This window comes from Dermacentor silvarum, chromosome 3, assembly GCF_013339745.2.
Source record: "Dermacentor silvarum isolate Dsil-2018 chromosome 3, BIME_Dsil_1.4, whole genome shotgun sequence".
Taxonomy (NCBI): domain Eukaryota; kingdom Metazoa; phylum Arthropoda; class Arachnida; order Ixodida; family Ixodidae; genus Dermacentor; species Dermacentor silvarum.
In genome coordinates, this window is record NC_051156.1 from 14,130,178 (window position 1) to 14,202,266 (window position 72,089).

The 72,089-nt window shown below is 43.8% G+C and overlaps 1 long non-coding RNA gene across 1 annotated transcript; it reads right to left on the minus strand.

Moving 5' to 3' along the window:
* Positions 1 to 12,876: 12,876 nt before the first annotated feature.
* Positions 12,877 to 30,944, minus strand: LOC125944464 (uncharacterized). Its single transcript, XR_007466215.1, has 3 exons — positions 30,824 to 30,944; positions 13,969 to 14,010; positions 12,877 to 13,145 (listed from the first exon to the last, which is right to left on the minus strand). It is a non-coding gene; the product is annotated as an uncharacterized LOC125944464 (long non-coding RNA).
* Between the last annotated feature and the right edge of the window lie 41,145 nt (positions 30,945 to 72,089).

Genomic DNA, 72,089 nt, shown 5'->3' on the forward strand with positions numbered 1-72,089 from the left:
AGTGCAGCTTGTGGCATTTATGGAATACAGATAAGACCAGTTAAATATGTAATAGACAATGTTTTACATTATTTTGCAATATTTATAGCTTAGCGCACAGTACAGGTGTCTTTCCAAAGAAAATGCAGGTATCAAAAGTAGTTGTGATATTTAAAGGAGGTGACAAAAATAACTTTTCTAATTACCGATCAATTTTCATATTCAACCTTTTTTCTAAACGCCTAGAAAAAATAATTTTGACATGATTAATGAAGTTCACTGTTAATTCAATATACTTAATAAAGTCCGGTTTGACTTTCGCAGTAGCCGTTTCACAGAACTTGCACTTTTAACTCAGAAAGACTTTATTCTCAGAGCATTCGAGGAAAACAATCAGTCATAGATATTTACATAGACTTCTCGAAGGCGTTCGATCGACTGAATCATCAAACACTGCTAATAAAGTTACAGTTGTATGGTGTTCGCGGTTTACCATTAGATATCATAGCATCATACATCCGGAATCGCATGCAACGTGTAGAAATCAATGGATACTCATCTTCATGTAAACCCGAAAATACAGGGGTTCCACAAGGGAGTATTTTAGGTCCCTTATTGTTTAATCTACATATAAATGACATCACAAGTATCATTAAAACACCTAAATATGTCTTATGTGCAGATGATGCGACACTAACATTCCGTTCACAGAATTTACATAAAACAACTAGTGATATAAACGATGTTTTTAAAAGTATTAGCACGTGGTGCAATTTGACTTCGTTACAAATAAATGTAAACAAAACAAAAGCTATCGTGTTTTCAGTAACACAAATAAATTCCTCACTAACAGACACCCTAGTTCTGGATAATTCTCCCATGGAGATTGTTCACAATGTCAAAACTCTTGGAGTTTACTTTCATAAACATTTGTTGTGGGTACACATATCAACCATCTCGTTGCCCGCATTTCCAAAACCGTAGGTGCCTTCGCAAAATCAACTTTTTTTCTTCCGAGTAGTGTGAAACTACAGCTGTATCATGCATTATTTTCCTCTCAAATGATTCAATCTTTTCTTGTTTGGGGCACCACGTCACTAACAAACATAAATGGATTATACGTATTGCAAAAGAAAGCTATCCATCATATAGCTAGAGAACACTACAGAGCCCACACAGGACCGCTATTTAAACGGTTTTGCGTAGTTCCTGCTCACAACTTCTACGCATACAATTTAGCCCTCAGATACAAACAATGCCTTAATTTTTTTCTGATGGGACATTACGTACATTAGCGGAACTTAAGAAAAAAACTCACCCTTACCCTTTCCGTAATACTGAGAAGTTCATTATTCCATACACTCGATTAAATATGAATGAGGAGATGCTTTGTTACAGACTGCCAAAACTCTTAAACTACTTGATTGACCATAAAATGTTCATTGAATCTGCCAGTAGGAAACACTAAGAAAATTTTTTGTATCTGTTGAGTAGTGCACATCTGTGAAAAATATACGTTTCTTCTCTTTAAATTTTATAAGTTTCCATAGTGTAATGAAACTAGTGTAATAAAGAATATTTAATGTTTCTCTTGTTTCAGAAATGTGACATATGGTGTTTCGTGTTTTTTTCTTTTGTGTGTATGAATACTAAGTGCTTTTACATACAGATTAAAACAAAAGGAGACAGGATGCTTTGTTACCGTAATAACGCATAATGAGTGTTTTTTTCTTTGGTGTTCCACATCAACTGCTTTGCTGTGTGCCTTGTAAAGGGGGCCCGAATCTCCGTCAAGTGAACAGAGTTTCACTTTTTGTTTGGGCCTCCTCCCTTCTTTTTTTTGTAGATCTCAAGAAAAATGGAATAAACTTGAATTCAATTGAAGACCTTTTTTTCGCATCGATCGTGTAGAAGGACAACGTTCTACAGTCTCGTCAAGCCTACATGCTTGACGAGACTGTAGCGTGGCATTTGAGATGACCTTAAAAATTGAAGTCTCCGTACTCCATTTCCTGTGTTCAGTTCTTGTGTAAATCAATATTTAGGCCTCAGGTGAGGAGGCAGTAGCTTTGTTAAAAGCTTCATGCTTTTAAGGCGCGAAGACTCGTTTTAAATGCTCGGCCTGGAATTCTCAAATAGACTCCGAAGCCAACACGTCTATAACTGATGTCACGAGCGAAATGACGCCGTGCCAACATTTGAGCATTTCCATTTTCTCTGCACCATACTCACGGGCATGATGAAACCAGCCCTAATTGGCATATGCACTTGGCGCCTCTCATTACCGTGAGCTACTGCGTAAACTACGTGGCGTCGACTTTGCGACGTGGCGGTTGGCCTTCAGGCTGTCGATGCTTCTATTTTTGTTTTCAGCCAACAACCTTATTCTCGGCGCATTCTCTATTGTGGGCATGTGCAATGTTTTCTGCTTACAGTCGTCATTGTCATGTACGCTTCTTTTTTGCCATTTAGGGCTCGTTTCACGAGCATGATAACGAACAATTGCTCGTAAATCCACCATTTTGTCCAGCACTTCTATGCGATGCGCATAATCTAATCCACGTTCACTGCAGTATTTATTTTATGGCCTACGAAATACGTGCACAAATGGCAATGCCCGCAAAGCCTGTGTGAAGCGCGAAACTTTGCCCTAATTGCCCAGTACTATTGTTCCGCGACAGCTCTGTGGTTAGCGCACTCGTCTCCCAAATGCCCATTTCTTCACTGCCATTGTAGTACAAAATTGTAGTACAAATTGTAGTACTTCATTGTAGCACAAAACAAAAACACAATCAGCAACGCGTTCTCTGTCCTAATGACTACTGGCAGGCAATGGTACCAATACTCGGACATCTCAAGTGAGGTTACAACTACTTGTGGCCGCTGCGTAGAAGAATCTAGCATAAGCTGCGATCGCCCCACTAAGCTTTCTAAAGCCACGGAGGTATCTGCCAGTAGTAGGTATTCCTTTTTCGCTTCCTCGACCATATTTATTTTATGAAGTTGTAGCAAGCATTCTAGTTGTAATGCATGCAAAGCGGGCGTAGACCGACACCGTAACCCTCCTAACGCCACTCGCCCAAATTTGCAGTAGCATAGAATTCACGTCTTACAACGTGCTCCAATCAATTTCATGCGATCAAAGTCCCTTTTGCGGTTGTTTGCAGTCTTTACTTCTATAGATTAAATTTCCCACTGGTTCTATGGCAGGCAAAGACCGGGCAGCATTCATGGCATTGATGGAATAGAGGCTTCTGTGCTGAGCACACAAGCAGTTCTGTGGCCTCGTTTAAGACTGTAATCATTTGTACAAATCGCCAATGGTGCAGGTAATTTTTTTTTCAATTTGCCTGGTGTAAACAAACACCCAGTACTGTCATGCTAGCCAGCGGTATAACCGTCGCGAGGGCCAGGCACTCCTGCCTCACGCGAGGCCGCTCATGAACGCAGGTGCAAAACAGACTGATAGCGCCATCCCGCCTCAGATGCACACAGTGCTCACTGCGACGCGTGTATCAAACTCGAACGAATTCTCCACCTAATCAATTTGCTCTCGAGTGCTTACGGCGCCGCTTTGACCAACGGTGGTTCTGAATCACCAAAAGTGGAGGACCATGCAAGTACATCTGATTGAAGTTTTCATTGCTGTATGATTGAAGTTTTCATTGCTGTATGATGTTTACAGTGCTCTCTGTACTACATGATACTGTATGGTGCAATCTATTGAAAACGGAAGAGCTTGCTTGGTTAGGCTTCCATGGTTAACTGTATAGATAAGTTAAAGCTTCTTCAAAAAGAGAAAACTGGTTGTTTCTATCGAACACTTTCGATGTGACTTCCATGTAATCAATTTTGTTCTTACCCAACGATACATTTTAGGTCGTTTATCATTTTATGTATCTGCTCATGATCTCGTTGCTGTTGTTGAACCTCACTTTTCGCTAGTACGTAATCCCTGACAAAAAAAATTGTTGAAAAGTTGTTAAAAAGTCATTGGTCAATGTCAACAAATAGCATTGAAAGCACATTGAGGCTTTGTTGAAACATTAGTGAGGAAATTGTTGACAGGTGTTGAAAAGTGGCCCGCGACATTTTGTTGAAACATCATTGGGTCGTTTCAATTTGAGAAGTCATTGATGGATTGTTGAAACCATGTTGAATTCCAATATTGAAAGCCCATTGAAGAACTGTTGAAGATGTGTTGAATGTCAATATTGAAAACCTGTTGAGACATTGTTGAAATATGTTGAATGCCAATATTAAAACCCCATTGACATAATGTAACTGTGTTGAATGTCAATATTGAAACCCCATTGAAATATTATTGGAGCAGTATTGAACATCAATATTGAAACCCCATTGAGATATTACTGAAGCATTGTTGAACATCAATATTGAAACCCCATTGAAGTATTATTGAATGAGCGTTCAACATCAATATTGCTTGATGGAGGCAAAAGGTGCTACGTATCAGAAACAGGACACAAGAGGAAGAACACAGACAACACACACGTTAAAGGCCAAACGTGTGTTGTCTATGTTCATCCTCTTGTGTCCTGTTTCTGATGCACTACGCCTTTTGCCTCCATTATGTTATACCAACAAGCCTAACGTGCAATGTTAGTCAATAGTGCAACACCATTTAAATATTATTGGAGCAGTGTTGAACATCACTATTGAAATCACTTGAGAGCCCACTTAAATATGCTGTTTGGTGAGTAGTGTTGAAAACTGCACTAGACTTTTCTTTAAATACCGCTGAGCTACTTTGAGTCTCATAGCATCACCATTGATGCCATATTGATGTGGTCCTTGCATACTAGAGGACAGGAGCAAACTCAAATGCAGGCACTTTTGTATTGCAGACCTGGGTCACCCAGGAATCAAAACCACTTTTAGATATAGCCTGTAATAAAACATATTATAGAGCTGCTAGCAGAACTATTATGCCAGTTTTTAAATTGGCTTAACACACAAAATCAATACTCCTTCACGAAATCAACAGCTCAAAATTGATGTGGACAAAAAGCATTTTTTTCTAGATTCAGATTTTCAGATTCAGATTTTATTAGTACCAAAAAAGTTGTTACAACATCAATAATATACAGACAAGGGTCCCAAAGTGAAAGAACTGTAGTGGGACCCTTGGTAAATAATACAACGTGGTGATATCTATAGACAGCAAATGAACGCTATTATCAAACAACGTCGACAGATTAAATACATTATTAGACAATTCAATTCAATCAAGCAAACACGAACATGGTAAAAAAGAAACGCGAGAACAAGGATGGATGAAAACAACATGGATGAAACCTAAGAAGTGACATGTCAGAGAAAAATTTTGACATACACCGCTAGAATCGTAGTATAGTTATCGCAGGAAATGACACTTAAGTAACTTTTTGAAGATTTCAAGGGAAGAGCATGATTTAATAGTTGATGGTAATTCATTCCAAAGAGAAATAGCTGTGAATGCAGATGTTTTTTTGCCGTAATTAGTATGAACCATGGGTAACAAGAAATTGTTAGCCGCAAATCTGGTTGCATTTTTATTCTGCAAAAGGTCAACTGCAATAAAAGGAAACGCAAGGTTATTATGAAGCAACTTGTGGAGTAAGACAACTATGTTAAACTGGAACAAATGATTAACAGGCAAGATACTGTACAAGCGAAGTAACGCTGCAGCATTGGATTGCATAGTACTAGAAGTGATAATGCGCATTGACTGATTTTGGATGTGTTGAATTGATGATAAGTGACAAGCGTACGTGTTGCCCCATGAAACAATACCGTAATTAATGTGACTATGAATGAAAGCAAAATACAACGCTAGTAGAGCCTCACGACAGAAAAAAGGACGAGCTTTGATTAATGCGCGGATACCAAACGCAGTCTTCTGCTTGAGATGTTGGAAGTGACAGCGAAATGTAAGGTTAGAGTCAAGATGAATACCAAGAAAAGTAACATCGGTGCAAGCGGGAATTGAATGAATTCCAAGCTTTAGTTCAGGAATAAAGGTTAAGGACCTCTGAGCACTTTTAAATAACATATATTTAGTTTTTAGAGGATTCAGAACCCAGTAATTGTTACTACACCATTTCATAATGTTACTCAATGCAATATTTAACTTTGAAGTAAGCGCAGTAATACATTTATCAGATGAAGATATGGTTGTGTCATCTGCGTATAAAACGCAATGATCGTAGTTGGAGGAGCTAAGAGAATCCGGAAGATCATTAATATATAGAACGAAAAGCAAAGGACCTAGAACTGAGCCCTGTGGTACACCCTGGTTAATACATTTTGTTACAGAAAAAGTATTTGCTACATGTACTGTATATTTCCGGTCAAGTAAGTAGCTTTGCAAGAATGTTAGCGCAGGACCTGTTATACCATAAGACTGAAGTTTATTAAACAAGACCCGATGGTTAACCGTGTCAAACGCTTTAGTAAAGTCTAAAAAAAACAGATCCGACCAAGTTTCCCGAATCGATACATTTTTTTATGTAGTGAGTTAGAGACAGCACAGCTAAATTAGTGGAACTTCCAGGGCGGAAACCAAATTGGTTGTTTTTTAGCAACTTAAACTTTGTTAAGTAGTCGTTAAGACGTTTAACAAATAATTTCTCAATTAGTTTACTAAGGCAGGAAAGAATTGCAATCGGTCGGTAATTAGTAACCGTTTGTTTGTCGCCTTTTTTCAAAACAGGAATTATCTTAGCGTTTTTTAAAAATGAAGGGAACGAGCCGTGTTTAAAGATTAGGTTGATAATATTACAGAGCGTGTCGGAAACTAAATGTGCCACCAGTTTCAAATGCCTTACACAAATTTTATCTAAGCCAGGCCCTGTATTTTTAAGATTAGCAATCGTGGAAAACACTTCATTTGGTGTAACTGGTAAGAGGAAGAATGATTGTGTCGTACGGCTTAAAGTATTATACAACGGCGCATGTATGTCGTTATTAGTATAAACGGAAGAAAAATAGTCCGAGAAAGCATCAGAAATTTCGTTGGGTTTAGAAAGAGTGAGACTATTGTAATTTATTTTGGTTATAGAAGAATCAACAGATGACTTGTTAAGAAAAGAGTTGAATAGCTGCCACTGTTTTTTGGGGTTATTCTTATTCTGTTCAAATTTATTTTCGTAGTACTTTTTTTTCGCCTGTTTAAGTAAAACGTTCAATAAATTACAGTACCTCTTATATCGTTTAGCCAGTCCAGTATTAAAGGGCTGACGTTTAGTTTTTTTGTACATGTTTTCCTTCTTCCTCAGACTTTCTAAAAGACCATCCGTCATCCATGGGTTCTGCGGATATTTATATTTTTTCCCACATTTCACAGTGCTTGTGTTAGTCGAGACGGCACTCAAGAATAAGGAGCAAAACTTATTCAGTGCTTCTTCGGGATCAAACGTGGTATTAATTGGAAACCAATCAGTTTTACTGATGGTTTCAACTAAGGTATCTGCACTAAATACAGAAGTATAGTAGCTAGTATTGTCCTTATCTATTTCCTTGTTAAATGTAAGAAAAATTGGAAAATGATCGGTTATATCAGTATCAACAACCCCGGGAAAAGGCGATGGTGATATGTTAGATAACACGTGATCAATGAGCGTACCGCTCCCACTAGAAGCTAATCTAGTTGGACAGTCAATGAGTGATTCGAAACCATATCCAGTAAAGCAGTCAGTGTAAATTGTGCACGAATTGGAATCAGTATCAAGTAAGTTAATATTAACATCACCTACAATCAGAACAGCCTTATTTTCAAAAGTTAGCTTTGACAATACGACGTCAAGACAGAGCAAGAAATCGTTAAGGGAAGATGACGGTGAGCGATAAATGCAACCAAGAATCAAGTTCTTGTTATTGTGATTAAGGAATGACCGGTCGACCTCTATCCACACTGACTCACAATGATTCACGTTAACTGCCAGATCAAATCTACGCGTGTAGGTGACATCTTGGGAAATAAAAATGGCGGCACCACCATGACTGTCAGTTGGACGGTGGCAATACTCTGCTTGATAAGATGGAAAACCACTCAGATTGTTGTCGGCTTCTGAAAGCCAAGTCTCCGATATGCAGATGAAAGTGAAGGCATGCTTAAGTGAGGCGATGAAGTTAGTGATTTCATCTATGTTCTTACGAAGACTACGAGCATTGAAGTGAATGAGCGATCGTTTATTTACGGTAAGACGAGATTTTACGTCAACGTGGGAGAGCAAGGCCATGAAAAAGAAAGGGAGAAAAGCAAGAAAAAGAATTTACAATGCATCACGTGAAGATTCGAAGGTCGGATTCAGTGATAATGCGATAGACCCTGCTGTCATCAGTCTTGCGGGCTTTTATCTGGCAGTTTTCTGTCCATAAGTACTTCCACTTATTTTCTTTTTTGAGTGCCAGCGCCTTCGAGAACACCTTCTTGTTGTCAATGGTTAAGTGGTCGTTCACATAGATTGGCATGTTAGTGCCACCAGTGAAACCAATGTGATCAGTGCGAAGCCTAGCCCTTCGCGCCTTCCTGATGAACTCATTTTTCTTATCGCGTGAGCAGAAGCGAGCAATGATGCTCTTTTCATTTGATCTAGAGGCAACACGGTGTGCCGTGTCGATATCAGTGGTTAATATAGGGAGTTCGATAGCATCGCCAATTCGCTTCAGAATGGCTCCGCAATCTTCACCCTGCGATGTAGGGATTCCCTTAATTTCCCACATTATTCATTCTCGAATATTGCTCGAGATCAGCCACTCTTTTTTCTAGTGCTTCATTACGTGACAGGAGCGCCTTGTTTGAGGTTACTAGTTCTTCCTGTTTTAGTTTCATCGTGTCCAATTCTTTGCTCATGAACCGAACACTTTCGCAGAGCGAAACATGCTCACCTAGTCCTAAGTTTTCCAACTTGATGTTAATCCGTGCCACCAAATCATCGATCAGCGTGTCCAACTTATCATTCAGCACTGCCTCAAGAGATGCAATTTTTTTCGCCAATTCCGCTGTAGTAGGCATAGCGGAATATACACACTACAAACAGTAAAACGAGACGTTTGGGCAGCAGTTGCGGCAGAATAAACCTTAAATAGTGTACAGAAGAAATCAACAAACCTGGTGACAAGAAATTTTCTTAGAAGGGGGACATGCCGCCGCAACTGCTGCTGCCAAATTGAGTCAGTGCTGTTGTTGCGTCCTTATATGGTCCTCGTTGAAGTCACGTGCAGTCCGCGCAGACGCAGCAGGCAGTACAGGGTCCAGACGCTTGAATGCCCTCGCAATGAGTGCAAGCGCACGTGGAAGTTATATCCCACGGTGGCCACTGACGACGCAGGAACCAAGGACGAGACAGGAACCCAGGCAACTGATCAACCTGGTGACAAGAAGAAATTTTCTTAGAAGCGGGACATGCCGCCGCAACTGCTGCTGCCAAATTGATGAATTGTTGATGAATTGTTTATTGAAGCCAAACATTTGTTAACTGTACAGCCATGTGTGCCTTGAGATCAAAAAAATCCTAACGCAATCTACAAACTGCCAGCAGCTTGATACAATAACGAAGTTGAGTACTGAGAGATGTAAAGTTTGCGTGGCCCTAAAGTAAAACATTTTTAAAAATTGAAATAAATAGAACATAAATAATATACAAGCATTACAGTAAAAAACATTTAAAAAGTACTTGCTTTCTCTATTTGGTAGCCAGTAACTTAATAATCATGGCACTATTTGCATGAGCCCACTGAGATTCTTACTTATTGGTTAAATTATGTGTGGCCATTTTACTAAACGTTATCTACCTCTGAAACGAAATGGTAATTACAATAAGTTGTGCCATGGCAGCAGTTTATTGTGCTGTATTGCTTGTTGCACGATCCAGTTGCATTCTCTGGCATCATTACTAGGTTCCTGGGCAGGTCATTACATACCAAGCGATTTATTCACTATTACTAAAGATTTTTATCTGATAGATTTATTCACTATTACTAAAGATTTTTATCTGATAGACAGTGGCCGTTAGTTACCTGCTGGAAGACTTAAATGGAACTGACATGGGGAAAATTTTTTACAATTTTTGAGTGCTGCAAAACAAGTTAGAATGAAAGAATTTGCAAGAAATCAGATTTCATGCGTACATGAAAGAAAGCACATCGCTGCCTTGCCCGAGAACTGTTGTTGCACTCTGAATTTAAGCAAACTTTTACATATTAATTCTTACTGGTTTGAAATAGCAAAATAAACCATTACTACAAACATATGTTAATATGTAGTTTTTCTTAAACAGAACCACTCCGACAATAACACAGATTCCACTTTCCGGTGTATGTATGAAACCTGATTTTCTGTAAAATTTCTCACTGTGCCTACTTTTACTTTATCAAACAAACTTGAAATGGTATGCCGTCATGGAACAGTCTTGGCATGAAATGACCCGAGATACCAATGAAATAAAATAGTTAAGAAACACTATCTTTTGTAGAAATATATTAAAAATTTACCTAAAATGTACTAAAATACAAAGTGCAACACTTGTGCAATTAATTATTAATCACAACACAGTACTTGTGTCTGAACCATCCAACCTGGGCTTTTCAGGTGACTAGAAACATAATAATAAAAAAAATGTTGAGGGCTGCAAGTGCACAGCACTTGAACTGTCCACAGACTTGAGCTCTTCTGGACACTTCAGGTCCCTTGCGAGAAGCGAGGCCAGAGTGTTTTCTTAATGTGGGCTATGTTCGTCCCAGGAAACTTCTGACAGGTAAAGCCTGTAAAAAAAGAAAAAACAGCATGAGGTTTAAGATCAATGTTCCACATGCAAAAGTGCGACATGCAGTGTGCCCTGATATAATGAAACTTTCATTTGTTTTGTTTATTCAAAGTTTTCACGAGTTCAATTCTAGAGAATGACCAGCTTTCAAAGTGGAGTGGCGCCGGAGGACTCCACTTAGTACAATATGCAGAAGGCAAACACGAAAAGCCCACTGTGGCAGAATAACTTCATGAATATCCTTGGTGTGAAAAATGTGAATGTTGCTTGCTTAGGAACAAAATGGTGGAAAAAAAGACTTCATACTGTTGGTGAAAAAACTTAAAGGTAGACTACTGGCAACTAAAATTAGTTCTCTCAACAATCATAATCAAAATGTGCAGCACTTTATTGCACTTTTCCTTGCAGGAGTTGCTCCAAATACGGTTATGCGGCCAGAATTGAGTATGGTATATCTGAATTTGTTTTACGAGCTCATATGATACTGGAGTGCACTTCTCGCATTATGATGGCCATTCTTATGCCTCTCTACTTAAAAGAAAATACTGCTTATAACGAGGATTTACTGCAGTTGCACGCCAACCTGGTTACACTAACACAAATAAATGCGAAGAAGAAATACGAAGAAATGCTCAGTCTTACAAGAGAAATATGCAAGTAGACTGGCTCTGCTAATCTTTTGAGGGTCACTGCCATGCATGTAGAGTGGCGGAAACAAATCATGTGGTCATGACCATAAATATGAGGCGGCGAAAGAACATATAAATAAGCATACCTTTTAAGAATGAAGTGTCCCCAAGCATCACATTACAGATTCTGTAACCTTCTGCGACTTCTACAAAAATCCTGATTGTGCTGTTGCCCCTTGGCTTCTTCTAAAACTGATATTTCTCTTTACCCTATGGTGCCCATCACTGAAGTAGTTTGGGAGTATTCACCTAGTTTAATGTTTTGTGAGTGTCATTACATTTAAAAAACGTGATTATGCTGGTTTGCCCTGCATGCTACAATAAACATGGTGTAAAACAACGGACACTAAGAAACCTTTGTCACTTTGTGACCTAAAAAATTATTTATCCATTGTTTTTCTTGAAAGGTCACTCTGAAGAACAATCCATAATAAAAATATAACGCTTAAATTGGGGGACATATTTCCAGAAAATATATGATCCTCAAAGGGTTAAACATGAACACCTACAAAGCTCATTCAATCTTTGATAAATCTAAACCCATAGTGCTTGAGCACTGGTTTATAATAACGCTGAAAACAGGCAAGTGCGTCCTTGAAGTAAGAAAGCAGGAGACATTTCCAACAATTTCAGAGTGGGAGCTGTGGACATGCCTCATGTTCTGTAACAAGCTTTATATAGTAGCTGCGAAGGGCCTATTGAGTACTGATCATTTTATGGGAACATGAGGAAAAGTCAAATAAATACGTTTGTTTTTTCCACATCCTAGAATACAATGTGATAAATTGGATCTTAATAGGTTGAGTGCCTAGAATGAATGGACATTGCTAAACATAGCAATGTTGACAACGAAGTTGGCAACTGTTCTTATTGTTGCCTTGATCGAAACAACAAAACAATTATGCCCCGTAACTTAAGCTCCCTCTGCTGAAAGGCTACTGTCTGCCACCACATGGACCTCCTTCAAGACTGGAGCAACTTTAATTCAATGTGGTCTGTCGAAATAGGTGAAACCATTATGTTTTGTGTTACAGAATCTGGAGGGCCATTTTGATTGCTGAAATTTTGTGGAAGTGCTGTGCCTCGAGTTGAGCAGTAACTGCACTTGAGCATAGCTTCTCCACAATTCCTATATTATATCAACACTTTCAGGCTACTTAAGCACACCCGCTATACCACCAGATTGGTAGCATGCTTCACAGATTGGTAGTTGCTTCATTGCAACAGTTCATTGCATGGACAGTCAAGTAGAGCAACTAATGTGCAAATACACCTAACTTTGTCAGTTGTGGCCACCAATCACTTCTGACAGTTAAGGCTGCTTTTAAAATTTAGCACTTTAGTATGGAGGCGTTAGAGACTTGAGATCAAACGAACATTCATTCCAAATAGTAGGCTATTCTAGCACGTAGTTGCAGACACAGGCTACTTGAAAGTCATTTGTTGTGCTAATAGCAAGCTGGTAATTCCAAGTACAAAATGTGAATGCAAAAATGCAATGGGAAAAAGGATGTACGGTACTTGCCTATAACAGCGTTGACCCTGATAAGGCCAAGAGCCTCTTTTTGCCTATTGCTGGTGGTGTTTTCGAGAAGTGAGTGGCCCATGAGGTTCTTCTCTGTGAACACATGGTGAATCAAGGCCCTTGCAAACTTGCCTGGTCCACCATGGCAATCTGTGCCAGGATCATCTGAATGAGCACTTCTCCAACCTATGTGAAACGGCACATTTAGGTAAATATTAGTGAGGTAGTTTAACGATTTTAAGCACATTTACACAACAGCCACACTCCAAATAAGTCACAGAAATACTGCATGCTCCAGACCTAAAATGTCAACTAATGTAACTAATAAAAACAAATAAAACTAATGCCATAGCTTGTTATCCTGTTAGGATGCCATGTGCTTCAGAAAAACAAGGATTTACCCAGTACAAAATAAAATCGTAAGTAAACCAAAGCATCGAAAACTTTAATGCAAGTAGCATTTTTAGGATACTTCACATACTTTCGGGTGTCTGTCTCTAAGTATTTTCCAGCCAGTTTGTGTCACTAGGTGGTCAATGGCCTAATGGGTAGGGCTGCTATGTTGAGGGAAGTGGGTTAATAACCATCTGATGGACCTGCTTGGATCACTGGGTATGTTACTCAGAGTATGTGCCATTCTTCAATGAACCTCTTTCACGCCATCTTGGGCAACTGCTGCTTGTGTTGGCAAGCAGCAGTAGCAGCTCAAACAGTAAGATAACTGTCGACGTTAATGCGATTACCACTACACATCAGATTCACTTGCTGTGTCCCAGACCTACTCAGCTGAATGTGTACATAAGACACAAAGGCAGGGTGTGCCAACTGCTCACCTCATTAAATAAATTAATCGACTCGCAAATCAAAGGCTATGCAAAATCGCAAAGGAGACACTTAAGGCTACCAGTTTTACTAAATCTTAAGAAGAATACCTCCCGGCAATACATTCTCTTGGAAACAGTGCATTTGATCATGGTGACGCTAGACGATGAATGGCCAAAGAATTCACCTTTCGCATTCCGGCTGTGGCGTCTCCAGGCTCATTTTGATTCTGAAAACAGATGTCAGTATTAAAATGTGATGCCACAATAACTCAAAAGCAACAATCAAAACATCTACATGGACGATTAGGCCGACATAAATGGATGGATATAAATGACTGATTGAAAACATTAAAGCATGGCTGCTCTTGCCACTGGCAGTGTGAGGTGGGCAAATAAATTTTTAATTTCTCTCCAAAATTTTAAAATTATTTTTGCTCATCTACTGAACTGTTGTGACCACATCTTAAAGGTAGCTCGTTCATATAAAACAAGTGTTGCATTTTTTTACTCCCCGTCTAACTGCTGCTACTGCAGTTTGCTTACTCTCTAAGTATTCCACAGAACTGCACCACGAACAAACCATTGTTCCAAGCTTATGTCGAGGCGTCATTTAGTTCACAAGGATACGCTCCCCTTTCACTCTCTCTCCTCTTTAGAGTGTGAATTCAAAGCAAAAATAACTTATTGACATAGCTGTCTACTTCTATCTCATAAAAAGCCTTGCTAATTTTTGACATTTGTCGATAAGGCCTACATGCCACTGGAAGCACAGTGGGACGACACGGCAAATATGTCCAAGCATCTCGTTCCTTTGCTGATTTTCGAACTTAGTTAAATCAATCAGTTACTGAAGGGCCAAAGGCTGAAACTTCACACGATGACGTTATTTTGAATGTTTCATCCCTCTAAAGCAGAACATAGAATCCCACAGAATCTGCCTTTTCCGGGAATATAGAGCGCCTACGCGAAGGCGTTAGCGCGAAGTACTCGATGGCGTCGAAGGGAGATAATGGCTAAAAAAAAAAAAAGTTCACCGCGCGCCTACCGGCGGAAAACAAACCACACATAAACCGATGATTTCACAGCATTCGCTGCCATCAGCCCTTTTTTATCTCACCTATCACATAGAATCACATATACGCCCTTGCAATTCTTTATTATTATCGCGCCACAGCGTGTGTCTACCGCACGGCGTGTCAGCGGACTCTGGGCACTCGATCCTGAAGCGAACAGCGCAGCAGAATACATTCGAACGGCAAAACGCCCCGCGCATATTTTCGCCGATCCCGACACGCCATGTAGTAGATGCACGTCAATGGACGGTGTTGCGCGAACGAAATATACTTGATTACAGTACAGTTCGGATTATTTCACGTCGCATTGTTTCCACCAAAACGGCAAAGCACGAGCGCTCATTATTAAGGCTAATTTCAATCGGTGCTGGAACACCGTACCAAAAATCGTGGCGCGCACAACATGCCCTGTTTTAGCTGGCTCCACACAGCTGCTCACCAAAACGGCAGAGCACCCCCGAGCGCTCATTAATAAGGCTAATTTCAATCGGTGCTGGAACACCGTACCAAAAATCGTGGCGCGCACAACATGCCCTGCTTTAGCTGGCTCCACACAGCTGCTCACCAAAACGGCAGAGCACCCGAGCGCTCATTAATAAGGCTAATTTCAATCGGTGCTGGAACAGCGTACCAAAAATCGTGGCGCGCACAACATACCCTGTTTTAGCTGGCTCCACACAGCTGCTCACCAAAACGGCAGAGCACCGAGCGCTCATTAATAAGGCTAATTTCAATCGGTGCTGGAACACCGTACCAAAAATCGTGGCGTGCACAACATGCCCTGTTTTAGCTGGCTCCACATAGCTGCTTTACGTCGCCGCAAGCGCGCTGTGAAGTTAAATCGGGACAAAACTTCATGCTCAATATCACAAATCTAGTGCTGCACAACCAATTCTCGCAACGGAAGGATAGTACGAGTAATGAAAACGAGCACAGAGGCGCGTGGAAGACACGGACGGGCTCTGTACGCACTTTTGCTGAAAGCGTCGCAATGAACGAGCAAGTGGAATTCGAAACACTCACTCACCTTCGATTTGGCTGAGTCGGAGGCGATCATGGTGATCTTCTTCGAGGCAACGTGTAGCCCATAAAGAGCGAGCAACAGGTTGGAATATACCAAAGATGTCACAGCGAGGCAAAGGGCACAGAAAACGCAGCCAACTAATCACGCAACCCGCACACATACGCCGCACGCACAAAGTTCCGGAATGCGCCAAAGAGTCAACAGCGCAAGCGCGCATTCACACAAAAACGCGCATACAAATCCACGCTTTCATAGACATGAATTGCAATATTTATTAACAAATCTTATAATATAAAGGTATTTCTTAACAATTTATGTGATTTGCAGGAGTATGAAAGTTTTCTGCTTAGCTTCCTTGAGGAACTATTTTCTTTATCGCGGTAACGCAGTGCGCCGGCCGGTCATGTACGGAGCGCGCGGGAAATAGTGCAAAATTCAAACGTCGCAAATGTCGCGCCCTGTGTGCGCGCACAGTTTTCATCGTTTGTATTAAAAAGAAATATTTATTTTAATACGTGAAGCAACCGGCGCGAAATGAACTACGGACCAACAACGTACACAATTGTCGCTGTTCGTGCTTGTTAGTTTGACATCATGACAAACGGTAGACAGCATGCCGTCCCATTGATTAAACATTTGTACCTGTGCTTCTGCGCTATGATTTGCCACCGGCAAAGTATAACAGCGTAGATTGCGCGTGGTGGCCAAGCAGTTTCCCAGCACACTGGCCAGCACCCCGTCTCTACGTGTTACAGAAAAGACCTAGGCTTTCATGTAAAATATGGACACCACGTCGCAGAGATCACCCAAACTTGTTTCATTCTATTGTGCGCTAAGGGCTACCAACTAAACTAAACGCACTCTTTAAAAACATATTTGTTCATTATGCTTACATACTACTTTTCCCACCATCTTGCCCATATTGAACATGGAGGCAATTCCGTTTTCTGACACAGACAGGGCACTGGCCACTTACAATAGAAGCCGATGGGAATGCAGGAGGTGCCCAATCATCGGTCATTGGTCACTGCTTGTTGAGACGTTTGTCTTGTGCTCCAATTTTGTGTCTATATATATATATATATATATATATATATATATATATACAGGGTGGTCATCTTTAAGTTTTACGGAATTTTTAGAAATCGCCTGTGGCAGGTAGCATAATTCTTATCATTGAGCTGGGTTAAGCGATGAGGCGGACATTAGTAGCACGCGCAATCCAAACATAGCTTCAACTAATTAACAAGAAATCACTAATTAACTTCTTATTTTATTACTTTACGACACATATTGCGATTTACGAATTTGAGCCGGTGAGCTTGTCAGGCGTATCCACTTGGAATGAATTTCCAGAATGACACCAATTTGGAGATATGCGCCATCAAACTCGCCGTAAAAATGCACTGTTGTTACTCTTACTTTGTTACCAAAATGCTGTTTTATACATCAAAGCACAAAAGTAACTAAAACGCCCATGTATTTCGTCCCACACTTTGGGCAATAATATCTCAAAACTGGTATTATCCTGGAAATTCATTTTAGGTGGATGCGTCTTGCAAACTCACCGGCTACAATTCATGTATTGCAATATGTGTCGTAAAATAATTAACTAAGAAGTTCATTAGTCATTTTTTGTTAATTATTAGAATATTAGTTTCAATTTCTTGTGTTACTAATGTCCGTTTCTTCGAATAACCAAGCTAAGCGATAAGATTTATAGTACCTGCTACAAGCGATTTTTAAAAATTTTGGTAACTTTCTTGCACCGACACTTAAATATATGCAAATTAAACGTAGCTGGACAGAACCAAAGTAATGTTTTTTGCCGTCGCTTACAGATACTCAATTTTTTGCATTAGATAAATATTTAGATAATCATTTTAAATAATAATTATTATTCAATTAATAATAAATAATTAGCTTCTCGGATATTATATTTAGATGAAAAGTGTCAATCAGAAAATTATAGAGCAACAGGAAAAACTCCCGATACAGCTTTCTGTTGCCCAATACGTGGTACATAAAAGTGTTTTCCGAGCGTGAAAGAAGCCCGCGGATACACGCATAGTGCCTAGAGCGGCTAGTTTTGCGGCAATTTTGCGTGTATTCGCGGGCTTCTTTCACGCTCGGAAAAAAAAGAAAAAGAAAAAAATCACTTTTATGTTGCACGTATTGAACAATAGAAAGCTGTATCGGAAGTTTTTAGTGGCAGGAGCGTCGAGTGCCATTTGTTCTTCGGACAGTACTTCCGGTTCACCTCCTGAGATGATCAGGAGGTGAAAATAAATCGAAAAAAAATACGGTACAAAATTCACGAATTTCATTATATATATGATATCAGAGCACAAGTTTAGCTATAAGTTGAGTTACTGAAGTGTCTGGAATAATTAGAATGAATTAGCTGAGATGACCGGGGACGCAATCCAAGTAAATCAGAAAAAAAGAAAAAAAATGGTTCAGTTCAGAATTCATGACTTTCATTATAGATATGATATCAAAGCATAAGTTTTGTGGCAAGCTGACTTGCTGAAGTGTCTGGGATAATTATAACTAATTAGCTGAGACGAGATTAAAAATAAATTGGGAAAAAATAAAAAAGTACTACAGTGCAAAATCCATCGGTTTCTTTAGAGACATGATATCAAAGCACAAGCTTAGTTCAAGTTGAGTTGCTGAAGTGTGTGGAATAATTATAATTCATCAGGAATCAATTATTACTGCTAACCAAAGCAGAGAACACCAACGCCGGGATGCGAGTGCCAAAAAGAAACACCTAAGTCAAAGTTTAAAGTTGCCTACTCTTTTAAGCATGAAATGCTTTTAACTCCCGTTGTCGGCGATCTTCAAGTGACCTTGAGCCAAAAGTCAAAGCTCTTATCCGGGCACTCAAAACGAGAACATGCCGGCAAGTTGAAAATGAAATTTAGTCACCCGTAGGCATGAGTACAACTGTGGTATGGACGTAGAGTGCAATATAACGTACCGTACATGCAATACATTGTACTCGATATAAACAAAACATATGAGCAAACAAAATAGTAAATGGTGTCTGCTTGGCACTGGCTTTGCCACTCATCAAAAACCACTATGACAAGTTGCGAGAACAAAACGAGATCATCCGAGCAACCAAACTTGAAAAAATGCAGTCTCTGGCACAAACCCTTTACTAAACATGCTAGTTACTCTCCAAACAAATTACAAAAAAATATTGCTTGCGAGTTCTTCCAAATGTTTCTTGACAAGCTGTAACTTCTATTTCGCTGAAGTTTTATTTGTCATTTCCAATAGCGACGTTCAAAAGGCAGATAGATACAGGGGCAGCTAAAGTGGGCCCATCCTGGAGGCAGTGCAGAAAAGGTCCAAGCTCAATGTCACATATCCCCTGTGGGCACGGAGACCTGTAACGCTTCTTTGAACTGCCCCTGTCATACGTGGGACCCAAAGAGACAAAATCAACAGCTCTTCCTCTGTCGATAAAGTGGAGTTTCTTATAAAAATGAGTATTGATATGGTGTTGGCATATTGTTGAGGAATTGTTGACACAATATCCTTTCAATAATGCCTCAATAGTTATTGAACGTACACAACAATACCTCAACAATAAAGTTGTTGAGCGCTTCACAACGGTAAAGTCATTGACTAATTGTTGTTGACATATTGTTGAATAATGTTGAGTATTATTGAGAATTGTTGAGCAATATTGACATTGAATATATATCTGAAAGCAAAGCTTGTCGTCGTAAGCATCTTACGTAAGCAAAGGCATATCTTACGTAAGCAAAGCTTGTCGTCCGATTCTAGTAAGCGAAGCTTGTCGTCCGATTCTAGCATGCTGATTCTAGCGTGACGGCTTCCGAAGCCCAGGCGAAACGTCAGCGAAGAGCCGCCGACCCTGAATTTAGGGCAAACGAAGCGGAACGCCAGCGGCAGCGTCGTCTTGCCACAAGCTCTCCCAGTTAGGACTCGGGAGATAGGCCTTTGGTTCGAGTAATGTGACACTCTATATATTTAGTGGTGGTTAAGTGAACAATAAAACAATATATGTGTGTAAAACACATACACGCCTATGCATGTGTGTTTCCGACATATATTCAATGTCAATATTGCTCAACAATTCTCAATAGTATTCAACATTATTCAACAATATGTCAACAACAATTAGTCAATGACTTTACTGTTGTGAAGCGCTCAACAAATTTATTGTTGAGGTATTGTTGTGTACGCTCAATAACTATTGAGACATTATTGAAAGGATATTGTGTCAACAATTCCTCAACAATATGCCAACAACATTTCAACAGTCATTTTTATAAGGGATAATATGATACATTGTATTTATATTGGATTATTCGGAGGCAAATCATGCCCCTCAGGATATGTGCGGAAGCCATGACGTAATGTGGTAACATCATTATTATCGAGACGTTTAAAATGCAGGTCCCATATTAACATATATCTCTTACGCTAGAGCTGTTCTTAAAACAAATTCCACCAAATCCTGGTGTTCGACAAATCATTAGCGAAGGCTTCCAGCCAATGGTAATGAGCTTTTACGAACAAAGAGCCTTGCGAATGCGGCCCCAGCCTACTTCCTTAGCCGTGTAACAATAGTTATTTTTTTTCAGACAATTATTTCTGCACACACCCGACTTCTGTCCCTTTTATTTGCGCTACACTTACGTATGCCTCCACCGTAAAATGTCCCGATTTGACTAAAGCGGGAACTGTGGCTAGCGCTCCGTGTTTCTTATTTCTGCTGTCGTCCCTTGTATAATGCGCCGTGATTTACCTAACGTACTGGCTTGGTTTTAATTTTGGCGCCGAGCACTCTTTGCAGCACACCAGGTACTTTGCCTTACGCAGGCTCCTGCCTCACATCCTTTCCTGCCTCTCCAATAGAGGAAAGGCATGTCGTGTGAGGACATCAATACTCGGTCTCCCAGCACAACAGCCCGATGTCCTAACAGACCCCAATTGCCCTCATACTCGCTAGTGCTAACGCCAACGAGCTTTTTGAGATGATTGCCGTGTGTCTAGTGTCGCATAGCGCGTGTGAAGCCACGTGCGTGTGTGTTAGTTTACATTACAGCCTCATACGCAACAATGAAACGTGCGAATAAGAGTCAACATTACCCCTCTATTTCGCACGCGTTACGTCGCACAGAAGCAGGTTGCTTATAAAAGCGAGAGTAGGCCAGTGTTTCTCTTTCGCCTTCGCAGCCAGCGCTTCAAGACGCTGTATTTTACTGGACCACCTTTGGGATCGGCCCATACTGACCATACCTTTCCTGGTAGTAGCTAGCTAGCGCAGCTTAAACCCCGTGCGACATTGTACCACTTTCGGGATACATCCCGGTCTCAACGGAACAGGACTGTAACGATGCTTGACCGGAGTATAACCAACCCGTCATCATCCCGTCGCCGCCTTACTGCGGCCGTCACATTCCCTTGCGTCACGCACACAATTGCTCGCCTTACAGGAACACTTCGGTCCACCATGGGATAAGGCATTGCAGTTCGCAAAACATGAATTCCTACAGTGCGTGGGAACTGCGTAAGTTCGGGACGTAATGTTTGCCTACAAGTTTCACATGTTCTTGACCTTAGAGTGCATGAAGTGATGAAACCTGCCACATGATTTTGTATATTACCTTATAACCAATAGCAGGCAGTTAGAACGAAGCCGACAGATAATGAAGCCAATTAGGGAAAGCATCTTGGTAGTTATATGAGTTTTATTTCAATTGTAGCGCTCATAATGTACAGAAATACCAAAGTGGACGAGTCACCTTGCCGCCGGTAGGAGCCGAACCCACAACCAACACATTGTGCGTGCATTGAACCACTATCTTGGTAGATTGCTTCTGAGCGCTACAGAACACTCATATATGAACATACGCAGTTACACACACAAACACCCCCAGAAAGCACGCCCTCCTACTTTTTCAAACCAGCGCGAAGCACAAATGTGACAAAGTGTGTGTATCCAGGTAAAACACGGTGAATACGGGAGATGAAAATTCAAGACGATGGGCAACACGAGAACAACGTTTCGACAAGTGGACTTGTGTTTTTCAACGTGACATATAGCCCCCTCCCGTCGCCCAGGCCCGTTCCACGAAAAGAGGAACCTACATTGACGCGTAAATCGGATAACACAAGGCGCTGCCTCAAATTCCTCCACCGACTAGCAGTAGCGCATTATCTTTCTTTTCAATTCTACACCCTCCGCGCTAACGCACTCTCGCTCGTTACCTCACTCACCCGCCTTACCTTATCTCTTCCTCTAGAAGAACCATACCTGTATATACTGTGCCGAGGAGAGCATATGTCGCCTTGAAAAAGACAAGTCCACTTGTCGAAATGTTGGCTCCTGCTCTTACCTTGTTCTCGTGTTGCTAAAATTTTGTGTATGTGTGGGAGGGAGGGGGGGGAGGGCGTTCTTCGGAGGGTTTGTGTTTTAGTGCGTGCGTACGTGTGAATTATGTTCTTTTTCGCCCAGAAGTAACAGACAAGGATGAATTACTTACTAGCCGAACTACCATCTCTAGGTTGCACTACCAATTATGCTACGCCGGCGACTGCTCCGAGAGACCGAGCCACCACCCTCGGATCACATTCGCACGCTTTCCCTCGCACCCATAACATACAGCGCGTGGCCACGATGTTATCGCACTTGGACTTCATACGTAACGTCAACGCGACGCCGACGACGACGGGAATGTGCCTGGAAGTGTCCATAGAATTGCTATCGCAATAAAACTATAAATAACTACCGTATGCTTTCCTTGGCTTCAATGTCTGTCGTTCATATAGTTGTGACTATACAAAAGTTTCTTCACATTAGCCCTTCTTCTCGTTCACTGCGGAGGGGTGGTCTCGACTCCGGCAGGTTTGATGTCTTCTAATAACATACGAGGGTTTATTGGTCAGCTACTTGCTGCGAAATTTCACGCACTACATGGCGCTACCGGTCAAAAGGGTGTTGCACATCTGCCGCCATGACCTCAGGGACGCTGGCTAACACTTCCCGCGTTAGATCTTGTACACATTTAAAAACACGGAATAACTTGGACATTGGAACAACCGCCGCTGTTGCAAAATTTATAGTGCACCGCATGCGTCATGCGGAGGTTGTGGGTTCGGCTCCCTCCGCAGCAAGCGATTTTTAATGCGAATTGCAGTCTTGGCATACTTAGGCCAGGGGCGCAATCTTCGTTCGAAAACAAAACGTTCGGTTTCGCCTCACACAATTGGCCAGAAGCCAGCTGTCGTTATAAGCGGCGCGCGGGACGAGATTTTCTGGTAACGTGAAAAGAATGAAACGCTCCTGTCAATGAGTTTCAAATCGAGCGGGTCGTTTTCTAGGGGCAAAAAGTTATACGGTAATTCCATCCGGTACGAGCGGACGGAGACCTAACGACAATGTTGGCTAGGATTGGATCCTACCATACCCACTGGGATATTGAGCGGAAATTTTTCTTCGGAGTGCTACGTCTGTATCTAATTCAACCCAATGTGGCGCACATAAAAAAAAATGCGCTCTCCTTTTCGCTAAGTTTTTCCGTCACCTGTGCCATACCCTTACAAAAAAAATTGTTGAAAAGTTGTTGAAAAGTCATTGGTCAATGTCAACAAATAGCATTGAAAGCACATTGAGGCTTTGTTGAAAGATTTTGAGGAAATTGTTGACAGGTGTTGAAAATTGGCCCGCGACATTTTGTTGAAACATCATTGGGTCGTTTCAATTTGAGAAGTCATTGATGGATTGTTGAAATCATGTTGAATTCCAATATTGAAAACCCATTGAAGAACTGTTGAAGATGTGTTGAATGTCAATATTGAAAACCTGTTGAAACATTGTTGAAATATGTTGAATGCCAATATTGAAACCTTATTGACATAATGTTGGAACTGTGTTGAATGTCAATATTGAAACCCCATTGAAATATTATTGGAGCAGTATTGAACATTGATATTGAAACCCCATTGAGATATTATTGAAGCATTGTTGAACATCAATATTGAAACCCCATTGAAGTACTATTGGATGAGCGTTAAACGTCAATATTGCTTGATGGAGGCAAAAGTTGCTACATATCAGAAACAGGACACAAGAGGAAGAACACAGACAACACACACGTTAAGCACCAAACATGTGTGTTGTCTGTGTTCTTCCTCTTGTGTCCTGTTTCTGATGCATTACGTCTTTTGCCTCCATTATATTATCCCAACAAGCAATGTTAGTCAATAATGCAACACCATTTAAATATTATTGGAGCAGTGTTGAACGTCACTATTGAAATCACTTGAGAGCCCACTGAAATATGCTGTTTGGTGAATAGTGTAGAAAACTGCACTAGGCTTTTCTTTAAATACCGCTGAGCTACGTTGAGTCCCATGGCATTACCACTGATGCCATCCATATTGATGTGGTCCTTGCATACTAGAGGACAGGGGCAAACTTAAATTCAGGCATTTCTGTATTGAAGACCTGGGTCACCCAGGGATCAAAACCACTTTTAGATATAGCCTGTTATAAAACATATTATAGAGCTGCTAGCAGAACCATTAAGCCCATATTTTAATTGACTTAACACACAAAATCAATACTCCTTCACAAAATCAGCAGCTCAAAAAGCATTTTTTTTCTAGATGAATTGTTTATTGAAGCCAAACATTTGTTAACTGTACAGCCATGTGTGCCTTGCGATCAAAAAATTCCTAACGCAATCTACAAACTGCCAGCAGCTTGATAAAATAACGAAATTGAATACTGAGAGATGTAAAGTTTGTGTGGCCCTAAAGTAAAACATTTCTCAAAATTGTAATACATAGAAAATATTATACAAGCATTACAGTAAATACCATTTAAAATGAACTTGATTTCTATATTTGGTAGCCAGTAACTTAATAATCACGGCACAATCTGCATGAGCCCACTGAGACTCTTATTTATGGGTTAAATGGTGTGCCCATTTTACTAAACGTTATCTACCTCTGAAACGACATGATAATTACAATAAATTGTGCCATGGCAGCAGTTTATTGTACTGCATTGCTTGTTGCACGATCCACTTGCGTTTTCCGCCACGATTACTAACGTTCCTGGACAGGTCATTACATACCAAGCGATTTATTCACTTTGACTAAAGATTTATATCTGATAGACCGTGGCCATTAGTTACCTGCTGGAAGACTTAAATGGAACTGGCATGAGGAAATTTTTTTAAAACTTTTGAGTGCCGCAGAAAAGTTAGAATGAAAGAATTTGCAAGAAATCAGATTTCATGCGTACATGAAAGAAAGCACATCGCTGCCTTGCCCAAGAACTGTTGTTGCACTCTGAATTTAAGAAAACTTTAACACTTAATTCTTACTGTTTTGAAATAGTAAAACAAACCATTACTACAAACATATGTTAATATGTAGTTTTTCTTAAACAGAACCACTCTGACAATAGCACACATTCCGCTTTCTGGTGTATGTATGAAACCTAATTTTCTGTAAAATTTCTCACTGTACCTACTTTTACTTTATCAAACAAACTTCAAATGGTGTGCCGTCATGGAACAGTCTTGGCATGAAATGACCCGAGATACCTATGAAATAAAATAGTCAAGAAACACTAGCTTTTGTAGAAATATATTAAACATTTACGTAAAAATGTACTAAAATACAAAGCGCAACACTTGTGCAATTAATTATTGATCACAACACAGTACTTGTGTCCGAACCATCCAACCTGGGCTTTTCAGGTGACTATAAACATCATAATAATAAAAAAAATGTTCAGGGCTGCAAGTGCACAACACTTGAACTGTCCACAGACTTGAGCTCTTCTGGACACTTCAGATCCCTTGCGAGAAGTGAGGCCAGAGTGTTCTTAATGTAGGTCATGTTTGTCCCAGGAAACATGTGACAGGTAAAGCCTGTAAAAAAAGGGAAAACAGCATGACGTTAAAGATCAATGTTCCACATGCAAAAGTGCGACATACAGTACGCCCTGTTATAATGAAACTGTTTCATTTGTTTTGTTTATTCCAAGTTTTCACGAGTTCAATTCTAGAGAATGACCCGCTTTCAAAGTGGAGTGGCACCGAAGGACTCCACTTAGTACAATATGCAGAAGGCAAACAGGAAAAGCCCACTGTGGCAGAATAACTTCATGAATATCATTGCTGTGAAAATTTGAACGTTGCTTGCTTAGGAACAAAATGGTGGAAAAAAGACTTCATACTGTTGGTGAAAAAACTTAAAGGTAGACTATTCGCAACTAAAATTAGTTCTCTCAACAATCATAATCAAAATGTGCCGCACTTTATTGCACTTTTCCTTGCAGGAGTTGCTCCAAATACGGTTATGCGGCCAGAATTGAGTGTGGTATATCTGAATTTGTTTTACAAGCTCATATGCTACTGGAGTGCACTTCTCGCATCGTGATGACCATTCTTATGCCTCTCTACTGAAAAAAAAATACTGCTTATAACGAGGATTTACTGCAGTTGCACGCCGACCTGGTTACACTAACACAAATAAATGCGAAGAAGAAATACGAAGAAATGCTCAGTCTTACAAGAGAAATATGCAAGTGGACTGGCTCTGCTAATCCTTTGAGGGTCACTGCCATGCATGTAGAGTGGTGGAAACAAATCGTGTGGTCACGACCATAAATATCAGGCGACGAAAGAACATATAAATAAGCATACCTTTTAAGAATGAAGTGTCCTCAAGCATCACATTACAGATTCTGTACCCTTCTGCGACTTCTACAAAAATCCTGATTGTGCTGTTGCCCCTTGGCTTCTTCCAAAACTGATCTTTCTCTTTATCATATGGTGCCCATCACTGCAGTAGTTTGGGAGTATTCACCTAGTTTAATGTTTTGTGAGTGTCATTACATTTAAAAAATGTGATTATGCTAGTTTGCCCTGCATGCTACAAAACAAAACAGCGGACACTAAAACAGCGGACACTACAAACAAAACAGCGGACACTAAGAAACCTTTGTCACTTTGAGACCTAAAAAGTTATTTACCCATTTTTTTTCTTGAAAGGTCACTCTGAAGAACAATCCAGAATAAAAATATAACGCTTAAATTGGGGGACGTTTGCCAGAAAATATGTGATCCTCAAAGGGTTAAACATGAACACCTACAAAGCTCATTCAATCTTTGATAAATCTAAACCCATAGTACTTGAGCACTGGTTTATAATAACGCTGAAAACAAGCAAGTGCGTCCTTGAATTAAGAAAGCAGGAGACATTTCTAACAATTTCAGAGTGGAAGCTGTGGACATGCCTCATGTTCTGTAAGAAGCTTTATGTAGTAGCTGCCAAGGGCCAATTGAGTACTGATCATTTTATGGGAACGTGAGGAAAAGTCAAATAAATACCTTTGTTTTTTCCACATCCTAGAATACAATATGATAAATTGGATCTTAATTGGTTGAGTGCCTAGAATGAATGGACATTGCTAAACATAGCAATGTTGACAACGAATTTGGCAACTGTTCCTATTGTTGCTTTCATCGAAACAACCAAACAATTATGCCCCGTAACTTAAGCTCATTCTGCTTAAAGGCTACTGTCTGCCACCACATGGACCTCCTTCAAGACAGGCGCCACTTTAATTCAATGTGGTCTGTTGAAATAGGTGAAACCACTATGTTTTGCGTTACAGAATCTGGAGGGCCATTTTGATTGCTGAAATTTGGTAGAAGTGCTGTCCCTCGAGTTGAGCAGTAACTGCACTTGAGCATAGCTTCTCCACAATTCCTATAACAACACTTTCAGGCTACTGAAGCACACCCGCTATAGCACCAGATTGGTAGCAAGCTTCACAGATTGGTACTACAGATTGGTAGTTGCTTCATTGCAACTGTTCATTGCAATGAGAGTCAAGTAGTGCAACTAATGCGCAAATACACCTAACTTTGTCAGTTGGAGCCACCAATCACTTCTGGCAGTTAAGGCTGCTTTTAAAATTTAGCACTTTAGTATGGAGGCGTTAGAGACTTGAGATCAAATGAACATTCATTCCAAATAGTAGGCTATTGTAGCACGTAGTTGCAGACACAGGCTACTTGAAAGTCATTTGTTGTGCTAATAGCAAGCTGGTAATTCCAAGTACAAAATGTGAAGGCAAAAACGCAATGGGTAAAATGATGTACGGTACTTGCCTATAACAGCGCTGACCCTGATAAGGCCAAGAGCCTCTTTTTGCCTATTGGTGGTGGTGTTTCCGAGAAATGTGTGGCCCATGAGGTTCTCTGTGAACACATGGTGAATCAAGGCCCTTGCAAACTTGCCTGGTCCACCATGGCAAGCTGCACCAGGATCATCTAAATGAGCACTTCTCCAACCTATGTCAAACGGCACGTTTAGGTAAATAATATTAGTGAGGTAGTTTAAGGATTTTAAGCACATTTACACAACAGCCACACTCCGAATAAATCACAGAAATACTGCCTGCTCCATACATAAAATGTCAACTAATGTCACTAATAAAAACAACTAAAGCTAATGTCATAGCTTGTTATGCTGTTAGGATGCCATGTGCTTCAGAAAAACAAGGATTCACCCAGTACAATATAAAATAGTAAGTAAACCAAAGCATTGAAAACTTTAATGCAAGTAGCATTTTTAGGATACTTCACATACTTTCGGGTGTCTGTCTAACTATTTTCCAGCCAGTTTGTGTCACTAGGTGGTCAATGGCCTAATGGGTAGGGCTGCTATGTTGAGGGAAGTGGGTTAATAACCATCTGATGGACCTGCTTGGATCTCTGGGTATGTTACTCAGAGTATGTGCCATTCTTCAATGAACCTCTTTCACGCCATCGTGGGCAACTGCTGCTTGTGTTGGCAAGCAGCAGTAGCAGCTCAAACAGTAAGATAACTGTCGACGTTAATGCGATTACCACTACACATCAGATTCGCTTGCTGTGTCCCAGACCTACTCAGCTGAATGTGTACATAAGACACAAAGGCAGGGTGTGCCAACTGCCCACCTCATCAAATAAATGAATCGACTCGCAAATCAAACGCTATGCAAAATCGCAAAGGAGACACTTAATGCTACCATTTTTGCTAAATCTTAAGGAGAATATCTCCCAGCAATACATTCTCCTGGCAACAGTGCATTTGATCATGGTGACGCTAGATGATGAATGGCCAAAGAATTCACCTTTTGCATTCCGGCTGTGGCATCTCCAGGCTCATTTTGATTCTGAAAACAGATGTCAGTATTAAAATGTGACGCCACGATAACTCAAAAGCAACAATCAAAACATCTACATGGACGATTAGGCCGACATAAATGGATGGATATAAATGACTGATTGAAAACATTAAAGCATGGCTGCTCTTGCCACTGGCTGTGTGAGGTGGGAAAATAATTTATTTTTAATTTCTCTCCAAAATTTTAAAATTATTTTTGCTCATCTACTGCATGAACCGTTGCGGCCACATCTTAAAGGTAGCTCGTTCATATAAAACCAGTGTTGCATTTTTTACTCCCCGTCTAACTGCTGCTACTGCAGTTTGCTTACTCTCTAAGTATTCCACAGAACTGCTCCACCAACAAACCACTGTTCCAAGCTTATGGGAAAGCGTCATTTAGATCACAAGGATACGCTCCCCTTTAACTCTCTCTCCTCTTTAGTGTGTGAATTCGAAGCAAAAATAACTTATTGACATAGCTGTCTGCTTCTATCTCATAAAAAGCCTTGATAATTTTTGACATTTGTCGATAACGCTTACATGCCACTGGGAGCACAGTGGGACGAAACGGCAAATATGCCCAAGCATCTCGTTCCTTTACTGATTTTCGAACTTAGTTATATCAATCAGTTACTGAAGGGCCAAAGGCTAAAACTTCACACGATGACATTATTTTGAATGTTTCATCCCACTAAAGCAGAACATAGCATCCCACAGAATCTGCCTTTTCCGTGAATATAGAGCGCCTACGCGAAGGCGTTAGCGCGAAGTACTCGATGGCGCCGAAGGCAGATAATGGTTAAAAAAAAGTTCACCCCGCGCGTACCGGTGGAAAACAAACCACACATAACCTGATGATTTCACAGCATTCACTGGCATCAGCCCTTTTTTATCTCACCTATCACATAGAATCACATATACGCCATTGCAATTCTTTATTATTATCGCGCCACAGCGCGTGTCTACCGCACGGCGTGTCAGCGGACTCTGGGCACTCGATTCTCAAGCGAACAGCGCAGTAGAATACATTAGAACGGCAAAACGCCCCGCGCATATTTTCGCCGATCCCGACACGCCATGTAGTAGATGCACGTCAATGGACGGCGTTGCGAGAACGAAATATACTTGATTACAGTACAGTTCGGATTATTTCACGTCGCATTGTTTCCACGAAAACGGAAAAGCACCGAGCGCTCATTATTAAGGCTAATTTCAATCGGTGCTGGAACACCGTACCAAACATCGTGGCGCGCACAACATTCCCTGTTTTAGCTGGCTCCACATAGCTGCCCACCAAAACTCAGAGCACCCCCCTCCCCCCGAGCGCTCATTAATAAGGCTAATTTCAATCGGTGCTGGAACACCGCACCAAAAATCGTGGCGCGCACAACCACGGCCGGGCTCGACTGGCGCGCGCGTTCGCAAGAAGCGAGCGCGCGCGCCAGTCGAGCCCGGCCGTGACACAACATGCCCTGTTTTAGCTGGCTCCACATAGCTGCTTTACGTCGGCAAGCGCGCTGTGAAGTTATATCAGGACAAAACTTCATGCTCAATATCACAAATCTAGTGCTGCACAACCAATTCTCGCAACGGAAGGATAGTACTAGTAATGAAAACGAGCACAGAGGCGCGTTGAAGACACGCACGGGCTCTGTACGCACTTTTTCTGATAGCGTCGCAATAAACGAGCAAGTGGAATTCGAAACACTCACTCACCTTCGATGTGGCTGAGTCGGAGGCGATCATGGTGATCTTTGAGGCAACGTGTAGCCCGTAAAGACCGAGCAATAAGTTGTAATATACCAAAGATGTCACAGCGAGGCAAAGGGCACAGAAAACGAAGCAAACTCATCACGCAACCCGCACACATACCGCCGCACGCACAAAGTTCCGGAATCCGCCAAAGAGTCAACAGCGCAAGCGCGCATTCAAACAAAAATGCGCATACAAATCCACGCTCTCACAGATATGAATTGCCATATTTATTAACAAATCTTGTAATATAATGGTATTTCTTAACAATTTCTGTGGTTTTCAAGAGTGTGAAAATTTTCTGCTTAGCTTCCTCCAGGAACTATTTTCTTTGTCGCGGTAACGCAGTGCGCCGGCCGGTCACGAACGGAGCGCGCGGGAAATAGTGCAAAATTCAAACATCGCAAAGGTCGCGCCCTGTGTGCGCGCACAGTTTTAATCGTTATGTATTAAAAGAAATATTTATTTTAATACGTGAAGCAACCGGACCAGCAACGTACACAATTGTCGCTGTTCGTGCTTGTTAGTTTGACATCATGACGAACGGTAGACAGCATGCCGTCCCATTTATTAAACATTTGTACCTGTGCTTCTGCGCTACGATTTGCTACCGGCAAAGTATAACAGCGTAGATTGCGCGTGGTGGCCAAGCAGTTTCCCAGCACACTGGCCAGCACCCCGTCTCTACGTGTTACAGAATAGACCTAGGCTTTCATGTAAAATATGGACACCACGTCGCAGAGATCACCCAAACTTGTTTCATTCTATTGTGCGCTAAGGGCTAACAACTAAGGGAAACGCACTCTTTAAAAAACATATTTATTTATTATGCTTACATATTACTCTTCCCACCATCTTGCCCATATTTAACATGGAGGCAATGCCGTTCATTTTCTGACACATACAGGGCACTGGCCACTTACAATAGAAGCCGATGGGAATCCAGGAGGTGCCCAATCATCGGTCATTGGTCACTGCTTGTTGGGACGTTTGCCTTGTGCTCCAATTTGGTGTCTATATATATGTATATATATATATATATATATATATATACATACATACAGGGTGGTCATTGTTAAGTCTTACGGAAGTTTTAGAAATCGCCTGTGGCTGGTAGCATAATTCTTATCATAGAGCTGGGTTAATCGATGAGGCGGACATTAGTAGCACGAGCAATCGAAACATACATTGAACTAATTAAAAAGAAATCACTAATTAACTTCTTATTTTATTACTTTACGACACATATTGCGATTTACGAATTTGAGCCGTTGAGCTTTTCAGGCGTATCCACTTGGAATGAATTTCCAGAATGACACCAGTTTGGAGATATGCGCCTTCAAACTCGCCGTAAAAATGCACTGTTGTTACACTTACTTTGTTACCAAAATGCTGTTTTATACATTAAAGCACAAAAGTAACTAAAACGCCCATGTATTTCGTCCCACACTTTGGGCAATAATATCTCGAAACTGGTGTTATACTGGACATTCATTTTAGGTGGATGCGTTTTGAAAACTCACGGGCTACAATTCATATATTGCAATATGTGTCGTAAAATAATTAACTAAGAAGTTCATTAGTATTTTTTTTGTTAATTATTAGAATATTAGTTTCAATTTCTTGTGTTACTAATGTCCGTTTCTTCGAATAAGCAAGCTAAGTGATAAGAATTATGCTACCTGCTATAAGGGATTTTAAAAAATTTTCGTAAAGCCTATAATTTTGAACATCCAGTATATACAGGGTGTCCCAACTTTCTTGCACCGACACTTAAATATAGGCAAATGCCACGTAGCTGGACAGAACCAAGGTAATGTTGTTTGCCGTCGCTTACATATACTTAATTTTTGCATTAGATAACTAATTAGATAATCATTATAATTAATAATTATTAATCAATTAATAAGAAATAATTAACTTCTCAGATATTATATTTAGCTGAAAAGTGTCAATCAGAAAATTATAGAGCAACAGGAAAAACACCCGATATAGCTTTCTGTTGGCCAATACGTGGTACATAAAAGTGTTTTTCCGGGCGTGAAAGAAGCCCGCGGATACACGCATAGTGCCTCGAGCGGCTAGTTGTGCGGCAATTTTGCGTGTATTCGCGGGCTTCTTTCACGCTCGAAAAAAAAACAAAGAAAAAAATCAATTTTATGTTGCACGTATTGAGCAATAGAAAGCTGTATCGGGAGTTTTTAGTGGCAGGAGCGTCGAGTGCCATTTGTTCTTTGGACAGTACGTACTTCCGGTTCACCTCCTGAGATGATCAAGAGGTGAAAATAAATCGAAAAAAATACTACAGTACAAAATTCACAAATTGCATTATAGATATGATATCAGAGCATAAGTTTAGCTATAAGTTGAGTTACTGAAGTGTCTGGAATAATTAGAATTAATTAGCTGAGACGACCGGGGATGCAATCTAAGTAAATCAGAAAAATAGAAAAAAAATGGTTCAGTTCAGAATTCATGACTTTCATTATAGATATGATATCAAAGCATAAGTTTTGTTGCAAGCTGACTTGCTGAAGTGTCTGGGATAATTATAACTAATTAGCTGAGACCAGATTAAGAATAAATCAGGAAAAAAAGAAACAAAGTAGTACAGTGCAAAATCCATCGGTTTCTTTATAGACATGATATCAAAGCATAAGCTTAGTTCAAGTTGAGTTATTGAAGTGTCTGGAATAATTATAATTGATCAGAAATCACTTATTATTGTTTACCAAAGCAGAGAACACCAACGCCGGGATGCGAGTGCCAAAAAGAAACACCTAAGTCAATGTTTAAGGTTGCCTATACTCTTTTAAGCATGAAATGCTTTTAGCTCCCGTTGTCGGCGATCTTCAAGTGACCTTGAGCCAAAAGCCAAAGCTGTTATCCGGGCATTCAAAACGAGAACATGCCGGAAAGTTGAAAATGAAATTTTGTCACCCGTAGGCACGAGTACAACTGTGGCATGGACGTAAAGTGCAATATAGCGTACCGTACATGCAATGCATTGTACTTGATATGAACAAAACATATGAGCAAACAAAATAGTAAATGGTGTCTGCTTGACACTGGCTGTGCCACACATCAAAAACCACTATGACAAGTTGCGAGAACAAAACGAGGTCATCCGAGCTACCAGTCAAAATTGAAAAAAGGCGGTCTCTGGCACCAACCCACACATGCTAGTTACTCTCCAAACAAATTACAAAAAAATATTGCTTGCGAGTTCTTCCCAATGTTTCTTGACAATATCACTCAAGCTGTAACTTCTATTACGCTGAAGTTTTGTGATTTCCAATAGCAACGTTCAAAAGGCAGATAGATACAGGGGCAGATGAAGTGGGCCGATCCTGGAGGCAGTGCAGAAAGGGTCCAAGCTCAATGGCACATATCCCCTGTGGGCACGGGGACCTGTAACGCTTCCTTGAACTGCCCTTGTCATACGTGGGACCCAAAGAGACAAAGTTAACAGCCCTTCCTCTGTCGAGAAAATGGAGTACTGACTATTGATATGTTGTTGGCATATTGTTGAGGAATTGTTGACACAATATCCTTTCAATAATGCCTCAATAGTTATTGAACGTACACAACAATACCTCAACAATAATGTTGTTGAGCGCTTCACAACAGTAAAGTCATTGACTAATTGTTGTTGACATATTGTTGAATAATGTTGAGTATTATTGAGAAGTGTTGAGCAATATTGACATTGAATATATATCTGAAAGCAAAGCTTGTCGCCGTAATCATCTTACATAAGCAAAGGCATATCTTACGTAAGCAAAGCTTGTCGTCCGATTCTAGTCAGTGAAGCTTGTCGTCCGATTCTAGCATGCTGATTCTAGCTTGACGGCTTCCGAAGCCCAGGCGAAACGTCAGCGAAGAGCCGCCGACCCTGAATTTAGGGCAAACGAAGCGGAATGCCTGCGGCAGCGTCGTCTTGCCACAAGCTCCCCCAGTTACGACTCGAGAGATCGGCATTTGGTTCAAGTTATGTGACACTCTATATATTTAGTGCTGATTAAGCGAACAATTAAACAATATATATGTGTAAAACACATACACGTCTACATGTGTGTTTTTCATATATATATTTAATGTCAATATTGCTCAAAAATTCTCAATAGTACTCAACATTATTCAACAATATGTCAACAACAATTAGTCAGTGACTTTACTGTTGTGAAGCGCTCAACAACTTTATTGTTGAGGTATTGTTGTGTACGTTCAATAACTATTGAGACATTATTGAAAGGATATTGTGTCAACAATTCCTCAACAATATGCCAACAACATTTCAATAGTCATTTTTATAAGGGTAGGCACACGCTTGTGCATAGACGAAGGTTTGAGGTAGGAGATGCGTTTGAGAAAACGGAAAAACAAATCCGGCGTCGCTTTTCGTCTTTCAAAACGAACAGCGCTCTTTCTGTGCGATTGAACCTAACCCTGTTGTTGGATGCCAGTGGGCCAACGGCATTTCCATGGAGAGAGAGGCTCTGTGCGCGTTGAGATTTTAATGCGAAAGAATTATATGCCGCATTACGCGGAAATCCGTCGGCGATGGTTCCGAACAAGGCCGATGGCGCAAAGAGTAAAAACAGTCCTGGACAGTACCGAATATACATGTACCTTAGATACTATCTGAGATACTTTTTGGGTATCTTGTGTCTTTATCGTGATGTGTCGGGTGAGAGGTGTATCAGTATCTGTATTTCCGATACATGAAAAAAAATGTATCGTATGTTTTAAGATCCAACATACTGTTATCGCAACATATTGAGCATTTGAAAAGTATCATAAAAATATGTTAGATACTCTTTGGGTATATTGTAACTGTATCATGATACGTCGGACGAGACGTGTATCAGTATCTGTATTTCCGATACATGAAAAAATGTATCGTGTGTTTTAAGATACAACATACTGCTATCGCAACATAATAAACATATGAAAATTATTAAAAAAACATGTTAAAGATGTTAGGAAGGCGATTCGAGAAACTTTATAAGAAGCGTTCACGCGAGCCGTTTTAAGCTGTTTTCCATAGGCACAAAATTTTTTGTTGTCTGGCTTTAACAGGTAAGTTCACAATACTTCATGCTTAAATGTCATGGCTCTCAGTGGTACCGCCTCTGTCGTGTTTCTACGTGTTTCCTGTTATTGCGTGATACGAAACAGCCTTTCTATTTTACTTAGATGTATTTTTTAGCAGGCATTAAAATTCTTCACTGTTACAAATCACCAGGTAATCGGAACTATAGCTGGCAGTGGTGTGAATAGCAGCGGTACCCTGCGAAGCTTTGTGCCACTACAATACATATGGAACGTTTTTGGTCTGCACACGTTTTCTCGTAGAAGGAAAATCGTAAAAGGATTGGACGTCAACAATTATGCCGCTAACGAACGCTTTATGACAGCAGATAAGTAGAGTATGAATGGTCATTGCAGCTTTATGCGCTCTCGTATACATGATGCTCAAAAAAATTCGCTACGAGCGTTGCTGCGGCTGTACCCTTGTCCGATGATCCAATATTGCGCAAACGGTAATACGTTTACGGACAAGCTAAAATTACACAGCGGTATTTGCACCATGGTACAAAGGCTTCTTATTAGCGTTTTTGTAATTAGATGGCGACCCGCCAGCTGATCGGTAAGCTGAGTGGCGACTCTCATCAATTACAAAAGCGACAAGCAAAACTGCTGACAGCACTGCGTATAAAGATCTTTCATGTCAAGCAGCTAAAGGAACCCCAATAAATTGTTTCGGAATGAAAATATTATACTTTCAGCAAGAAAGACAAAAATATTGAGGTACTAAAAGACATTTCATTCAGCTGAAACAAGGTTGGTCGGAGTTAGGAAATTTTCAAGCAAACTTTTGCGCATATGCGTTTGCTGCTATATGATATAAATCTATAATAAGAAATTTACGGATGTATCGAAGTACCTTAAGATACAAATGGAAAGTATCGTATCGGATGCAATAATTGCCGTAGTATTATGTATCTGCATCTCAAATAATTGTTGCCCGAGTATCTTGTCTCGTATAATGATACAATTGCAAAGTATCTTTGCCCTGCTCTGAGTAAAAACAGGCCAGAAGTTGCTTGGATTGATGTCAAATTTCTCAGGGAGATTACCCTTACAAAAACAGTTGCAGTATTGCTGCAGAAATCTTACAGACTGAGTCACCTGAGATGCAGAATGCGTGCAGACCGGTGACAGACTTTGTCACTTCCTGTCACCTCCCAGCGGGCAATTGGTACACACTTTCTGCAGAAAGTCTGCTCAGCCTGTGTAGCCGCAGTATGCAGGATCTCTAAAGAAAGTCTGTTGAGACTGTGGTCACAGGATGCAGAAAATGAGCGGACATTTGGGAGAATCTGTGTAGCCCACCTATCAGAACTGGCATGCATGCACGCAATGAAATAACAGATGAAATAGTATTGCACTCTTTAATCATCTGTGATTTTTTCATGGCTGCCTGGTTCGAACCAAAAATATATCTTCCAAGGAATGAAGTAGTGATTAAGGTAAGCAAGGTTTAAAAAAGGCGCTAGTTTAGCTTCATCGTTTGTTGCCCTGTGACACACAAAGTTAGTGGAAGCTAAAACACACAAGTGAAGCGCAAACTGTCAGCCGAGTTTAATGAATAAGGATTTATACTCATAGCTGCTAGTTTCAGCTGGATGTTACATGCACTAAAAATGGCAGAGAAAAGATAATAAGAATCAATCATAACCGACAAGCTGACGCACTCAAATTGTATACAGGCGATATTATGTTTGAAATTGAGTTTGGTGATTAAATAGAGACAGATGGCTCACTCACACAGGCTGCAGCAGCAGTCGCAACCATGCAAAATGCTTGTCGTATCTCTCTCATCACTTTGTGCACTTGCTTCAGAGCAGGATTTTCATACTTTCAAAAGACGTTGTGTAACCGCTTCTCGTGCAGTGCGCAGCTGACTGGCGCATTTACTAGGCTGAAAGTATATCTGTGGTCCCCGTGACTGTGATTCAAGCACCAGCACATTTATCCTACGTAAGCATGGTTACATGTGAGTGGTATCTTATAAAAGACTGCCTCTTCGCACATGAAAAATTGGGGACATGTTGTGTACGAAACGGGAGTCATTTACAAAGTACCGCTCACATGCAACTGCGCTTACGTTATGCACCGGTGCTGGAATCAGAAGCTCTGTTATCACAGATATGTTCTCATCCTAGTAAATGCACAGGCAACTTGGCTGTGCACTCCACGAGATGCGGTTGCACATCATCTTTTCACAGCGCGGAAATCCTCCCCAGAAGCAAGCGCAAAGTGACTAGAGAGATATGGGAATCATTTTTCACAGTTGTGGCTGGTGCTGAAGCCTGCGTGAGCGAGCTGTCTGTGGCTCTACCTCATCGTCACTCAATTCCCAACATAATATCGGCTCGATGTGATTGTAGTTGGTCCTTGTCAGTTCTGATTCATTATGATTATCTTATCTGCGCCTTTTTAGAACATATAACCCGCAGCCAGCTGATCATAGTGGCTACGGGTATAAGTTCTTCCTTGTTCACCAAACTCAGTTGACAGTTCGCGCTTCACTTGTCATGTGTTTTTGTTTCCACTACCTTTGTGTGTCACAGAGCCTGCCCCAGCACAACGAACGATGAAGTAGTGAGTCATAATATCTACTCGCCACTTGATTCCTTGGAACAGGAGTCGCTCTTGGGCCCCATTTTCTGCAGCATGGAGCCTATGCCCTCTTCAATTTGAGGTCTGCGCACTTGAACTTGCTGCATGTATATTCTGTAACAGAAGGAAAATGAATTTTAGAGAAATAATTTAAGAACATATCTTGGGAAGTACAACCCTGAAACAATATCAGGAACACTGTTTTGCCATATATTGGCCAAATACAACGCTTACGCAGCTTGAACAATTTCCTGGCTTTTGGTAAGCTAACAGAGATGAACTGGAATAGAGATGAATTGGAATCCATTGTCGTATTACGGAATGTTGAATTCCAGGCTTCGAACACTTTTAAACCACCTTTTGTGGCTTTTTGTTCTGAGGTCCCTTTCTCTGTAGTATTATGGGAATCAATGCCCACCGCACCAACAAAAAAATGTAATACACAATTTTGACTACTTAAGGAAATATGATTACGAACACAGAATCTGTGCAGGCACGGATGTTAGAAGTCTACAAAAAATTGTAACAATAAAGGTAACCAAAGCTCTCCTGCTTTGGTCGGGCAACTCAAAAGAGTTGCTAGGTATGAATTATACCAACAAAACCTTCAGCTCGTGTAAGTGGTAGTGACCGTTTTGTACACACCTTGTCGCAACATGCAGATCAGACGCTTTGCGGTGTTGTCAGGTTGCAGAAGTGCAGGAGGCTCGTATGAAGTGTGGAGATGCGTCTGGTTCACCAAAATCGTGACTTTCTTAAACAATAAAAAAATTTCAGTTTACTGTAATCTCTCTTTAACGTGCAAACTTGCGATTTAACAAGTTCATGTTATATTGTGAAAATCTAGTACAACCAGCTCCAGGACGCTGCATCTGGGTGTACAAATGTCCGATTATTACATCACAGGCGGTTATTTAACATGTAAATGGCACTGGAGCAAACATGAATCTACTATTAAAAGCTTCACTCACACGCAGATCTGTAGTAAGTGAAATGTGAATTGTACGATGAAGAAAATTCTTTAGCACATGAAAAGCGTTCGAAAACCTAATTTCTTTATGCGGCCCAACAAAGCACTGTCCCAAAGGACGATGCGCTGAAAAAGAACAGACCCCCCCCCCCCCCTTTTCAGTAGAGAGAACAAAAAAAAAGATATTTCGTTTAAAAAGAAAACTTTGCTGTCGAAATCTCGGGGTCTTAGTAAAATCAGAAACCTTTACAAATACACGAGAACACACAAGTCATCCAACACAAGAAATGCAGGCTGTCTGACGACATTCTATAAATAGAACAATTTGTATATAAGCTAAAATTTGGCAATGCGGCGGACACAGCGGGTTCCATCTCACGCAGTCGTTAGCCGTGAAGACAACACATCGACGTACTTCTAGAAATTTCTCGCTGAGAAATTACGGACACAAACGGTAACTTTTCCTGCTTGAATTTTTGTGGCCATTCAGATCAAACAATCCCCGGCGCTAGCATACTTCATACAAGAAAGCAAATAAACGCTAAAGCTTCAGCGAACATCAACACGTTTCAGGTATATTTTCATGAAACTGTGTGCTATATCTGCACTGCCACAAAACAACGAACATTGTCATCTTGCGATCTGTTTAACAATGTACACTTCGCGGACTACAAGAATTCGCGCAAGCGCCGGACTTACCTTTCAGGCATACTCGGCAGGCAACCGCTCCATCGTGTCACAGGTTCCGCGGCATCTTACAGGTACCGCGGCAAGAACCGTCGGTGCACGGCCCATCCAGCGTAAATACTGTAGAATTTTAGATGAACCACAGCACGTAGTAGCACGACTTTCAACAAATTCTTCTTGCAATGTGATCCGATGCGAGCGCAGCAAGAGTACCTGAGGCTTTTTACGAGCCGGGAACAAAGAAAGTCCGAACGGGCCTAACTACGATAACCATGGGCGTAGCACACGAAAGATACTGCACGCTACATTACGCGGTCCCAGGGGTTTTGGATCATTAATACACAGAAAAAGCACCACACTTTCTGTCGGCACAGCGTACACATAGAATAAAGACCAACTTTAGAGAAGAGAAACTGTACTTTCCACAGTGGTACAAAAATAAGACGCGGCAGCGCATGGAACTCACTGGGGTACCCACAGATGGCGCTGCTCACACAATATGTTTGTACTAACTGAAGACAATATGTTTGTACTAACTCAGTGCATAGAGATTTCAGTAGCTCAGAAAAGACCTTTATGAATAGGATTTCTAGATATTAAAGGAGCTTATGACAACGTAGACAGGGAATTGCTGTGGGATATTCTTCAATACGAAGGCATAGATGACGATTTCGTGGAGCTGCTGAGGGAGATATATAGAAACAACCAAGTACAAGTGGTATGGGAAGCTAGAAAAGGAAATGAAATGGTGGGAATTCACCAAGGATTGAAGCAAGGATGCCCTCTGTCACCATTGTTGTTCACGCTTTACGTCAAGGGTATAGAAAGACGACTGGAAAACAGCGAATTAGGTTTTGATTTATCCTACATGCGTAATGGACAAATGGTGCAACAGAAGGACCCTGGATTGATGTACGCAGACGACAGTGTGCTACTAGCGGACAATCAAAAAGATTTACAGATACTTGCGAATATCTGTGGGAATGCAGCGACAAATCTAGGCCTTAAGTTTAGCACAGAGAAATCAGGAATTATGATCTTTAAAGAACACACGAGTAACTTCGTGGTGTCAATTCAACAGCAAGTAATACCCATAGTGAAGCAATATAAGTACCTCGGCGTACACATAAACGAAGAAAAGAATTACTCAAGCAACCACCAAGATAATCTGAAAATAAAGGGGAAGCGGAATGCAGCAATAATGAAGCACAGAGCTCTGTGGGGCCACAATAAGTATGAGGTGGTGCATGGAAACTGGAAAGGAGTAATGGTGCCAGCGCTAACATTCGCAAATGCCATTATATGCTTAAAATCGGATATATTTGCGGGTTTGGAAGTTAACCAAAGATCAGTAGGCCGGTTGGCTTTGGGAGCCCACGGTAATACCACAAATGAGGCAGTGCAGAGTGACATGGGTTGGGCCTCTTTTGAAGTCAGAGAAGCACAGAGCAAAATTAGTTTTGGAGAAAGGCTGAGGAACATGGATGAAAATAAATGGGTGGCTAAAATGCACAAGTATCTCTACAGGAAAAGCGTGGACACAGAATGGAGGAAGAGGACAAGGAAGTTGACAACCAAGTACAGGATAATCGAAACGGTAAATAGACAACCAGGAGTCATCACAAAGAAAGTGAGAGAAATAGAGACTGTGAATTGGATGCAAAGAATGGAAACAAAAAGGACAATGGAGATTTACGAGAATGAGAAGAAAGAAATTAGAAGGGAAAATCTGTACGATAACACAAAGGGCAGTGCCTTGCTATTTGAGACTCGAGCCGGTTGCCTAAGGACGAAAACATACCGGAGCAAATATTTAGAACTAGCTGAGACATGTGTATGCTGCAGTAAAGATCCAGAAACCACTCAGCACATCATGATGGAATGCGACGGGATCCACGCAGCGAGAACCGTAGGTAACGTCCGACTCACAGAAACGCTTGGGTTTTAAGTAGAAGGAAACATAAACAGATCAGCCGTAGAGATCGGCAAGAGACGATTAGAGTACTGGTGGGAAAAAAGCAGGGAAAAGATGGATACGACCTGATCTCTTAAAATGGTAGGCAGCGGTACAAGGTAAATTTTTGAAAAATAAAAATAATGAGAAGTATACAAAAAAGTTTCAGTGGCTTAGCTCGGCTATGCTAGGATATACGTAGCGTTAGCAAAGGTTCAGCTGATTATTCTTAGCTTTCCTGGTTGTCTCCTACGCTCAACCGCTAATTGCCAGGCAACTACTTCGGGATCCGACGAGTCAAGCTTCTCCGTTCTTCTGCGCTGTTGAGCAGCATTTGCGCTCTCCTTCTCCATGGCTATACCACACTGGCAAACGCCAGTCAGAAGCGCAGCGGCTCCAGCGCAGTGTCAGACGGCGACTGCACAGCGAGCGCGCGCCGGCGCCAGTGCGTCTACCACGGCTACGACGTCACTCCTCTGGAATGCGCAGACCGGCGGCGGTGAGTCGCGTGCGGCGGCGGCGGAGTGTGCGAGAGGTGCCGGCTCCGGTGGCTCCGGTGCGCAAGCCGTGTGACTCACTGATCCTTGCGCATGCGCAGCATGGCTCTTGATGTGCCGCACGAAACGGGCTTGGCTAGGCCAGTGTAGCTAACGCTACAAAAGCTAGATAAAGAACATGTACAGTATACTTGATTAAATCAAGCAGGCTTGGTGACTATTTGTCACCGCCCCGTTTCAAAGGGGATGCCAATAAATCATCATCATCAGCAGCATCGGAAATCTTATTTTTTTGTGCAAAATCCAATATGGCTGCTTTTACCAGTCGCGTACGCTGGTACGCGCCGCGCTCGCCCGGCTGGCGTTGCGGCATGCCTGAGTGCCTTGCCGCTTCGCTTGTGCGCTCTAATTGCCAAGAGACCAAAGAGCCTCCTATTGACGCCCATACAAACAAGCCACAATTGAGTGAACAGGACGTACTACCTTATTGGTCGAAGACAAGCAGTGCACCTTCTCGTACAAGAGCACAAATAAAATTTGCATGTCGAGATACGCTGGAATTATTAACGCGAGCTCGTAAACCTTCGTCGTCGCACGCGGCGGTCTGGTCCCGAGCGACAACCAGCAGTACAAGCAGATTGGACAGTGTGTCCCACCTGTTTGCCCCGATGGTCGCCGTTGACGACGATAAACTTGCATTGCGAAGCAATCGGGTGACGCAGGCATCTGCTGCCGCGCCCATCACAGCGACGTGGACTACCCGGTATTTTAGCGTTACCTCATTTCCAATCTTCTGAGTTCCTTCGTTTTTTCGGGGCCGTTGATGTGTCGCTCACACCTTTCTCTCAATATGGACATGGGCGGTTTTGTGGGCCTCTCCATTTTTCAGCCACTTTTGCAGGCCTTTCCACCCGCGTAGCTATCAGATTCTTATACTTCGGACCATGTAAGCACGTATCCTGGCCTCCGTTCACACCACATTACGGCCGAGGTAGGCCGCAAGCACAATTTGCCCACGACTGCAGCAGGAAAGGACGAACGGGGAGTCTACGTCGCTGTGCGGACTGCAGGAGCAGGTGCTTACCTCGAGAGACTGCTTTCCAATGCAAGTGGCCAGGTCGCCACATCCGAGGAATGGAACACGGCAACCATGACCAAGTGGGACAGCGTTGAAACGACACTGCAGTCAAATCACTTCAGCACACCTCTAACATAAGGTTCACACTATACACTATACATTGGCCAACTACCACATGACAACAGTGATCATTCACATACACTGGTTCGCTTACGCCACATTCAGCCGCCCGATTTTAGGCACAGTGCTTGCCTTCGTCGCACGTGGCGGTCTGGTAACGAGCGACAAGCAGTGCAAGCAGATTGGACAGTGTGTCCCAGCTGTTTGCACCGGCGGTCGCCGTTGACGACGATAAACTTGCATTGCGAAGCAATCGGCTGTCGCAGGCATCTGCTGCCACAGCCAACACAGCGACATCGACTACCCAGCATTTTAGCGTTAACTAATCTCCAGCCTACACGTTCGTTTTCTTTCGGGAGCCGCTAATATGTGGCTCACACTTGGTGCCCCACTTTGTCTCAATATGGACAAGTCGGTTTCTTGGGCATCACCTTCGGCAGCTACTTCTGAGGGCCTTTCCACCCATGTGGCTATCAACTTCATACACTTCGGACCATGTAAGCATGTATTCTGCTCTCTGTTGACGCCAAATCACGGCCAACGAAGGCCACACGCGAAATTTGCACACGGCTGCAGCAGGAAAGGACTGAATGGGGAGCACCAATCATGGTGCGTGTAAATTGGGAGTCTATGTCGCTGTACGGACTGCAGGAGCAGATACTTACTTCGAGAGACTGCTTCCCAATGCAACTTACCAGGCCCCCCACATCCGAAAACAGCGACCCCCACATCCACACAGCGACCGCGACCAAGTTTCTGCAACCAGATTCTGCAATCAACTACTTCAGTGTAGCTTGCACAAAAGCCCAGGCTATTGAGCAAGAAGAGCAGTCCTGAACGAGACCAGGAATTAAATATGGGAATGAGAAAGCTTGCATTCAGCAAGCCACTCTGTTCTGCAAGCAGTGAAGGCCAATAACATTAAGAAAAGTGAAATGCTACATAGCACGCGGTGCAAAGCTTAATGCGAGACACATGCCGATGCCGCATCTGCTATTTCAGGAGAGGAATTTAACGTGACAACGTACAGTAGAGAATACTCCTACAAAGTTGTTATGCTAATAGACAATGATGGCCCTTAAGTATAAGCAAAGAATCAGTTCACGTTTATGTTTGGATAAGGAATAAGACTGATATCTATCAAGAAAGGGAAATGAAAAAGCTTTCATTCATAGAAAAAAATTATACTTGGCACAAATTGAATTTGACAAGGCAAGGAAGCTGTTAAGGAAGAACAAACTGATGGAACTCTTTTGACCAGCGTCGTCCATGCTTGTTCAGAGGTTACAGGCGCATCTGAACACGAAGAATTTCTTTTGTTGAGGTACCTGGATGACTCTGCCAATATCCATGCTGGTGGAATGATGGCTGAGCCTCTTTTCAGTCTTGATACAGTCCTACGTAAACTTGGAATCTCATCCAAATGCTTCTGGATCCGCTTCTTTTTTCGTGGTGTAAAAGCCTTGCGAGTTCGGCTCCTGCCCCTTCCTGTTGGTGTAGATATATGAGGGCTCCTATGACGAGTGCCAAGATGTGCTTGGTGTAGACTCTGTATGGGCAAAACAGTAACACATGAGATACAGCAGAGATTTGCCAAACTCGTGTAGTGCTTTCTATGTTTGAATCAATTATGCTGCACCGTAAATATAAACAAACTTCCTATCATGTGCTACATACAAATGACAATGTATCTCAGGATTGGCAAGCCAATACAGCGTATATCAAGCATATTTATTTCTGAACCCGGTGTTGTTTACCTTGTAGTAGCAGCAAAAGTCCACACGATGGCCTTGCAGCAGGCAGTAGCTTCTCTTTAATGTGTGTAGTGTGTTGCTTCACAGTGGTGCTGTCTTCTTTACTGGATGTCTGGAACAGAAATTTTGACTGCATCAGAAATTGGAAAACACAATTTGGCAATATGAAATGCAAAAAGCTGTGAAGTACATATATATTGTAATGGTTTGTGATTGCAGAACACATGCAAATACACACTGTTTGTTCTCGGGTGCTTCATCAGCATGGTAATTAAATATTGCTATTGTCCATAAAATTTATGTCCGCCTAACTACAATGCGTGTCAACACCTTAAGTATTATTTCACTTCAATTTGCCAAAGGGTCATTCGGTTTTGTGGTCGAAATAAGTTTTCGGCGGACTCGAAAAAAAGAGAAAATATATATATATATATTGACCAAGCTACTCAGCCGCCTATAGCCACGGCTACAACGAGATAAACATGTGACGCGCGTTCCGATATCGCCCTCTCTTTCGTGATTGTGTGTATAACGACGGCCTCGCCACTAAATGTTTATTTCAGAAACGGCAACGGAGGGTCTTGACTACCCATATGTAATGCAGGATCTAGTTCGTTAACTTGTCTCTGCCTGTGAATTAACGAGACGAATGTTAAATAAAGATTTATAGGCAGCAATGTTAAACGACTCACCGGTATTGCCATCCTCAGTCGCAGAAGAATCCGGCTCCCGTTTTGATGCATACTTGTTCAGCATGGCTCACGACCAAAACCTAGCTTTCGGGCTTGCATCTCAGCTCGCAAACACGTCACTTCACCACAAGTTAAATAACGCGAGGTGTAGAAGCGCAATAAAGTGCTTTTAGCACAAATAAGCAACCATCACAAGTGTACCAACCAATGAATCCGTGCTTGCGGTGTACCCGAAAATACCAGTAACAGTTTTAAAGCCAGGCGAGAGGTCACGTGGGAGGTCAATGATGAACGTTTTTTGCGTTTATAATGACAAAAAAACTATAGTGTTACTACTCAAGCGTAGGATGTATAATTAGGAACAATAAATATGTACCCTTTGTCATAAAATAAAAACACTTCGATAAGTGGGGGAGTAAGTTTGTAGGTTGAAATTGCGCTTACTACGGTGGCTCTAGCGGGAGACGACGGAACTCATCGGGGCAACTTTTTGACGACGTACTACGCTTGGTTTATTAGCCGTGCCCGCGCGGTCGATTTTTTCGCCCTCTGTGGCCATTTGTTGAACTTGAGAAAGGATCATTAATACACAGAAAAAGCACCACACTTTCTGTCGGCACAGCGTACACACGAGTAAACTACACATCGGCTGGCGTTGATGCAGCCCGCACGCAGATGTACCGACATGCCGACAGCTGAAGACGGGAAAATAGTAGCACCCGTAATTTTACCGGCACTCCCGTGCTCCCAGTGCCGCCAAAAGCGACCACGTTTTTGGTGATCGCGTGACGTTGTGTGGCACCCTGTAGATAGGCATGCTTACATCCAGGCTGGGAATCAACCCATAGTACAACTTCTGCATGTAATGCAGGTTATGAAGCCATTACCTCATTTTAAATAATATTAATTAATTGTCTTAGGTTACTGCCATTGTCAGACTGGGCTTATAGCAATAAGTGGCAAAGTTTTCGTAATGTAAAAATGGCAGAACCGTTTTTTATGATAAAACCTGTCATGGTTCAGAATATGTATTCTTATATGTATACACACACACACACAAAGACACACACACACACACACACACACACACACTGGGCGTGCACGCACATTATACAGACAAGTCCGCAGGCTGTCTGCACGGAGTCTGCAGAAAATCTGCAGACTAGGTATACAGGAAGGTCGAGTCCACTGGGAGGTGACTGGGATGACTGGTTGGTGACCCGCGGGTGACTGAAAGGTCAAACCCATTTTTGTAAGGGTCCTGTAATGGCTTTGAAAACAAAATTTGGTACATTTAGGCCTTGTTGGATATCGAGTCCGGGCTTCCGGGGTGCGAGGCGAGCACACTTCCCCGACGCTACGGCGGCTTTTTGTTTTTCTTTATCATTGACGCCACGTCGGCTCCACGGCTCTGGCTGACTATGGGCGTACATAGCTCGTGCGTCACAGCAAACGTCACGTCGCAGCCATCTGGAAGACTGAAGGTATGGCCTAGTGCGCACGTCGTTGGGCATGTGGCGTGCATTGGGTGCACGTTAAACAACCCCAGTTGGTCCAAGTCAATGTGGAGTCCTCCGCCTCATAATTAAATGATGGTTTTGGCACGCAACACCCCAGAATTTTATTAATTACAATATTTTCAATGAAAAACTACAAGTAAATTCCGCATTATTTTCTTTGTCTTCGTTACCTGTTGGCGTCATTAGATTGTGATTAACAAAAATTGGGACCCTTGGTTCACTTTATCATGCGAGGAACAAAGGAATTCATCATTTGTATAGAATGTACATTCGAAATTACACCTAGAAAACTGAGCGCGCAATAAATACAGGTCACTGTATACGAATAGACGTGTACTCACTGGCAAGCTTATTTCAAATTATTCTGTATTTAGAAGATCAGGATGTTTCAGTGAATTTGTGTCGTGTACGGGAAACCGATGTCTGCACATGTTCTTCGTAATAAACTAACTAGTTGCAATCAAAAGTTCGACACAACACCACATGATCAGGTAAAAGCATTATTAGTACAACCTGTCAGTGGTGAATGTAAAAAAAAAAACACGTTCGACGTTTGGGAATCTCTACAGCTGCCTTGTTGACAATCAGCCGGTCATCACAACATTTGTTTAAGCACTCATCCTAGTGTTCAAAAATACATGTGGTCTAGATAGCCCTGCGTCCCGCTTCAAATCAAATCAAATCAAATCAGTTTATTTTCATCTCAAGGATAAGGGCAGGTTCAGGATAAAAGTGACATTAGTCACTTGAGGGGAACCCGAGCCTCCCTGATACATGGAAAGAATTGAGGACAGACGAACAAAATTCACTCATAGTAAGAAAACGTTAATATTTTACAAGTTGTAATACACATAGATTAATCACGAGCTGAAAATATCGATACACAGATTCCTTTACGGTTAAATTACACAGTACAATACATGAAGACAAATTACAATATACACTGAAATTTTTGTTAGTGATAAATAATATTGCGTTGATTTCATGATAAAAGTGCTTCCCTAATAACACGTGCGCCACATTCTTCAATTTTTATTCTTTTTTGAATTAATTTGTTTAATAAAACAGGAACAGTGAAGCGAAGCATTTGTCGGCCAAAGTGTGTTCTGCAGAATGGAATGATCCAGTGTTGTTGGTGACGAGTAGGGTATGGGATAATGTATGGTTCTAGTTGAAAAATATCCAAAAAAGCGCGATCACTATTGAGCAGGGATTTTTTATATCTTATTGCTAGGTAATACTCGTAAAGCTGATGAATTGGAATAATGTTAAACCATTTAAATAATTCACCCGTGTGCCCATAATAGTCAACATTAGCAATGTGCCTAATCGCTTTTTTCTGCAGTTTGTATAGTCTATTAATTTTCGCTGCTGTTGTACTTCCTCATACCAAAAAACAATAACTGACATGCGATAAAAAGAAACTGTTATTAAGTGTTATCTTAACGGAAACTGGAAGCAAGAAACGCAGTCGTGCAAGTATACCTACACATTTGGAAATATTAGGTATTAACTTATTAATTTGTGGTTCCCGTGACATTATACAATTAAAAAACACTCATAAAGTTTTAACCGTCTCTACAATTTCAATCGCCGCACTACCTAAGCGTAAGGCATCACCTGGAGAAGTAATCTGCATCCGCGAGTGAAAAATGACAGCTTTTGTTTTTTGATGCGTTAATGACTAATGAATTTTGCTCACTCCATGCATTTAGGCTCTCTAATGTAGCGTTGATAAGTGTAGTCAATGCGCCCATATCGTTACCAGTGAAGAAAATGCTTATGTCATCGGCATAGATTATATATTTAGGTTTATCACTAATTTTTACAATATCGTTGATGTATAGGTTAAAAAAATGACAGCAGATCCACGAGGTGAATGATGATGAGTGGGCGAAGCTACGGAGGGAATCATCGGATCTCCCGCTTAAGGGGACGCTAGCACAAACGCGTTAGAAACGTGCAGTACTCTCTAGTAAGGGGGAGCGGCCACAGCGTCTTACGCAGCCATTTACACATGCCGGAACGTGCACCGCGTTTGCCGACGCCATCACATGACTGCTGAGAGAGTATACCCCCCCGTATTCATAAACGCTCCTCGACTTGAATTGGCGCTGAGCCGTGCTCCCTCAAGGGCTGCAGAAGATAGCGCCAACCTTTCCCTTTCCCTCAAGAACCACTTATCATCGACTTGAACTTGACTTGCCACCGCTTTGGGCAGCGCGTTCCAAACGCGTTGAAGGTAAGGTGGAGAGGCCACAGCGTCTTACACCAGCTTCTTACACGGGCCGTAACGCGCTAGCACAAACGCGTTAGAAACGCGCTAGAAACGCGGCCTTTCGTTAATGTTGGGTATTTATAGCCATCGCGGTGCGTTTGTCCATGTCCGCTTCGTGGCGTAGTGGGCTAACGCCGCGCGCTCGGAAGCGAGGGGTCCCTGGTTCGATTCCGCGCTAGGGACACAACTTCGGAATTTTTTTCTCATTTTTTTCAGACTGGTTACACACTACTACTACTACGACGGGGACGGAACGGGTGCCGCCATAAGGAGCTTCGCCCCTAAAAGCAGCGGCCCTAAAATGCTACCTTGTGGTACCCCAGTGGTTATCGGCTGAAGAGATGTAATTGTTCCTTTTTACGCATTGCAATCGGCACTTAAGGTATGATTTAAAGAGTGAAAGTGGGATGCCACGAATACCATACATTTCTAGTTTATCAATTAAAGTGTAATGATAGAGACGATCAAAGGCCTTGGAAAAATCTACAAAGATTCCAATGCAGTTTCTTATCTTCAAAAGATTTTAGAATTATTTCTTTTTGGCTAGTAAAGCAGTCTCAGTGGACCTGCCTTTCATGAAACCATATTGTGATTTTGTTATTATGTGAAATTTGGTGCAAAAGTTTATGACTGTTTTAAAAATAATTTTGTTCAAAGCCTTTTGAAAATATCGGTAATATATAAATGGGTCGGTAGTTCGTAAGGTCATTTTTGTCTCCTTTTTTTATATAGCACAGTGACAACAGACATTTTTATTTGTTTTGGAAAACAGCCTGTCGATAAAGACAGGTTATAATTGTGAGTGAGCACAGGAGCTATAATATGGATCGGAGATGTCTGAAAGCCGTCTATGTCACGCGCGCTGGTGCTCCTCAGCGCAGAGAACGTTAAGACTATTTCTTGATCGTCGGTTGGCCCGAAAAAATGCTGTTCGTTTCTGTAGTCTCTGCACGAGTTACCGTTGTCTGTAATGTTTGCGTTGGCTGTGCAACGTTTATGAGAAAGTGGTTAAACTTTTCGGCAAGCACTAGATCTTTAACAATCTGGCCATCTATTTCTATTTCCGTAATTCCTGAGCAAATATGCGTCCTGTGAAGTAACGTATTAAGCTTCCTCCAGATGTTTGCATTCCCATTGCAGCAGTCTGGATCAAATTGTTCACTTAAATAATTTCTTTCTTCTTTCCTAAGAAACGCATTTACTTTGTTCCAGAATTCTTTAAATGTTTTTAGGTCTTATAGGTCTCTAGTTTTTAAAAACCTTTTGAAAAGTTTCTATTTCTTTTTGATCATTTTTAAACATTCTTAATTTATCCATGGTTTTCGATTTTTACGGCATTTTCTTACAACCTTTTCTTTAAAATGCTTAAGATAAATTTGTTTAAGAATAGCCTGAATGTCTCGTAGGCTGAATCTGCAGTTATTGAATGGCAGACTGTACTCCAATCTGTTTGGGAAAGACTTGTACTAAAAGCAGCTAAGGTAAGAGGCGTGATGTCTTGAACTGTTCTAGTCGGTAACTGCGTCGGCTTTTTGGTAGCACTGTCTGTAATAAAATAAAGTGCTAGGTGGTCGCTCATATCACAACACAATACACCTGACTCCACATTATCTTTGTTTATGTTGGTAATAAAAACATCAATTAAAGTTGCCGAATTTGGTGTGATACGTGTAGGGGTATCTGTTACTATCTCGTAACCATTTGACACAACCGAAGCCACAAACTCAGTTACGAGGGGGGAAGACTCCAGTACGTTGATGTTAATGTCACCACCCATTTACGTAATTGAATAGTTTTTCAAAAACACTGGTGAAATTATTTACAGATGAATCAGGTGGTTTGTATATGACAGAGTAAACGTAATTTCGTGATGTTAGAGTTAAGAATTCAATGTCAGAATTATTATAAGAAAATTCTGGTGCTATCTGAGAGTCTATGCCGCTCTTTATTAACATGGCAATGCCACCACCTTTTTTTTGTGCGGTTGAGGAAGTAAGTGTTATAACTATCTTGCCTGTAAACCTGGTCTTCTAGAGTATACCAAGTCTCCGTAATCATTATAATGTCAAAAGTAAAAGAAAAGGTAATAAGAAAAGCAGATGGTTCATCTTCCTTGTGTCGTGCTGAACGAATGTTTAGATGAAAACAGCACAGTTTCTCGCGAAAGGGACTTGCTACAAGATTATTGACGTCACGAGGTGATATCGCCATTGCAAAAGAAAAGATGCACCATAACAGCGAACAGCGATTCTAAGCAATCTTTTAAATGTCACATGCTTCACAAATGTGCAGAACATGCGAGTTTTCATCTTTCCGCGCAAGAATACGCCCATCATTCGTCCACAGAAACTTCCAGTTTGCTGTGTTCTTTTTAGCTATTGCCATGCCAAGAAGTTGCTTTAAAACTGGGCGTAAATGTTCATTGATGAAGACAGGCGTGTTAGAGGAGTGGCCAAGATCCTTTGTCAAGATGCGCGTTTTCTTTGCTTTTTGAAGCACCGAATCGCGTTTGGAGCGGCTCTTGAATTGCACTACTATGTTCGGTATTGAAGTGGCATTTTGTACAGGTACACGGTGACACTTTTCAACATCATCTTTCGAGATGGGAACATTTAACAGTGCGCCAATCTCGTGAAGGGTTCTAGGAAGGTCCTCATCAGCAAGTTTGGGTGTTCCGTTAATCTCAAGGTTACATTTTCGAGAGTATTGTTCAGAGGCAATGATCCTCTGATCCTGTTGAGACATTTGTTTTCTCAAAGTTTCTAATTCAGTTGTTAGCTTTTCATTGATGTTCCTTAGAGACTTGTTGTCCCCTCGCAAGATCAATGTTTTCTCCCTGTTATTTTTCGACTTATTCATTCAAAAAGCTCACACTGCTTTTTAGGTCTCCTATTTCCTTCCGTAGTTGTCTCTCAATTGCAGATTTGAAATCAAGCATTTCCTTTCTCATATCATCTCGAAACTTTGCTAATTCACTCATATTCACAACCCCAAATTATCACTTTGGCAGCAGAGAGGCAGCAATTTGAAAGATACTTGTGCAGTAAGAAAATGATTGCTGACCTGTAATAAAAGAAAGCAGGCGTGTGAGGACCGAACTTTCGCTGCCTTCGCTGCTGCTCGCTGTTGAGCGTGTTTTCAGTTGTTTGAATGGTCAATGATTCCGTGCGTAGTGTTGCAGATAAAATGTCGGTGAGATTAAGTTCTGTGATTTTTATGCGTTTCTTGAACGCTACGTTGCTAATCACGCGGCGCTTTTTTTACGTTGGCTTCAGGTGCTGATAGTACGTACTTTTACGTGCTTTTCCGTTATTCACGCGTGCTGTGAGCTGGTAAATACTACGAGGTGTCCCTCACGGGAAGACATGGCCTTCGAATGTCGTCCCAATTTTCTGGTTGTACAAGCTACTCGCGATATACGAAAACGCCACAGTTGTAGCGCGGTATGCTTTTACGGATGGAACAATTTAAAGAATATGCAACTGCGGACAAGTGCTGTGGTCAAATGGTCCCGCTATACGCGCGACCTTTTAGTTGCAGTCGGTTGGTTTGGGCTTTCACTCGCAATTTACCCAATGAATTATCTCATTTCAAGGTTCTGTTACTTCCGCTGCGAGACGCGACTGCTTATCAAGCTCGGAAAACGAACGTGCGAACTATATATTGTAATGAATGTTCTGCAATAGAATATTTAACGCTTTGACTGGGAATGAACAGCATCATCTATTTGTTTTTGAAGCATAATATAAACAGTTTTATCTCATTTTTCTGAGGTATCATTTTTCGCCTGCACAAAAACCAATAAACCTTCAATGTGTGGCAGACTTTGTATATTTACTGCACCTGTATTAACCCTCACATTAAAAGGTAATTGCATACTGCGCTTACTTCAGGGTATCGAATTTTTTTTGTTTATGCTGGTCGTAACATATCCCAGTATGATAAGAAACAACTTCGCCATAAACGTCCTTGCCTTTCCTTGCTTCCCTCTCTCTACTTCCTGTAAAATACATGCAACAATGCGAAAAGCAGGCAAATACCTTGTTTTTATAAGCAGTAGATAGCACACATAAAAGCAGATTAAAATTGTGCAGCGAAGTCAGCTGGTTGCATCCCTTCCTGTGAATTATAGCATCTTTTCAAGTGTGGGTGGTTCTTGCATGTCCACAGCTCATAAAGAGTGCAGACGCATCACGAGGCATACGCCGTGCCCAACAAGATGGAGGCAATGTTGCTCAATAGCTTGCAATTACATGTATTACTGCATAAACTCGCATAACCAATTCCATCATTACTCAGCCAAGCTTCCTCTAACTCATACTCAAAAAAATTCTACTAGCCGAACTTGCTCTGACTGATATTCACCAAAGTTGTACTCAGCTGAGCTTGATCTGACTCATATTCATCAAATTTCTGCTCAGCCGCCTTTGCACCGAGTCATATTCACCAAAATTCAACTTAGCCGAGGTTGCTCTGACACATATTCACCAAAGTTATAGTGAGCTGAGGTTGCTCTGACTCATATTCATCAAATTTCGTCTCAGCCTATCTAGGTCTTACTCTTATTCACCAAAATTCTACTCAGCCAGGTTCACACGAACTCAGCCTCATGGTTAGGTCCAAGTCTTAGTGAGCCGACGTTTGAGAGAGTTCACCTAGCTATGTATACATTACATTATGTGACCTGTGCGGTGCACAATCAAAAATTGCCTATGAGTACGTGTTGCATCGGATGAAATAAGGACAACAATACACATTGTAGTTAGTTGTATAGCTTAATTGATCGTTGTGTGAAATGTTCGCCTCATGTCGATTCCAGCAAGTGCATTGAGCCTGCATCATATTTTTTGCCAATGCTGCTGGCTATCTTGGTCATTACTGCATGGCGACATTTTGTACATTTCAACACAAAGTTGTAAATGACTGTGGTGCAATATATTAAACAAAGAAGATGCTTGCATGACTGCAAGTACAACAATGCAAACATGGTACAAACGCATGCACATAATAAAATAAACACAAATGCTAAATACATGAACAGACGGAATAAGTTGGCTGCTGCCACCTATTGCAAGCAAAAAAAAAAGCACAGGCCGACGCTGCAATGGGACCACGCATAATAGTTCCCCTTGCCAGGTACATGCGCTATAGGAGAAACACACTTGGAACCTAGCAGTTACCTTGAAGTAGCAGCTATGGACGCTGTTGCATTCCGGAGCTGGCCACTCAACCACTCAAGTGTGTTCAGACTATACTTGTACTTAAGCGCACGTTTGTACATATCTTAAAAATTTAACTAGGACTCCTAAAAAATTTGATAATGTCTGGATTCTGAAACTTGCAAAGGTTAATAGTTTTATTCAATTCTTGTTCATGAACAAAACTCATACAAAAGCTTAGAGATATTGTCACTCCCCCTTACTTTCCCTCAGAACATATGCAGTACGTTATTGACATTCAAGCAGTTTTTCAACAGCAAGAAAGGGAATTAAGCTCCCCCGGTTTTCCGCATTGGGTTAATGCAGTCAATTAAGGGAGGCATAAAGTTTTGCTAATACAATCTGTTTGGGAATACCAGATTAGATTGTGCCTTGACGCATTCCTTGCACTTTCTTATTTTAGTCAAATAATCTAGTTTGAAATGGCTCCTATTAGCATGCTCTAACATTGGTCTAATTGACTAACATTGACTAGCTTACCAGACTGGGATGCTGACTTTTACTTCCAGGAAAGGAACCATAGCACCAGCTGCAGTTGCATACGCGTATGTTTTTGGGTATGCGGGGTTCTTAGCCCCACTTTTAGATCATGTGCTGAAGCTGGTACAAGAACATGCATGAACACGCATGCCATTGGCGGGTAGTTTTGATAGCTTCTTACTTTACGCTTGCCACTACGAATACAACATTTCAGCATTCTATTTTGTTATTAAACAAACGTACTCCTAACAAGGTATACAAAGGGGTTGAGACACCAAATTTTCAGGCTTTAAGAAGCCAGCTCTAGGCTTTCTCTGCCTCTAAGGACACTCAACACGAGGTGTTGGATACAAGAAACGTTTAAAATATATTTCAATTCGCTTTCAAAAAGTGTCCAAATGCTCGCTCTCGCGATCGAGACCCATCGCTAGCGCGATTAACACTGGCGTCACTCTGTTGCAAGCGTAACGAAAGTTTTAGTGACGTCATACCACATTTGACTGACGTACAATGAGCGATGACTCACAGCACAGGTAAGCCTGTAGAGCCTCGAGTCTAGCGTGCAGGGAGCCGCATCGGACGCAGACGTATATAGAGTCGGAATCGAAACCGCTGCAGCTAGCCATGACAACTGTCGGCGTAGTTTTGTTTACCTGCACTGGTACAGAACGTGTGTGCGAGGGCCGACGATGCAGAAGTGCGTGCGTCACAGCTTTCTAAGCCCAAACTTCGCAGACAGTGACGTCACTGTCCAACTCGGCGCCCAGAAACCGAAACCAAAAATCGCTCACATAAATAATGCGATAATAAACTACTTACCGAGAATATATGAATCTTCGAGCGTGTATCATGCTTCCTGGAGCAATAAGAGACGTTTAAACTGTAAAGGCGTTTATTAGACACCAGCCGTTTGGGCCGTCCGTTGTTTGAAGGTCCGAGCTCTAAGCACGAGCGGCGTTTCTCGAGCAAAGCGCAGGAGGGATCGACCCACTAGAAATGGCTGGAGAGCGTGACCCGCTATGGCGTTCGTATTCTTCCTTACAATCACCCCCGGGAGCGAAGAGGGAGCCGTCGGGCGACCTAACAGCTGGTCACTATGACAGGGTCATAGTAGGGCTTGAGGCGCTCGACGTTGACAGGGTCGCGTCCACGACGGCGCATGTCCGCAGAAGGTTCAACTGCTTCAATCACGTAGTTGACGGGAGATGTGCGTTCGACAATACGGTAGGGGCCCTCATACTTGGGCACTAGTTTGGATGAGAGACCAGGCGTAGCGGAAGGAATCGAGAGCCACACAAGCGCTCCAGGAAGGAAGGTGGTTGCAGAAGTGGTGTCACCGCGTGTGCTCTTCTGCCGCTCTTGGTCATTGGATGTAAAGACCAGTGCGACATCGCGGCACTCTTCAGCATGTCTTGCCGTGTCAGAAATGGGCGCACATTCAGATGCATCTGGCCGGTATGGTAGAATTGTGTCCATGGTGTGCGACGGTTGCCGACCATAGAGTAAGAAAAAAGGTGAAAGCCAGTTGTGCTCTGAGTGGCAGTGTTATACGCGTAAGTTACAAATGGCAGAATGACGTCCCAATTAGTGTGGTCAGAGGCGACGTACATCGCAAGCATGTCCCCGAGCGTACAGTTGAAACCATTGGTTTGGGGGCGGTACGCCGCAGTTGTGCGATGAACAACGTGGCGCTCCTTGAGATTGGCTTCAACTACTTCGGACAGGAAGACACGCCCACGATCACTGAGTAGTTCCTGAGGTGGCCCATGTCGCAGGATGAATAGTCGAAGCAGGAAGGAGGCAACATCGCGCGCTGTAGCTGCCGGTAGGGCGGCTGTTTCGGCGTAGCGCGTCAGGTGGTCGACGGCCACAATGGCCCAGCGATTTTCAGCCGACGTCAAGGGAAGGGGCCCATACAAATCGATGCCGACGCGTCCAAACGGCCGTGTAGGGAAAGGTAAAGGTTGCAGACCGGCTGGTGAAAGGCGGGGTGAAGATTTCCGGCGCTGGCAATCGGGACAAGAGCGAACAAACTTGTGAACGTAGCTGTACATCCCGCGCCAGTAATACTGCTGTTGAAGGCGCTGGTAAATCTTGAAAACTCCGGAGTGTGCACACTGTGGATCAGCATGGAAAGCTGCGCATACTTCGGAACGCAGACTGCGGGGTACCACTAACAACCACTGGCGCCTGTCGGCGTTATAATTGCGTCGGTGCAGCAGGTTGCCGCGAATGGCAAAATGACGTGCTTGGCGGCGCAACGTGCGAGTGCTTGGTTGTGCCGACAAACTAGAACGCAAGTCTATAAGGGAGGCAATCCAATGCTCCTTGCGTTGCTCAGAAGCGATGGTGTTAAGGTCGAGCGAAGAAACAATAATCTCAGATAGTGAGGAGCAGGTATTGTCAAGCAAGGGAGAGCGCGAGATGGCGTCGGCGTCAGAATGCTGGCGTCCGTTGCGGTACAGCACCCGGACATCGTAGTCCTGTAGGCGAAGTGCCCATCGAGCAAGACGGCCCGAGGGGTCCTTCAAGGACGACAGCCAACATAGTGCATGGTGGTCCGTGACTACGTCAAATAGACGACCATATAAATAAGGCCGGAACTTAGTCAGAGCCCAGATGATGGCCAAGCATTATTTTTCCGTCACAGTGTAATTTGTCTCAGCTTTCGTAAGCGTACGACTTGCATAAGCGACGACATATTCAGGAAACCCTTGTTTGCGTTGGGCAAGAACAGCACCGAGGCCGACGCCGCTGGCATCTGTGTGCACCTCAGTAGGAGCTCTCGGGTCGAAGTGGCGCAAAATTGGCGGAGACGTAAGTAGATGCCGGAGCTTCCTCAAAGCTTCATCGCACTGGCATGACCACGAAGTTAGGGGCCCGTTGCGTGACAGCACTTTCGTCAGGGGTGAGATGATGGCGGCGAAATTGAGAATAAAGCGTCTGAAGTACGAACACAGACCAATGAAACTGCGCAATTCTTTGACAGACGTTAGCTTAGGGAATTCGGCGACGGCCCGAAGTTTGGCTGGATCAGGGAGTATCCCATCCTTGGATACGACGTAACCGAGGATTGTCAGCTGCCGAGCAGCAAATCGGCACTTCTTTAGGTTTAGTTGTAGGCCAGCGTTTGTTAAGCAAGTCAAAACACACCGTAGGCGTTGAAGGTGTGTTGCAAAGTCCGGCACAAATATACAACAACGTCGTCAAGATAGCACAAGCATGTGTGTCACTTCAAGCCTCGCAGAACTGTGTCCATCATGCGCTCAAAAGTAGCGGGCGCATTACAAAGTCCAAAAGGCATTACGTTAAATTCGTATAAGCCGTCGGGTGTTACAAAAGCTGTCTTTGGCGGATCGGCGTCTGCCATGGGTATTTGCCAGTACCCTGAGCGCAGATCTGATATGTCGTGCGCCTAGGCGATAAGGCGTCACAGCTAGGCATGCGCTGTGGTGGCGGCGCAGCGTTATCACCTTTTGGTTGTGCTTAAAAGCGCCGGCATTCAAGCTGGCGTGTGCTTTCATTACTGTAACATTGAACCGGGCAGTTCGCGCGTTGCTGTTAAGGCGGTGGTCCCACTCCGGCGGCACGAGCCCCCCGTTTTCAGTACTTTTGGAGTAACCGTGGCGGCTCTTTTACTTAGGATATAAAGTTGTGGTATATACCATAAAAAGCTTAATTCTTGTAGATTCCAACTATATATAATATAAGGAAATTGATTAATGGGATTTAGAAATAAATGCTCAAGAACAAGCATGAGATACATGGTTTTTGCGAACTGTGTCTCAGTTGTGACCATATTTAGAAGAAACTACCGCACTTACTGCATTGCGGCTTGCTCTGTAGTATTAGGACATATTTATCTAGTTCCTAGACGTAGCAAATTAATTTTTAATTTTTACTTTTTGGATAATTTGCTTTTGAAAATTGCCAAATATTGCAATCTTCTGTTGTAAACAGCCCGGCAACTACATGCTCAAGGAAGCTAAATTTTGGATAAAGTAGAGTTCAAGGAATTTCCATTTAGGACACAAAATTTCATTCATGTAACTTTATTAGTTTTAAAGCGCAGCTTCGCAGCATTATTACCTTCCCGCAAAACTGGGCAGAAATAAAACCAGAATTCTGAATATTGCTTATTTTCGGCCGCATTATTAGGAAAACTAATAAAGTTACACAAATTAAATTTTGTGTCCTAAATGGAACTTTCTTGAGCTCTACTTTATCCAAAATTTAGCTTCCTTGAGCATGTAGTTGCCGGGCTGTTTACAACAGAAGATTGCAATATTTGGCAATTTTCAAAAGCAAATTATCCAAAAAGTAAAAATTAAAAATTAATTTGCAACGTCTAGGAACTAGATAAATATGTCCTAAAGCTACAGAGCAAGCCGCAATGCAGTAAGTGCGGTAGTTTCTTCTAAATATGGTCACAACTGAGACACAGTTCCCAAAAACCATGTATCTCATGCTTGTTCTTGAACATTTATTTCTAAATCACACCAAACAATTTCTTTATATTATATATAGTTGGAATCTACAAGAATTAAGCTTTTTATGGTTTATACGACAACTTCATATCTTAAGTAGAAGAGCCGCCACGGTTGCTCCAAAAGTACTGAAAACGGGGGGCTCGTGCCGCTGGAGTGGGACCGCCGCCTTAAGTTGATGGCTAAATAAAGCCGTATTGTTTTCGCTCCACCGTTGCGCTGTCCTTCAGTCAGACACGACAAGATCTAAAGACGAAAATAATTCTGCGCCCTGTAGACTGTCAATGGCGTCATCTATGCGGGGGAGAGGGTACACGTCCTTGTGTGTGATCTTGTTGAGGCGCTGGTAGTCGACACAGAACCGCACAGAACCATCTTTCTTCGTAACGAGGATGACAGGGGATGCCCATGGACTGTTGGAACGTATCACCTCGCGGCGAAGCATGTCGTCGACTTGTTCATTGATTACACGACGCTCTGCAGGAGATACACGATACGGTCGTTGCCGCAATGGCGTTTGCGAGCCAGTGTCGATGCGGTGCGTAACAGTGGATGTCCGGCCTAGGGAAGGTTGCCCGACATCGAAAGAAGAACGAAATTCTTCTAAGAGGCACAAAAGTTGAGATCGCTGGACCGCCGTAAGGTCAGCGGCGATAGAAGAACCGAACACATCACTAGACAGTCCCTCACATGTTGAAAGAACAGTGAGCGCACTGGAACTAGCACAGTAATGGTCATCGGGGAGGTCTATAACTTGCACGTCTTCGATCGCTTGTACATGGCCGCGACATTGCCCTCGGCGCAGCATCACAGAGTATGGAAACGGGTTGCAAACGAAAATGGTGCTGTAGCCCTGTTTGATGGCCACTGTCGCAAAAGGCAGCAGCAGGCCTGTGCGGGTGAGAAAGCGGTCAGATGGATACAGTAGCGTAACAGCGTCGGAGAGGCCACTGCAGTACATGGGCACTGACCGTTGTTGACGTGTTGGGAGGAACGTGGGTGTCGTCTTGAACAAGTAGCTTCCTCAACAGCAAAGTATTGTCGGTGAGCGGCAAATCTAACAGAGGCGAGAGTTCCATTTCGGCCCGTGCGCAATGGATAACGGCATTGTGGCGCGAGAGGAAATCCCAGCCATAACGTCATGAGAACACGAGGTGAGGATGATGAGTTCTATGGCGTACAGAAGGTCGTCAATAACAACACGTGCAGTGCAAGCCGCTAAGGGGTGGATATGCTGAGCACTGGCTGTGCGGAGGGACAGTCCAGAAAGGGGCGTCGTGACTTTCCGAAGTAGTCGGCAAAGCTTAGCGTCCATAACACACACGGCGGCTCCAGTGTCCACTAGTGTAGATGCGCGAACACCGTCAATAAACACTTCGATCACATTTGAAGGACTGCGTTGAGGACTTTCACGTTTCGACGGTGCCGCAGCCCTTGCCTCTTGGACTGCGACGATTAGTTTTCCTCGTCCCGAGTTACGGGACGGGGTCGCATCGGCGACAGTGAGCGACGGCGTGGAGACGGTGAACGACGGGTAGTTGGCGTCGGGCGCAGAGTCGGTGACATGGCCTAATAGGGGGTCGGAATATGGACGGTTGAACTGGCTTGTCACGGCTGATGCGTTGCTAGGCGGCGGAACGCGATTACAATAACGAGTGATGTGACCGGCATGGCCGCACGCAAAGCATATCGGCCGGTTGTCGGAGGTACGCCACCGGTTCGCTGTGGTAGATCCCATCCAGGTAAGAGGTCGCGTAGTACAGGGCGGCTGCTGGTATGACGGCATGGCGGGCTGCGGTCGGCGCATGGGCCGCGACGTTGGCATAACCGAGAGGCACACGCGGAGAGAGTGGTTGAGTCCTCGCGACGACTTCAGCGTAGCTGACTGGTGCAGCCGTCGGGACCTGGTCGCGACGACATCAGCGTAGCTTAGTGGAGCAGCCGCACGAAGATGTTGATGCTGGTCTGGCAAGACCTCGGCGATATCCTACTCGATCACGCGACGGAGCGTGGGCATAACATTTGTTGCGGGCTATTGCACATGGTGTGGCTGAGTGAAGGTTAGCAAGGAGAGCTGGCGTGCAACTTCCTCCCGAACGAACGCTTTCATTTCTGTAAGCAGTGCGGACTGGTCGGAGATGGTGGTCAAACCAGCAATGTGTTCGTCACGCGATGAAGGGCGACGTGTCAACGAGCGCTGCCTTCGTAGCTCCTCGTAGCTTTGGCAGAGAGTAACGATGTCTGACACGGACTGAGGGTTTTTCGCAAGTAGCATGTGGAACGCATCGTCTTCGATCCCTTTCATGACATTTCGTATTTTGTCGGATTCCGACATCGCCGCACTGACTCTTTTGCACAAGTCCAGAACATCTTCAATGTAGCTGGTAAATGATTCACCCGGCTGCTGTGCACGTTCGCGCAAACGCGATTCTGCTCGCAGCTTGCGCACCGCAGGGCGACCAAACACCGCCACCAAAGAAGTCTTGAACAAGGACCACGTCGGAAAATTGGTCTCATGGTTGCTGTACCGAAGACTGGCTACACCCGCAAGATAGAAGATCACATTGCTGAGCTTATCGGGGTCGTCCCATTTGTTGTGAGCGCTTACTCTCTCATACGTTGTCAGCCAGTCCTCCACATCGGTTTCGTCCGCGCCGCTGAAGATGGCAGAGTCCCATGACACACTGAGGAGGCGGTTGCTGGGATGGGGTAGGTGGCACTTGCTGGGATGCGTCTTCGGGCATGGTAGAGCGTAGGGTACGGGATCGAAGTTCCAGGATTTACGCTGTAGGCCGAAGCACTCTCCACCACTTGCGCAAGCCACAAATTTGATGTCTTGATGTCTCAACCCCTTTTATGTTTGCGGCGGTGCTACGCCGCTGCGCTACGTACTGCAGCATATTGACTGAAGCTTCTTGATAACCGTGCGCGACATAGGACGAGACAGTAGGCGACGCCCATGTCTGTTAGAATGCTATGATGCTACGTACATGAGTGAATGCAGCTTCTAAATGACTGCAGTGACTGCAGCTCCTTTTACGCCCTTCAAAATATTCAGAGAGGACTTGTATACATAATTACAGCATTTTACAGCATACATTTGGCTGACAGAATTCGCGTTTAAGATGATAGAATCAAATCTATAACGGTTGGGGCCACGGAGGTAGGCTAAATGAAAACAATGGAGGAATGACAGGAGCTGCCTTTTTTGCGATAGCAATTGTATGGACAATCCAAGCGCATTTCTGCCATGTCCGTCGCAGTGAGGTTCCGTATAAAGACGAACGGCGATAAAATCGGGGCCGCACGCCGTGCAATGTGTATGCGAGTGAAAGCATAGGAGGCTGAGCCAGCAATCGCGGCTCAATGTAGCGCACGCGAGGAAGGAAGGCAGACCGAAAGCGCGGGGTCTTTCGCGCGCGAAGCATGGGGCGAGGCGACTGAGAGAGAGAGGGAGGGAGAGGTGAAGTGTGCGCCCGTGCGGGCCTAATCTTCAAAGCGATCGCGATGGGGACAAAGTGCATGCGCCGAGTGCTGGCAGCTTCGTATGCGCTGTGCTTTCAAAGTTTAGTTCGTATTGAAGCGAGACGAGAGACAGCGCGAAGGTCAATTTCCCCGCTGCTGCTGGCGCGCTCTCTCACTCCGGTGTTTTCACAGCGAGTTTCCGCGGTCATCGAGCGAGAAGTGTTCATGTTTACCTGTGCGCGCGTGACGCCATGCTTGTCTATTTAGGTATTACGCGAATGTTTACAGCTTCATACGGCCCAATAGACAACTATCCTTGCTTCGTAAAGCTCTCTGCTAATTTGCTATCGCAATCGATGCTTCGCACTTCGGACGAAACTGCGACGTTTTTATTCACAACTGTATAGAGGAGGCAACCTAAAGTTTGCCCACGCGCCACCAGCGCCGAATACTTCTCTGGCGGAAGGATGGAAGTGTCGAAGGTCGTCGATGGGCTAGCACGCGCCCATGTTCTCTACAGCGTGAGCAAACATGCGCGTTCTTTTCGCGACGGCGAGTGCGACCTCATCAACCAGGAAAGGTGGCACGCAATACTGATGTGTTGTGAATTGCCACAATAGCCTAGAAAAGTCGAAAGCCACCCGTGAAGTCCTACAGAATTCTGGGGAGGTGGTACGAGAAGGACAGACGACAAGCGTGGATAACTGCAGTGCGCCGAGTGAAGAAGTCACGTACTTTCGCAATCGCGTGCAATATCACGGCCGCTCGATAAAAACGCAATAGTAATATGCCTGTATTTAGCGCATGGCCGTTTGTTTTAGACGTGTCGCGTAGTTAAATCGTACATTGACATCTGCCGTGTTAGCTTAGCGGTAAATTCATACGTGTTGCGCCGCTAACCTCGACGAGGCACCTCGATTCCCGGCCACGGCGGCCGCATTTCGATGGGGGCGAAATGCAAGAATACACTTGTTACCGTGTACTTTGATTTTTGTGCACGTGAAAGCACCCCGTTGGTCAAAGCTTTTCCTGAGACCTTCCATTACAGCGTGCCTGATAATGATATCATGGTTTTGGCACGTAAAATCCCCGAATTTAATCGATTGTACTGTTCGTTCACTCGCGATCGGCAAGGACGAGCTCAAGAGAATTAAATCCCTTTTCCAGACGCTGCAACTTAAATAGCTAATTGTGCAGGCAACAAAAGGGCCCGTGCGCGACTTGTCTTTTGTCTGGTGGCAATCCGTATTTAATGCAAGCTGCGGTCATCGCGTGCGTAGGTAACCGGCTGATCGGAAAGCAGCTGCCCGACACGTGCGCGTTGTGTTTGTTGCTTGGCCATGCTTTCTGGGTTCACATATGCAAGCATGTTTTAAAGTAATTGCCACCTTGTACATTCTTCCTGCCATGAATCTTCATTTCATGTAGTAGCCGGACATCGGTGTGAGCTTACTTTAGCGGCGGTGCGGCATTCGCCCGACGAGAAAGAAGATTTGCGTTGACGAGGCATGTACCGATAATTCTTGCGCTCGTTAATTCTTGCACCCAAGGTAATCGCCGGTGACCGTGATCTGGATTCATTTCGCGGAGCAGTTTGTACGGGCGATTTCTCATGAGCAGTGAAAAGATACCTTGCTCACTAATGCAATGAGTTGACATGGCTCTAACATCTGCATTGGATAAGGCGTGATATATATTAAAGGGCCGCTAAACCACCCAGAGGTCGAAATTTAGTTGTGGAGTTGCAGTTGTCCATGACTCTACAACGAACACGTAGCCGCGAAAAATTTTCGAAATGGTGCCGTAATAGCGGAGTTACACGCGTTTGATGATCGAAAAACGGCCCCTCGCTCGTTTCGCTATTTCCTTCGCTACTCTCCTCGTCGGCTGGTCTCCCCTCCTCGCCGAGCGCTACTCCAAATGTCATGTGACATACTTCATTGCCAACGCGCTTCTCAAAACACTGCGTACTTGCGGTTAACGCACGTCTGCATAGCGGCACATATACCGACGGCGAACCAGCCTCCAGTGCCGTAGAACGTCTGCCGCGCGAGAGGTGTCCAAAGTAGACGGCAGTTCGGCCAGAGCACCGCCCGCCGAACGATCAACGGGCCAACCGATGACAGCGAAGCTGCGTGCCTGCGCCACCGGTGGCGAAGACATCGACTGCAGCTTCTGTTCCAAGCAGAATAATTTTCCCTAGATAAAGTGATGCGTAAATTGTACATTTTATCCACTGTCAAACGTTAAACATGAACGATAGCTCCGATACTTGTCGAGCTCAGCTGCAGTGCACGGCTACCGACGGGAGACGACCGGCTCGGCTGTGCTCGCATCGCAGCCGACGGCGCCCCTAATATAATCGTATTTTCTTCTTTGTGTACAATTATTGCGGAGAACAATAACAACGATAAGAAAATATTGTGACATGTGAGCGTCGGTAATTCATTCCGAAGTGCCGTCCGTTTAACTTTGAAGTGAACCGTAAAAAGCCTAGCGACGATATCGGCGCCGTCGAGCGATCGGCGGCGGTAGCGGTGAGGCTAGCGCACAAATGGGTCCCGGTCTCATCCTCTCTACGGCAAGGAAATCTCGCCGTTCGCGAGGAAAACTGCCGTCGAACGGCGGCCCGCGAATGGCAAACGGCATGCGGCGAGTTACCGTGCCGGTAACGGGTACGTGGACTCAGCGCTTCTCGTTCTAGGCTACCCGCTGTTGCTGCGGTGCCGGCCCATGCGAAGTGTGCGGCTATAGACCCTGTGTCGCGCGCACGTTTGGAAAGGCCAACACTGTCGCACTCTGTTCGCGCAGCTAATGATGGTGTGATGAAAATGTATTTATTGTAGGATGGCTCGAAGGCCTATTATGTGCAATAGGAAGGGGAGAGGGAAGGAAAAATTAGAGCCGTCCTAGAAGCTGCGTGTCCTTGGCGAAACCCAAGAGCGAGTCCAGAATGGCCCTGTCGGAATCCGCCAATCCAGTTGCCGGCCTAATCCACTCCTCGTAGGACGACACTTGCACCGCCCTCAGGTGGTGGTCCCGCCGCTTAGCGTAGCGCTGACACTCCCAAAACAAATGGGCTGCGGATGGTCGCGTGGCCACGCCGCAGTCAGGACACCTGTGCGGCTCCTGGGGTGCTTCTTCGTCCTCCGAGGCTGTCGAGGGGCCAAGTTCCTGCGACGGAAGGGGGTCAGGAGAAGAGAAAGGAGGACGTCTCTCCCTGCGTGGCCGATACTGCCGCCACCGCTCTAGCACGTCCGGTGTAAGGACGAAGCTGGAACGGAGCCTATGCAGCAGCACCTGCCCCGACCTGGGAAGACCCACGGGAAGTGGGTTTGTTGTCTGGCGGGATACTCGCACAGAGTTTCCCCTTGCGTCGGTTGGCTGCTACTCTCAGAGCTCTGTCTGGGTCATACGGTGGTCCTTTTGTCGTGCTAGTTGAGCTGGCGCTGAGGGTCTCTGAAGGATCCCGGGAGATGACACGGTTGGAAAGAAGGGCGCGCGCCGCCTCATGGGCTCTCTCATTTCCCTCGATGCCTTGGTGAACAGGGATCCAATGAAGTGTTGCAGTGACCCCGTGGACCTCTGCACGCCTGAAGGCCTGCTTGACCAATAGAACTTCTGATGAGGCTGTGTGGCGAGACTTGCAAGCATGCAGCGCATATTGGGAGTCTGTGTATCGATGTGTTTTGCATGCGTGTTGCTTGAGACCTGGTCTACTGCCCAGCCTATCGCCCGGAGTTCAAGTTCAGTTGGGTCGTCGGCATCAGCAGTTATGAACGTAGAATGTGTCACACAAGAACCGACTACGTGGTAGGCGACTGCTCCCTCACTGGTGCGTGGGTCGAAAGCTGCGTCAGTGTATACTTGTTCTTGGCTTGGTGGAGCATCTGCCAGACTCTGCGCATGACGCGCAGCAAATGCTGCTCGACGGTGCGCAAGTTGTGCGCCCATGTTTCGAGGCGTTGGTGTAGTGTCGACGACAGCAATGTCATCCCAAGGTGGAATTTCCGATGGCAGTTGGGGTAAAGTTGATATGGGGTCCTTTCCCATGTAGGCCAGTAGTGCCCTGCCTTGTCTGGTGTGCTTCAGGCGCTCCTCGTGGCCTGCCTTCGATGCTTCGATGGTTGCGCGGAGGGTAGGCAACTTCGCATAAGGATGCAGCTCCTCGGCACGTGTGTGCTTCGGGAGCCCTGTGATGATGCGAAGAGCTGCTCTGTGGAGTACCTCTAGCTTTGTCCAGTGCCGAGCAAGCAGGTCATAACAGCGTGCTCCGTAAATCGCTCGGGATGTCAGCAGAGCACTCACAAGTTTTCGGCATACGTCGGTACCAGCACCACCCATGCGGAAGCAGATCCGTTTTATGAGGTGCATAGTCTTGTGCCACGTCCTGCGAAGGTAAGCGAGCCACGCATCCGCTGTGCCTGTGTCGTCAATAGGTATCCCGAGAACGCGCACTGGTTTTTCCGATCGCTGCAGTGTTTCGCCTCCGAGAGTGAGCGTGAGGGCAGCTTCATCTTGCGCTGAGCCTCGGATCACCACGTAAGTTGTCTTCTCTGGAGATGGCCGCATACCAGTTTGGGGAAGGTAGTGGTCAATAACGTCAAGTGCCGCCTGCAGGGTCTCTTGCTGATTGTGAATCGGTCGTGACGCAGTCCATAACGTGATGTCATCTGCGTAAATGGTGAAGCCCAGTTCAGTAATAGCCTCTAGTCGCTGAGCCAGGCCTATCATAGTCAAATTAAAGAGCAGGGGTGACAGTATAGAGCCTTGCGGGACTCCCACCATGTTTGGGTAGACCTTCCCAACGTCTCCGTCTACCCGTACGGAAAAAGTGCGATCTTGAAGAAAAGAGCGTACAAAGTTGAATGGGCGGCCTGTGATTCCGTGCCTCTCTGCTGCTTCGATGATGGACTCATGCGTCACAGTGTCAAAAGCTTTCCGGAGGTCCACCGCCACGAGGATGCTCGGATGACTATTTCCTCGACCGACCGTCTTTCGACGCAGTACACCTTCCTTCACAAGCAGGAGGCTGTCATGGGTGCCAAGGTTTGGTCGAAACCCTGTCTGTGCTGGATGGAAGCGACCCTCTGTTTCTAGAAAGTGAGATATGCGCGTCAGGGCCATTCGCTCCGCCAGCTTACACGTAGTAAGTGTGAGCGATACTGGGCGCATGTTAGACAGTAGGTCTGGCTGTTTGTTTGGTTTCGGTATGGGTGTGACGATCGAATGCTTCCATTCCGCTGGGATTTCACCATTGACCCACACTGCATTAATCTCATCGAGAAGTTGCTTCTTTGCGTATTCTTCAAGATTCCGCAGAGCCGCCCACGTCACACCATCATGGCCTGGTGCGCTACGCGCGTTTATAGAAGAAAGTGCCTGTTCGAGCTCGAAGAGCGACAATGGGGCCTGGAGGCTCTCGTCGGTCACTGGCTGCGTTTTCCGGTAAATGTCGGCGTTCGGGGACCTCGACGGTTGGGGAAAGAACGTCTTCGCGGCATCATCTTGGAGCTGGATGACTGACTGGCCAGTTTTGAGCAAGACGTTTGAAATAGCACTGCGTGTTTTGCGCTGACCTGTCATAGCCTTGAACGTGTACCACACCTTATGGAGGTCAGTTCTTTCACTGAATGATGAGCAGTGCTGGCTCCAACGTTCCCAATACAGGCGCTTGGCGTATCTTCTAGCGACGGCAGTGCGACGTCGAAGTCGCACATGGTCGCGATGTTGTCGGCCATTCTCTACGTACGTCAGCTGTGCTCGCTTGCGCGCATCCCAAAGGTTTAGCATGTGTATGTCCGGCGCCGGTGCATCAGCTCTTACCTCTGTCTCAATAGTGGCCATTCGCAGGGCGTGCGACGCCCGCTCTCGTACGGATGCAGTCTTGGGTTGCTCCGCAAATGCTCTTCTGTAGGCATCCCACCTGATCGTACGCACAGTGCGGCCAGCCGCACATTTTCGTCCCATGTTCAAAGTAATCCACAGTGGATAGTGGCCGCTGCCCCAAGCCTCTGGGTCGCATCGCCAGTCTTTCACGTAGTCTGGTGTGGACAACGTCAGGTCCGGGGTCGTGTTACGCTGTCCACTATGCAGCGTGGCTCGGGTGGGGTAGTCGGTGTCATTTGCGAGCACTAAGTCAGTTGTCTCCGTGGCATCTACGAGTGCCGTTCCCCAGGGCGTGTGATAATCATAGCCCCACTGCGGATGCTTGGCGTTGAAATCGCCACCTATCAGGAAGTCGTCGTTTGGGTAACATCTGCGCAAAGCGCGAATCCATGTGAACGAACCGCGTGTGCGGGAGCTAACTTCCGGGCGCATGTATACCGATACCAGTACTACATTGCGCTTTGGGATCTTGGAACGGACAGCTACCACTTCCTGCACGGCAGTCGAATACTTAGACGTGTCAATCTGTGTTTGCGGAATGTCTGTGCGCAGCGCAGCTAATAAGACCGCTAAACATGATTGTGTTGGAACGCGAGCGATCTGGCACTTGCGTTGCGGGATGTAAGTACCGATTCGCAAAGGCGCACAAGCGAGCAACACGACGAGGAAGAGCAGGGAGCGCGCGTACCTGCTGACCACGGTGTATGAAGAACAGGTGATCCGACAGAAGCGCGCGGCGTGTCTCACTAATGTTGGGATGCCGCTAGGTGGCGCACGCGACTAGGAGGCTGGGCGTCGGGGGCATGGGGGCCGGGGGCAAACATACCCTGAGCGCGCGCGTTTCACCTGTTTCATCCTGCGTCTTTCAGAGCGCCTGCTAGTGTTAACGCTCTCATATTGAGGTTATCATCTTAATTTCCCGAAAGCTTAAAGAGTTATTTGAGAGTGTCGCTAGGCTTGCTGCAATTTTAAATCAAAAGCATATATTTTGCTCAAAGAGGCGCTAACAGTCCGCATTTTTGTTGGAGCAGCTGACTATTCATTTTGCATGTTACGTTTCGATGACGAGTTGCTATCTGTCGTCACTATAGACCTACACCATGTTAGTAAACAGCGGTAGGCACCGTCGATATATTTTAAGCCCTATAGCGACGTCGCGTAGGCTCCGCCCAACGTTTGGCTCCGCCCACGTTCGCCGCCACCGCTTGCACGCGCGGATGGCGCATTTTTTTTAATGGAGTGGGGGAGCTAAAACCACGATTTCATTATGAAGCACACAGTAATGGGGGCGCCGGATTAAGTTTGACTACGTGAGACTCTTTAATGTGCACCCAGTGCACGTTCTTGCATCTCGCCCCCATGGGGATACGGCCGAACGAGACGCTAGGCCTAGCTCGTTGACCGCCGCAGTGACGGCCGACAGCGCTTGCGGCCTGGCCTGCTGCTCATCATTGTGCGCTTATTTTCGACAACACGATTAATGTGGGCTCAAATGAATCGGTTTTGTCGGTGTCGTTGGTGCGAATAACAAACGAAACTTAGTGCTTGCAAGCCAGCCGAGCCGCCTCGCTGAGACGGCCGGTGCTTCGGTTTCCGTCTGCGAGACGAAATGCCGTCGCGTCGTTGCTCCGGATCGCGCCGGTGGTTTAGTACTGGGCGCTGCTTTACGAAACACGCGCAAATTCGAGATAGCTTTTCTATTAAGAACTATTTTATGTTAAAAACAAGCTGTAGCCGATTTCTACGTCGCTGTGAGCGGCGATAGTAGCGATCGCCTCAGCGATGGGACCGGCAAGGTACCGGCCCTACGGCGACGCCGCCTGTGTAGGCCGGGGCCCGCGCAATGTGAGCTAGCTGTTCTACGCGGCCGTCCGATCGCTCCAACTCTGTGCTAACACTGTACATTTTGTTTCGCGCTCGAAATTTAACTGACACGTTTAGGCGCATTTATGACTTCCACACTGCAATAAACGCAGCTGTGACCCTGCTGCCTGCGTATGTGAACATGTGATAGGATATTTACACTGCTGGTGGCTCAATTCTTTGAGATGAAAACAAATTCGAATGTGACGTGTTTTGTGGGGCATCTGCTCGCTCGACCTACATTCAAGGCTAATCCTAATCTAGCTTTCCCACAGTGCGGCAAGCAATTATAATGACACGCTAATAAGGATCCTAAGATCGTATATGATCCTAAGATCGGCTAATGCACGCCAATCAAAATAAATGAGAAGCTTAATGGTTACGAAATGTTTTGCGCATGATGGATGATCTGGTATCATAATCCAACTTTCGCTTTTTACCGCAGCGGCCCATTGCTTGCGACTGTTTTCATCAACAGGAAACCTATGAAAACTTTAGTCTCTTGCGTATTTCGACGCAACTCAGCTCATCCACATACTGCGTTTCTTTCATTGTAAAATCGTAGAATAAAGACCTCACAGATGGAAC